The sequence below is a fragment of the Lygodium microphyllum genome, chromosome 18 (genome assembly GCF_053477565.2).
Source record: "Lygodium microphyllum isolate KBCC chromosome 18, Lygodium_microphyllum_v1.1.10, whole genome shotgun sequence".
Taxonomy (NCBI): domain Eukaryota; kingdom Viridiplantae; phylum Streptophyta; class Polypodiopsida; order Schizaeales; family Lygodiaceae; genus Lygodium; species Lygodium microphyllum.
This window is the reverse complement of record NC_141152.1, coordinates 18,100,738-18,172,826: the sequence shown is the minus strand read 5'-3', so window position 1 is coordinate 18,172,826 and position 72,089 is coordinate 18,100,738. Positions and strand designations below refer to the sequence as shown.

The window sequence follows — 72,089 nt, the reverse complement described above, 5'->3', positions numbered from 1 at the left end:
GTGTGTCCTACCCTTGATGTGCCCTAAGTGTGCAATGGGGGAAAAGGGCTAGGGTACACCCTAGGTGCAATGATGCTGACTCTCAATGGAGAAAGATGGCCCTTTTTTTTTAAGCTCTTTCTTTTCTTCTTCTTGATTATAACCTTTGAGGGGCAATACAAAATTGAGGATCTATTCCTTGGGCTCTTAAGAGTGAGATGGGGAGGTAGGGGGCTTCAATGATTTACTAAGGAATTTTCTACTTAGCATATACCCTTTTTGGCCTATCTTAACATGGAGAGGAGTGGTGGACAAAAAAGGATGGCTACAGCTAGCAAAACGGCTGTCATTCATGTCCTCAAGGAGGGCCATGCAAAATGACGAGAGTAGAGCAGCATGCAGCATCAGCCGAGTCATGGCATAGCTATCTATTCTCGCATTAATATCAAAAAGAAAATAAAGGCAGAAGGTGGTATTCTGTAGGTGTGGGGTGTTGCTTGAGGAGTGTCTTAAGTAATCTAATATAGTTACATGTTGTTACAAAGGTAGGGTCTAGCCAAGAAAAGAATTTACCTAAGAATTGGGCCATGGAGTCCCCTAAATATTTTTCTAAGAAAGTGAGTGCTTCCTCAAGCTTTGTGACATTGACGTTGTAGATCTTACAAAAGTCGTATCGGCCATGGATGTCAGGATCAAAATCTACTCCTACCCTCCTAGGATATGGTGGGTAAGGTCGAATCATTTCGCTCGAAGGGCCGCAAAACGACATCCAAATATCTACATTACCATTCCAAACTCTTCTCCTCCATTTAGGTTGGGATATATAGCCTTTCACCGTGTGGGGTACCTCCTCAACCTTATTTTCCGAGTAGTCTGGAGATTCTGTTGCCCATGTGGTTGGATTCTTCTCTCTTTTAGTGAGCCATCGATCACCAAGCCTTCTTCCCATGGGGATCACTTTCTTTACCACTTTGGTTGATAGCACTGTACTCAGGGTTGCTAGGTATGGGAAACTGAAATCAAGGGGCTGGTAGTGGTTTTCCCACTACTCCCACATTGATAGCTTCATGTTCCAGTTCATAGGGGTAAGCAGCCTTTCTTCAATGGGATAGAAGCCTATGGGACTATAGGTGATAGATCTTTTGCTCTTTTGCATGCATGTTCAAGCATTCTAGCTCTTTTCTTTTTAGCCTCAGGTTTCCTTTCTGTTGTTGTATCTTATTCTTGAGGGGGTTCTGGTTGTGGTGAGGGAGGTGGTGGGACCAACTCCTCATCTCATTGCTCCTATTGATCCTGCTTTTTCTTCCTGTGACTGTTCCTCTTGGAGTCCTAATGCATTCACTTCCTGCCACATCAAGCCCGCTCTCAACAAATTTTCTCATTGGTCTTTCCAAGTCAAACTAACTCTTATTTCCTAGACTTGGGAGCACAACCCTTGCCTTATCGCCTTGCAAGCTAATTTCCAACTTTCTTTTAAGCATATCAACTACCTCCTCCTCTTTAGAGAGTGTGATGTCCAAGATTGTGTTGAGGAAGACACGTTATTGGGCCTCTAGACTTGCCTGAGCGGCATCTACCCTGCTTTCTTCCAATATTTTGCTTCCTTCCACAAGGACCAAACGGCTCGCTAGGTCTTTCACTTTCTTCTCACTCTTGGTCTCCCATTCCTTTGCCTTCTTTTTCATTTCTTCCAAGCCTTCACTTTGCCTTTGTGACAAGGCCATTATCGTCAGTTCCTGCCCCTTCCATTTCTGTGCCATTTCTTCTTTCTTCTTTGTTAGGCACTCGATCTCTTTTTCCAATCTCCCTCATTCTTCTATCTCCCTTTGCACTCTATACTCCACTTCTTCTCTCTCTCTTTGATGTTCCTGTTTTTCTTGTGCTCTCTCTACATGTAGTGTGGTGAGCTCTTCCATGTCTTCCTGGAGCCTTCTCATCCGCATTTTGAGCTCCGCTTGCTCTACAGGATCAGGAGCTTGTACTCCCTTTGCATTCCTACTAGCTCCTTGTTCTCTTCTTTTAGTCTTTCTCACTAGTATTCCTCCTTATCTTCCTTGGCCTTGAGCTCTACTTTTAGCTCCTTGATTTCTTTTTGTTGTATGGCCACTTGGCGTATCTTTTCTAGTTGGAAAGCAACTGACATTTCTCTTTTAACTTCTAGCTTTGCCACCGTGACTTCCTTCTCCTCCTTTGCTTTTTCCAATTGAGCATAAAGCTCCTTGACATGCTCATCATGATCAGTGGTGGGTTTCGATCCTGTAGTGGTGGTAACCTCGACTCTTTGTTGCTTGGGCCCCTACTAGGATTCAAAATCTGCAATTGCCGATCTTTTCATTCCTGTCATTGGGGTCCCTGCACTAGAGTCGGGTGTTGAGGTATGTGCTTTGTCTACTAAGAACTGACCCATGCCATGCGGTTGATGGCATCACCTGCGGTTGGGGTGCCTTGTATTGTTGCAATGGTCGGGGTGGCTGGCAATATGGTGGGTGGGATCAGGTGGAGTGCGGCCTTGCCTTTTCCTTCTGGAACGGGCGAAGGCAAGTCTTCTGGCACTTGACCATTGGTCCCCATCCCATCTTGCCTTGGTGGGCTCATTGCTGTCAATTTCTCATGTATGCATTGCTACTCAATGGGACATGTGCACAGCATGTGCCAAGTTCTCTTCTTCCTTCCTCCTCAACTCTTCGTCTTCTTCTTCAGCCTTCTTTCTCCTTTCCTCCTCTGCCCTTTTTGATTCTTCTGCTATTATATGTAGTTTAGCCTTGTCTTTGTGTCTTCTCTCTTCTTCTACTTTCTTGGACTCTCTTTGTGCTTTTAGTAGCTCTTCCTTCTCCTTCTTTGTCATTCTTTCTTTAGTTTCCCTTTGCTACTTTTGAAGAGTCTCTTTCCTTGGTCTTTGGGGCTTCCTTTGGGTTGACCGAGTCTATTCTTCCTCACTATTAGTTTCAGTTCTTTCACTTCCTTCTCCATCCTTTCTTCTTTTAGTTCCTGTTCTCTTCTTGTCTTTGGAGACTGTGGCGGGCTTCTAAGGCTTGGTGGTACATCTTGATCTTGAGAGGGTGACCTATCTGGTGTCTCCCCTATGTGCTCAAGTCCTTCCACCTCCCCAATGGCATCTCTAATTAAAGCCGTGAGTATCCCCCTAAAGCCAATGAATGAGGCCTTCGATGTAGCGGTTTTGTGTTCCTTTTCTATGGTTGATGCCGAGGATTCTCCTCCTGCTACTTGCCTTGCTGATAGTGCCTTGGCTGAGGCCTAGATTGTCTTTCACACATACAAGTTCAAGTTCACTTCATCCAGGGCCCTAGCTACCACACTTTCCAACATGGGGATTGTGATTTTTTGCATTATCGCATTGTATCACAAGCTAGAGAAGAGGGTATGTGCTAGCTTGGCCTGCGTTTTTATCTCCCTATCCAACACATCTTCCAAGTTGATGCCACCATTGGTGTGTATCTTATCCTTATCCATCTATAGCATGGAGTAAAAATCTCTTTTAGGTCTTCTTTCGGGCTTGTGGACCAATCCTAAGGATCGTTCAATTAGATCCGGGTTGATTCTCACTTCCATCTCCTTAATCTCTCCTCCTTGTCTTATCTTCACTTTTCCAACATCCCTCCATGCATCATAAATCCTCAAGAAATCCGAACACTTTTGGTGGTCCGCTGAACTTCTCTACATATCTAGCTAGGTTGCATTGATCCACAACTTGCTTTGTTGCTGGTTCCTTGGCCACCAACTCTTCCAAGTTAGTGACACTTCTTCGAAACTTGAGTTGGTTGTAGTTGCGGGTCTCGAAGCTAATGACGTATCTATGGTTTTCATCGTCGGTGAAAGGAAAGAGGTGTCCCTTGTCCTTGTGTGATGCCATTCTCAATTCTTGCATGGCAAAAATGGCTTTTCATTAGTTCATTATTGAGGTAATTTTACATTGTGGAGTGACAAGAATGACAAGCTTCTTTAATACTGACAAAGATTTTCATTTTATGTCATTCACACATTCCAAGCAAGCATAAGTATACCATCGTTTCGCCCTTCCTTCCACTTTATGTTTTGTTATTTTCATTTTATTTTCTACACTTATTGTATTCTTTGGTTTGAGTTCAGATAATTATGTGAGTGATGTAGGTTAGGACATCCATTAGGAAGTCATCGGAGTTGATTCTACTAGCAATATGTAACTCCTCCTCGGAGAGAATGTGGCCTAAATAAGGATGGATCATGATGTGTTCCTCTAGGGGTCGATTGCCAATGATGGTCAACACACTATATGAGGTTAGAGCTACATAAGTTGGGTCATACTCCAAGGTTTTTATTGCACATCTCTGCTCAGCGTGAGTCATGGTTTGGCAGCTTCTCTATTCCCATTAAAGATCAAGAGTGTACCATTTTCTCAAGAAGGAAAAAATAGCTTTTAGTGAGATGCTGCAACTCTTCCACCTTGTGGGTTGTGGGACTGAGACTGCTTTTGTTGTATGAGGTGATAAGGCATTGTTTGTGGGCTTGTTCTATGGATATCTCTGTGGCAATTAACTCCTTAGCTGCTTGTGGGGCCTTAACGAATATGAATCATGTTTCTTCCCAAGAGCAAGGGAATGTATGCATTTCCGTGGTCATAGATTCATCTAAGAGACCTAAGTCTAGCTGGTCATAGCTTTTAGAAAGTGTCATGAAGGTGGCATCTAAGCGGTGAATGCAAGTGACTAAGTCATCCCTCGTATTCTCAACCAAATCTGAGGCCAAAGTAAGGATTGATTGGTACTCATAAGAGGGGATTAAGCCTAGTAGTGGTTGGGGTTTGACTAGGCTAGACAGGTCTACAACCGGTGTCTGTGATGTTGAGGTTGCGGATGCAGCTTTGCCTCTTGGATGTTAAAGGTAGTCTGTGATGTTGAGTCTCTATTGTAAGGCATTTGAGAGGGCTTGGGGACATTAACAATGCTAGGTTGAGGTGGGTTAGGAACAACATGTTGCGGTTTTGGCCAATAGATTAGTTGAGGCTCTACAGACTTAGTGGTCTTGTGTTGGATGGGCTTAGTAGCTTGAGTTGTTGGTGGTTTCAATTCTAGATTTATCGTTTGATCTTGCATGGTCAAGCTTGAGGGTTGCAGTTGGTGATAGCAGTCTTGGCTTTAGGTACCCATATCCAAGTATTGCCCTAATAATAACCTTGTGCCTACAATAGGAGCTTAGGGATCTATCTTGATTTTATCGTTCTTTTACGCCCATAATGTCTTCTCTGCCTCCTAGGTATTGAGTATGGGTTCCTACCATTGGGATTTCATATTTGAGTACTTCGAGGTGGTGGTCTTTGATGTTTAGGGATCCATTTGAATTTGGGTTTGTGGGTCTTGGTTCCACTCAGATGTGTGTTGGCGTTGAGACTCGGCAAGTTGTGACAAGTCACTACCCCCCTTTTCTGAAATAGTTCTGGGTGTCTCTATCGGTGACTTTGCGGTCTTTGATAGAGCCGCACTACCTTGCTGAAAGTCATCACTATGCATACATTGCCAATGGCAAGGTGGATGCGCTATGACTCGTAATCAACATGACAGTGTGTCTATTTTTTAAACGTGCATCCTAGCAGTGATTCATTACCCACATCTTTTGCATTTGGCAACACATAAAAGATTATGGGTATGCTCTCAAACCCGATAGAGACTACGACGTTGCACTTTCCCAAAAGTGCATGTGATTGACTTCCAAAAGGACTGAGTTTTGCATTTGTGGGTTGTAGTTGCTACGTCAGCCAATTTTGGGTCCAATGATCGTGGGTTAGAATGTTACAGTCGGCTCCTTCATCTTTCAATGCGTCAAACGAGGTCATGTTCTGAGCAGTGAACGTTATATGCAAGTAGGTGAGTACTACAGCTTATTCATCCTGATCTTCTATCTCTGTGAGGGCAGCAACTCTGCCATTGACAGGGGGTTCCAGCATCGAGGGTTCGTGGAGTGGATGAGTTGGAGCATGGTACCTCTTGATGCAACTACCATTGAAAAAACCTATGCCCTTTCCATCTAGGGTTTCCAGTTCCACATTACCTGTTTGGCTGATTGCATGGACTCTAAAAAGTCCTAAGCCTCTGAACTTCATCTTTTTATTATGCTCCTTTACCAAATACAGCAGTACAAGGTCACCCTGGTCAAAGTCCCACTATTTAGCATGCTTGTCAAACTAGCTTTTCCTTCTTGTCTTCTCGCAAATCAATGCATGTGTTGTGAGAAGTGACGATCCATCCATGGTTCCCTTCCTTCCCAACTCTCCTAGGGATGGCTACCCTTAGACTAGGAACAAAAAATTCTCTTGGTGGAATAGCTTTTGTACCGTAGGTTAGTCGAAAAGGAGTCTGCCCCACAACCATTTTATAGGCTATACAATAGGTCCATAGTGTCACCATCAACCTCATTGCGTGAGGCAGCAAAGACAACCTTGGTCACCATGTTCACTAGAATTTTATTCTTGGATTCTCCTTGACTGTTTTCCTGAGGATAGTAGGGTGAGGACTTTTGATGTATGATCACGAAGTTGGACAATCACTTCATTGATGAAGTGTGTGCCTTGGTCACTAACCAACTCGATGGGACTATCGAATCATGAGATCACGTGTTCCCAAAGAATCTTGGCCATGGTTCTAGCATCATTCTTTCTAGTAGCTCGAGCTTCAGCCAACTTTGTAAGGTAATCCATGCAACTATGATATATCTGGCTTGTGAGTATTATACTACTGGATTAATGGGCCCAATGAAGTCTATTCCCCATTTTTTGAATGGTTGTCTTGCAACAATAATAGGGGTTACTTCCATTTTGTCCTTCCGAGCATGTATCTTGGTCCATTGGCACTCATCCACAATGCTTCACAAATCTTGTTGCATCATGAAAAAGGGTGGGCCACCACAGTTGAGTCTACAACACCTTGCAAGCTGTTGTGTCTTTGCTGAAATGTCCTCCCACAATTCTGTTGAGGTCTCACATAGTCCGTGCTCCAGTACTTGGACTGTGTTGTCTTCCTAGTATAGTGTTAAATCGGCTCTAAATAAATCTCTCTCACTAGACAAGTTAAAGAGGTATGCATCCCGCAAGTTGTCCATTATACCTTGTCCGTGGTTTCTCCAGTGGGTATGCGAGACATGTGATCAGCCATGCAGTGTTGTTTCCCTTTGCGTACCACCACTAAGAAGTGAAATTCAAGAAGCAGAAGCAACCATCAAGCAATGCCTCCTATGCCGCATGGTTTATTCACTAGATAGAGCAATGCTTGATGATCAACAAAGAAAGTGAAGGGCATGGCCAAGAGATAATGCTAGAATTTCTTCACACAAATGCCATGGCTAGTCCTTCCCTTTCCGTGTGGAGTAGTTCATCTCTATATCCATGAGTTATCTGCTAGAAAAGCTCATAAGATAATCTAAGTTGTGTTCACCATGGGATGGCATAAGACCACCCACACAGCAAACTTTGAAGCATCAATATGCACATGGAAGGCTATGGTCTAATCTGGGGCTCTTAAGATAGGTGTTGTTGTTAGAGCCTTTTTCAACTCCTCATATGTACGTTGTCATTCTTTGGGTCCACTCAAATATTGTGAGTAGTTTGTAAAGAGGTCTAGCAAATCGATACATAGTTTAGCACAAACAGCTGGTAGTATTATGTATGGCCTAAAAAGCATTGAACTCCCCTATAATCAATTGAGGGTGGAAGGTCAACAATTACCCTGACTTCCAAGAAGTCCGTGGAAATGCTATTCTTCGACACCACATGCCCTAGAATATAGCCGTGTTTTATCCAAAATTGGCAGTTAAGGGGGTTCAATGAGAGATAATATAATCGGCATCATTCAAAGACATCGTGGAGCTGATCTAGGTGTTCTTGCCATACGGAATGACACAGAGATCATCTATGAATACTTCTAGCTCACGCCTAAGCATGTCCTTGAAAATGGAACACATGAGCCGTTGAAATGTGGATGGTGCATTACTTAGCCCGAAGGGCATGACTACATAGGCAAAGACACCCCACTCAGTAGCGAATGCAGTCTTATGCCTATCATCAATATGCACTTGCACCTGGTTGTATCCTGAGAAGCCATCCAGAAAACTGTAGGCTTCTTTACTCGCCACTCCTTCTAGCATGTGCTCTATGTACGATAGTGGGTAATTGTCTCTCTTCATGGTAGCATTAACCTTCTTATAATTGACACACACTTTGATCTTTCCATTCTTTTTTTGAATGATGACAATGGATGAACATCAAATCCTCATAACTCATACTAAATCCATTCTTTTTCTGAATGATGATTGATGATTGATGAAGGTTGAAATATTGAATAGTTTTTGATAGTTTGGAATGGATTTAGTATGAGTTATGAGGATTTGATGTTCTCTGATGACCTTCTGTAACCCTCTGTAAACCTTTTGTAGAGCCTCTGTATCTATTCTGTATCTGCTTTGTTCCTATTCTATTCTGTTCTGTAGATCTTCTGTAAGTCATCTGTAGAATGTATGTGTGACTTTGGGAAAGTTTTCTAACTTTTGGAAAGGATGAATCTAAGTTCAAAAGAGCTAAAACAAATGGAAGAAGCAGCTGCTGAAGACTGAAGAGAAGACTAGAGTGACAGTGACAATAGTGAACTATGAAGAGACATTGTAGTAGCTCTGGTGCCTCTTCACATCAGACATACCTCTTGGGAGGTGTATCCAAGACCTAAGAAGGATTATTGAGAGTCATTATTAGAGTATTGTAGTGAGGAGATGATGTACTATTGAGAGAGACAGAGAGAGAGCCAAAGATAGCCAATTCTATCAAAACAATGTATCTTTCTATGAGAGATTGAGAGAGAAAACTATGAAGACATTGAAGATGAATACTATGTGATTAATTTCCATTCAAAAATGGTGTATTCTTTTATGTTATTTTTTCTACTGATGGATTCTATGAAGATGTTGAAGATTATGATTGATTCTATCAAATCCGTAGGAGATGTCCACTATGATGCTGCATGAAGATTTGTTGTTTTCTTTGTTTTGGTCATAAAAAGAATGAAATAAAAGCTTTTTGATGTTACAAGATATATTTTCTTACAGTAGAATCCCTTTTCCTTGGTGTTCCTCTTGGGGCTCCATGTTTTTGGTGTGCAGCCGGGGAAACTTGCCATCAACAAGCATCAGAAGAGGTTGAAAATGAAGGAAATGGCATTGCCAAGAAGAGGAGAATTCAATGGATGTTTGCAAAGTTCCTTCTTCCATTGAAGAGTTGGAGATTCTCATTATCAAAGCCACTTTCCACAAGAAGCTCATCCCACAATGCGGAAACATATTACCATCATGATTCAAGCTCTATGCGATAGACTATTTTCTCTTCCCGTTGAGGCAATAGAAACTTGCATCCTAGTGGAAAATCATTTGGAAACAAACTGAAGAGCAGAAGCATAGAGAATGACTATCCATGGAAGATTTAGCATTCATTGAGAAATTTTCAGACATCATCAAAGTGGGAGATCGTGAAGAAGCTTCAAGAGTCGTGGTCTATGGAGGTTCGTGAAAACAAGAAGGAAAAGAGTTGGAATTTGTTCGTGGATGCTCAACAACAAGATACGTGGGATGCTTGGTGCACTGACAATCTTTTGTTTGTCTGATTAGCAACCCAGAAGAAGTTGGTAGACAGAGTGTTTTTCACAACATGCACTGTTGAAACCCTTAGAAGCTGGCATTATTATAATGGCATAACAACGATCTTAAGAAGAATGAGTTTTGATACTTTCAAAACAGCATATCTCCCCCTCTATAATTGTTTGAAAGCTGAATTCAGAGATGTTGAAAAGAAGGAAGTAGAAGAGATGTTGGCCAGAGAATCCCCCAGAGATTGAAGTCCCTCTCTAATTCTATTCTGTTGAGTACAGACCAACTGGTTGGAGGCAACCCCCTGATGAATGATGCAATCAAGAGGCAAGCGTTAGAACGAGTCCAGAGGTACGTGAGAAGAGAGAAGGCAAAAATCAAAGATGAGAACGAGCTCGCAGTAGAAGCCTCCTTTGATGCCCTAAAAGCACTCTTTACAGAAGTCCCCATGGCAACTCAAGGTCCCCTTCCTAGTCAAATTCATCCTGGAAATATTGATGATAAGCCAACAAATGTAGTCCCATTGCCAGTATTTAAGGGAGAGTATAATGAAGACCCTAATCTTCATGTAGTAGAATTCATGGTAGCATGTGTGGCTAACAATGCCAGAACCCCTGAGTATTGGTTAACGATATTCCCCGCCACTTTCAAGGGTGCGGTGTCTCAGTGGTATAAGAGACAAGCAACAAGAACTTTTGGCACATGGGACAACCTAAAGTTGGCCTTCCTCACTAAATTCAGGCATGAAGGTTTTGAAGAGTGGATGCGAGAGGAGTTCATGAACCTAAGTCAGTCCTCTGGAGAAAGAGTAGAAGCTTATGTCTCGCGAATGGAATCCATCTTGAAGAGATGGACTAACCATCATTTGGACGAAGGCATTCAGAAAAGGAGTGTTTCTCAAAGGCCTACAACCAGAAGTTCGCAAGTTCATGGAATTGAGAAGACCAGTCAATTTGCAACCTGCAGTGGAAGGTGCAAGATTGTATGACGAAGTTGAAGCAAGGTTCTCAATGACTCCAGAAAGAGGAGTCTTACCTTCTCCAATGCTAGGAATGGTATACCCACCAAATGCAATCCCAGGGACAGTTCCCTACCCCTATCTCCAGATGCAAACAGTGCCACAGTATAGTGCACCTAATCCACTGTGATCGCCACAGACGACAATGCCTCAAATGATGGTTCAACCACAACAACTGTGGCCTCAAACAGTTCCTCCAATGGCAACTCAACAACAGTGGAACCCTACCAACTGGAATCAACAACCCCAAGTCTCAACAGAAGCTCTGAATCAGAACCAGAATAGAGGACCTTCTGGATCAACCCAACCAGTGTATGCAGTAATTACAAAAGCTTCCCAAAATCCTACTACAAGCACTTCAAGAGGTGAAAATCTGAAGGACTACTGATCCAACTCAGTTGCAAGTATCAAGAAAGGGCCCACGCCTCCCTCTCCCTCAACGGCCCTTCTCCTCGTCTTCGCATGCAGCGCCCTGCCGCCTACCCCCCCTCCTCCTCTCCTCCTCGCCACTCCTGCCACCCTCCTCGCCCTCCTCCTGTGGCCCACCTCGTCAACCCCCCCCCCCCCCCCATCCTTCCTTGGCCCACCCGTCCCCTTCTTTGGCCCCCTCCCACCCTTCTTGCCCCTTCTTTGGTCCCCCCGCACCCTTCTTGCATGCCCGTCTTTTTATCCCCCCCCCCCAGATTTACTCCCCGCCCCACCAGATTTAACCCCACTCCCATTTTTACTCTAACCATATTTACCCCACACCCCCACCCCAATCTAACCACAGTTACCTCCGTAACCCCAACCCCACTAACCACACTTACCCCTCCCCTATAGCCCCCCTTCCCACCCACACCCCTCTCCCCCGTCCAATCACCCCCCTCTCGCATAGTCCATGTTCCCACCACACCTCCCCGCAGACCCGTGTTTCTTTTCGTACACGTCTCCGCATGTGCTTGTGACGTGTTCGTGAGCTGCTAGCGGGCGTTCACGCACGAGGACACGCCTCTGACTTGTTCGTGCGGTGGTGTGTTGCAATCCGCTGCTCACATGCAGTCATCCTCAGCTATTCACACGCAGCTCGGGTACTGACTTTAAATTTCAAAACCAGAAAGACACGTAAAAACACATAAAATACCAAAAAATTCACAAATTCATTAAAATTCATTTAAACTCCAAATAAATTGTAAAAGAATTTCTTAAACTTTTTTAAAATTTCTAAAATCCTTTTCACTATTTTCTAAAGTGGGAATTCAAGAAAATAAATCGCAAAAAATTCAAAAACTTCCAAATTCTTTCAAAAATGCATGTAAAATGAGCAAAATTTATTAAAAATTCCAAAAAAAAAAATCACAAACCCCGTTGCCCTTTTTTCAATAATTTCTCAATTGAAAATTCTTCCATAAATGGCTAAGGTATTATTTGAAGCCAAAACCCTACTTTTAATGCCTCACCTCATGAAAATTCATTTTAAATTCTAAAAATCAGCTGAAAAATAATGGATAAATTCAAACACATTGTTGACATTTGTTAGATTGCTGCAATTCCATCATTACACTTAACAACATATTCATGTGTCCTATATCCTGTTTTAATCATTTAAAAAACAAGGTTACAATTTTTTTTAAAACAAAACAAAATAAAAATAAAATAAAATAACAATTTTACCCAAACACTAATCAATAGTAATTGTACCACATGTGATCCCCCTAATATTACTTTGATATTTATTTATTTTTAAAAAACACTAAGGTGTTTTATTTTTTTTCCAGTCAATGCTTTTTGCTTTTTTTGACTGGATTCCTTGCATTTGGGACTACTCAGTGTGCCTTTAGTCTCTTTCATATACACCCCAACCAGGTATCTATTTTTTGTGCTTTATTTATTTTGGTCATCCCTTAACCACAGTTAATTGTTAAAATGAACTATATTCATCCACTTTTTCACGCGCGCTAGCGCTAAACACACATTTTTCTAATAACTTAAAATCAACCCATCGTTCACTTTACACGCGCTATGTGTGCTTGTGAGGCACCTTAATTTTAATAAAAATAAACCAGCCGTCACAAAAAAGCACGCGCTGGCAAAAAAGTGCTCCACATCACTATTAATTTTTAATTAATGAGTTTGCATTTAGAGACCTAGTTTGGGTATTGCAGTCCGGGTTTCGTTTAAGCACCGTTTCACCTTAATAATTTCTAATTAAAATTTTAGGAAGGAACCGCCGTTTTCTTATTAAGGTTTATAACCTAATAAAATTTCACCCATTGTTAATAATTTCTTAAAATGAACCCTTCATTAAAACCATTTTCCCTCACTACACTTTTTTCCCCTCTTTAATAAACACACTTCGTGGGATGGGCACATATAGTCCTTTAAGCTGAAATTGTTAGTCAAAGTTATGGTTAGGTCTTGATTAGGTTTTTGAAGAATAATGTTTTGCTTGTGTGATACAATTACGGGTGCGGTTTGTAGTTTTTTTTTTTTGCCTGATACGGGATCTTGGGTGCTTGTTTGTTACATCGCATGAAGCTTTCGGTCGCATATGTGTAGGGGTCATGCCAAATTTTTTCTAGGATGTGGGTTGTTTGGGATGGTCAATTGGTTAGTTACGTACGTGTGTGTGTGTGTTTTTTTTTTTTAATCGATTTCTTTTTTATCGCTATTTTGTTGTTTTGCAGGCATTCTTTGTGATTGTCTATGTTTGTGGTGTGTGTGTATTCCATCTAAATGGCGCATCACACTCCTCCTCCTATCCAATATGTTCCGTTGATCAGTTAGGGATTATTCTTCCCTACTGGCTTTTGAGCCTATAGCGAAAGCAGGCCTTACAACTTTCGTAGCTGCTTCACTCCCTTTGATTCCAAATGATCCATCTCTATGTGATGAGTTCCTTGCTAACTGAATCTTCAAAGAATACACTTTTGGATTGCTTTGTGTGACCTCTGACTAAGCTTCTGCTAACTGAATCTTCAAAGAAGGATTATTGAGAGTCATTATTAGAGTATTATAGTGAGGAGATGATGTACTATTGAGAGAGAGAGAGAGAGCCAGAGATAGCCAATTCTATCAAAACAATGTATCTTTCTATGAGAGATTGAGAGAGAAAACTATGAAGACATTGAAAATGAATACTATGTGATTGATTTCCATTCAAAAATTGTGTATTCTTTTATGTTCTTTTTTCTATTGATAGATTCTATGAAGATCTTGAAGATTATGATTGATTCTATCAAATCCGTGGGAGATGTCTACTATGATGCTACATGAAGATTTGTTGTTTTCTTTGTTTTTGGCCATCAAAAGAATGAAATAAAAGCTTGATGATGTTACAAGATAGATTTTCTTATAGTAGAATCCCTTTTCCTTGGTGTTTCTCTTGGGGCTCTAGTTTAGATCATTCACTTTGGTCCACTTCCACTCTGGTTGTCCAAGATATCCCTAAGAGGTTTCAAATTAGCGACTAGATTGTCGTGTAGCTTGCATGTGAAATATTCAACGAGCTCATGGAGTTCTCGTTTGTTGTTTGGGATGTGGAACAAGACAGGGGTTGGTCGTCCATTAGGATCTCTAGCCATCGTGCATAAGGGTACTAACGACTTCTTCCTGGGCTCACTTCTTATCTTGGCAACATGCTTATATTCCTCATCGTCTAAGAATGGAAGATTGATAGTGGCAAGCACGTGCATCCAATCTTGCACATCCTCCAAACATGGGATGTACTTTGTCAGTGGCATGTATGGTTCCCTAGCTACAGTATCACCTTTCAATAGAGTAGAGATGGCATGTAAGTCAACTGGTGTAGTCTTCCAAGTGTCCATCTCCACCCTGATGGCTTCCATTTGAATGAATAAGAAGATTAGACTGTTATCCCAGTCTTCTATGACTCGTGCATTCCTCATCCAGGGTCAGCACCTTAGTAGGATATCATAGTCCACACCTTTCATGACAATGAAGTCTACTTGGAATTGCACTCCTGCAATCTTCAATGGCCAATTCTTCAACACTTCAAATGGTTTCGCTCTCATTCCGTTGGCCAGTGTGACATTGAACCTAGCATTCTCGACAGGTGGGTTACCCCAAGCCTAAAGCACGGCATGGCTAAGCACACTTACGCCTTCCCCGTGTCTACAATCCCCTTTTCTGTGGCATCTCCCAGTGCCAAGACTGGTAACACAGCAAGCATCTCTGTGCCTTCCCAAAAAAAGTTAACATGTAAGGATTTGGGCACCAAGTACAGCATTAGACTAGGTATATGTGCGACTACATCATTGTCATGCAAGTCGATTGCTCTTGATTCTATAGGTCCTTCTACCCACTGCTCTAGCTCTTGCCATAGTGTCAGATTTTGAGAAGCAAGCTTCCTAAGCTCGGAATTACAGGGGCATTGACTAGTATCGTAAAAAGGTTGCCATCCGCTTGCCTCTCTCCTACCTCTGTGTTCCCTAGCCAATGGCCTTAACCAGTTTGATGCCTTGTTGTTCTCGTGCTTTGCCTAAGAGGAGCTACTTGTGGTGTAGTATCGTCTTTTTCCTCGGGTGCATTGGTGAAACTAGTGTGCTTGCACTAGAGAGGTCATCCAGATCGTCCTCCAAGATAGGCTCATAGCATCTTTTAGGGATTGTTGTGCTTCTCTTACCCAGTCCTTGACCTTGTCTATTACCTTGAGTTGGCGCCTTGGGTTAGGATATTCGCCGACTCCCCTTCTATGCTGTCTTTGGAGCAGATGTCTCTACTTCTACATCCGTAACTTTCTTACCCTTGGGCAACGTTGTAGCGTTCTTAGTCTTGAGTGTGACTTTTGCTTCAGTTTTCTTCCTTCTTCACCTATGGCTCTTTTTCCCCATTGAGACAGTGTCTAAGTTACTGGGTCCTAGCAATGATATGCCTGCCTATTTTGTTTGTGCTCAGGTCATCACATGCAATGGGATGGGCATAGCCTCCCGATCCAGAGTTTCGACTCCAAATAGCCCCAATGGTATCGATGGTATGATTGTTGCTGAGCTAGTGGTTGGTTTCTGCTTAGGGAAATCTACAAACAAGTGAGTGATTTCACACTCCGTGCACCTAAGGTCTACCTTCTCTCGGTTAGTTGGCTCCCTCTTGGAGCATTGCAAAGAGATGTGGCCTAGGTGTCTGCATGTCCAACAGGTAATTGGGTCTTGGGATTGTTGACCCAAGCCTCTATCCCTACCTCTTCCTAATGCCATCACTCGCACCACTCTACAATCCATAAGGATTGGGTTGATGTCTTCGTCATACGAGACATAAGGGTTCACGTAGTAGGATTTCTCTTCACTTGGTTCCTCCACGTAGTGGACTGGAATGTCACTCGATGGATGGATTACAAAGGATCCTGGTGGCCTAGGTATATCTGTGCGATTGATCTCCATACTAGGAATGGCTAGTTTAACGTCATTAGGTGCCAAAAGAGCCAATGGAGCTCCCCTCCTAAAGAAGTTTGGCGGCCGGTTCCCTAGGTATGGTTGGTTGTAGGCTTGTGGGTATGGGATTCTCCTTGGTAGCCTGCAACGCATGGCATCATGTTCCAAACCTACTGCAAATAGCACAAGGTTGAGAACTAGGGTCCTAGCACTTGGCTCCAAAAGGTGGTTTTCACCACAATACACACACTGGACATGAGGCCATGTAGGTCTCCTCACTATTCCTACAATCTAGCTAGCTCCATTTTCGTCTCGACCAACTCTTGACTCTGGTTAATGGCCTTTCCCTTGTCTTGTGTGGTCTGGCCTGATCATTCACTAGACATAGTGTCTCTCTTTGAAGTTTTAGACCTATCCTCATCTCGATCCATACTCTTGGAGCTTCTCTCCTTTACCTAATCATCTAGCCGTATAGCTTCTTCAAACTTGAGTTGCCTACTAAGGCCGTATAGAGCTCTTCACGGTGGATTCCATTGATAAACACCGTGGATAAAGCTCTCTCTATTGGTCCCTAATGTCCTCCTTGTCCATCTACCTGATGTTCATCAATCTAACTATGTGGTTGTCGGAATATCCCACCTCAAAGAATCTCTTAATGAAGAGACTCTCGAGGTCATTGAAGTTGGTCCCATATGTCGCGTCTAAGCTAGTATACCATGTTCTACCCTTATTGCCTAGGCATAAGCCAAAACCTTGTGCGTACTGAGTGAAGTTAGTGAGGCCATTTGCCTCTTGCAGACTTTCTCAAACTTCTCTACAAAGCTATACGGGTCGTTTAGGCTAATACTTATCTAACTGCTTTGCAACTACAAGGATTTTCGATTGGCTCCTCGAACCTTGGTTGATTCCTAATTCTGCTAGCAATGAGGTTGCCAAAGCTGCTCCACTCTGCTCTACAACAATGTTGTCTAGGGTTCACTTCGTGAGAAGCTCGCTCAATGTAAGATCTGCTTCTAACACTCTCTCCCTCTCTACGTTTGGTCCTATTTGGTTCCTATTGGCTAGAGCTAGTATTTGATGGGCCTACAACGAGCACCAGTTCAAGAATGAACCCTACTTCGATGCGCTTAATTTGAAGCGCGAGGTGCTCAAGCTTAAATCTATTTGTCTCGGCAACGGAATCAAAATGTAGAGGGAGCTCATATTCAACCGCCAAGACCCACGCACCACTTATTGCTTCAAGTGTTTTAAGCGAGCACAAATGGCTCTCTCTCACCTAGCCGATGCGCCTTTGATCCTACAAGTGTAGTGAACTTACCTTGACGCTCGATGGAGTATCCTCCTCCCTCCAGCTATATCCAATAGCTCCATGATTCAAGATGCAAGCTCAAGCATCCTCAATCCTCCACCTTGCTCCATCCTCCCTAGCTACGCGTGCGAGAATAGAAGAAGAAAGGAAAAGATGGAGAGCTTCTCCACCATGGTCCCTCACCCTCACTCACTCACTCCTTCACCCTCTCACACTCCCTCTCTCAAGCACAAGCAATCAAGAAGAAGAGAATACAAGAGGAGAAGAAGAGACCACTTTAGCCACACACCAAAGAATGAGCTTCTCCTTCACGTTTTGGGTTTATATATAAGCCCTAAAACTTTTGGGCACCCATCCCCTTTTTAATGACCGGGTATATTGCTAAGGTCCTCTTTTCCTATTCCCTTCAATTCCACCCTATCCCTTAATCTACGCCCATCTAGATTTTAAAATTTGCACATGATGGAACCTAGCACTCTTTTACAAAAATTTCAAGGGCACCTTGCATTTAAACATGCATCTTTCACCTTTTGCACTTGCCTTGGATTTTCGAGGGCTATCCTTACACTTCTTCACCATTTCTTCTATTGTGTCCGCATTTTTAGTTTTTTCTTGTATTTTATCGTCCCTTCTTTTTATTTCCCTTGCACTAGGGTTAACAATATAATTTTTGAGATATTTATGTATATAAACAACCAAAATAATTATGTAAGAAGTGATTGTATATATGTGTCACTAAATTATTAATGAGATAAAAAAGAAGTAACTAAGTTTTGTATAGTTACATGTTAAAATTTATTAATAGAAATAATAAAAGATCTAATTATTTGAACAAGCTTTCTAATCAAGTAGACAAGATATACATTATACAAATCGATGAGAATGTAAAAATAAAGTGCATACATGTGCATGTGTGTGTGTGTGTGCACGCACACGCACGCACGCATGCGCGCACACACACACACACACGCGCGCGCACACGCACACACATAGAGGTACATTTAATAAAAATTCATAAAGATGACAAGTGGAAAAGGCCACTGTTATTATATAATTAATCCAAAAGATGTTTGAAACTATCTTGATTTGAAAATTTTACACTTAATGGAAAATGGGAGAGCCTAGAAATAAACAAGAAGGCCTAGCCTTTGGCACAGCTAAAACACAACGAGAGTGATCAAACTAAGAGCAATGCCAACACTTATGAGAGTTGAAGATGGTAAAGAGCTGCTCCATTGCTAATGAGGACTACCAAACTAGTTGGGAGGGCATGTGAGTTGTAGGAGGTCTCTTCGCAATGAAGCGCCATTGGGATGCTCTACCAATTGACTAAATAATGTTGGATTTCTAACCAATAATCTCAAATCTACCACATTTTGTGAATAAGGTTTGGCTTTCAACCAATGATCCCGAATCTACCACATTGAAAAGAAAAGAAGGGGGTTCTGTGGGGTTTGGGGTGTAATCTCTAAAAGATACCACATGGTCTCTTGCAAGCATAATGTTGTAGTGTACCAACAAGTTGTGCAACGTCAAGGAAGGTCATTTTGTTAAGCAAAGAATCACAATAGTGCTCATGTTATTTTTCATGTTTTTAGCAATTCATTCTAGAAGGGTATAGTAACAAAGCCTGCTAAGCAATTCCTTGAGCTGCCTTAAGGATTTAATTAACAATGGACCTTAGTTTATACTCAGCATCTTCATTATGCGTTATAGCAAAGTTCTTTGCACCTACTTCATGTGTTGGAAGCAAAAACAAAAAATCTTCAAGTGTGAGCCAATGAATTTGAAGCATCACATGTGGAGATACAACTCCTAATTCACATAATTATGTATTAATGGAAGGGTTATGGCTTTTCATATCCTTCTTATTAGAATTAATGTTTAATGTAGGACAATCTTGCAAGTCACTATTAAGTGTGGCTTGGCTAATTGAATATGAAACATAATTATTCTAATGAGTTGGGAGCCTTTTTTCTAATTGAGACTATTTTGATTTCGCAAATCAGTGTCTCTATCTAAGGTAGGTTATGGTGATAAATCTTTTTCTTTGCTTTGCAACACTTTGCATTGATATCTATGCTTGCAAATCACCCATACAATTTTAGTGGAGAAATTCTTTAGAGAAAGGTTTGAAAATGCCATTTGCACCATTCATGAATGTCGTCTAGGATGTCAATGTTCCCACAATGAATTTTCATAATCGTTTTTTTCTAATCCAAGTCTTCAATTTAGGCTAGATATTTCATATTGGACATTGCAAAGTTTTGGTTGTATTATTAAATGTTGTGTTTGTGATCTTCAAAAATGAATTTCTAAGAATACCATGCTATGCTTCTTAGCGTAAGGTTGTTGTGCTCATATTTTTGTTTGTTCTAAACAAAAACCATCTTTGTGGCTAGAAACTAATAATTAAGAAAAGGTGTTGCGGGTGCCATGTGGCAAGTGCAACACCTTCTCTCTCTCTCTCTCTCTCTCTCTCTCTCTCTCTCTCTCTCTCTCTCTCTCTCTCTCTCTCTCTCTCTCTCTCTCTCTCTCTCTCTCTCTCTCTCTCTCTCTCTCTCTCTCTCTCTCTCTCTCTCTCTCTCTCTCTCTCTCTCTCTCTCTCTCTCTCTCTCTCTCTCTCTCTCTCTCTCTCTCTCTCTCTCTCTCTCTCATATACTAAAAATGAGCCTTCCTTCCCCCTTCCTTGGGTCGTATAACCCTAGACCAACACCCAAGGGTTACCTCGTGCTTGCTCTTGCTTTTTCGACATATTTTTGCACCTATTTTGGGCCTGTTTACAGCAACAACCCTACAATGGTATGCTTTGATTTCCAAATCCTAGGCTACTCTAAATGCAACAAAAATAACAACCAAAGTATTGAAATGATTTCTCCTAGTTCCCAAATCATTTAAAACACAAAATACTTACTTGCTTCAAAGATTAAACTCCCAAATCTCCTACCTACGAGGAGCACCAGTTCAGGAATGAACCCTACTTCGACACACTCAATTTGAAGTGCGCAGGTGCTCAAGCTTAAATCTGTTTGTCTCGGCAATGGAACCAAAATGTAGAGGGAGCTCACGCTCAGCCGCCAAGACCCACGAACCACTTATTGTTTCAAGTGTTTTAAGCGAGCACAAATGGCTCTCTCTTACCTAGCCGATGCGCCTTTGATCTTACAAGTGTAATGAGCTTACCTTGATGCTCGATGGAGTATCATCCTTCCTCGAGCTATATCCAATAGCTCCATGATTCAAGATGCAAGCTCAAGCATTCTCAATCCTCCACCTTGCTCCATCCTCCCTAGCTAGGCGCACGAGAAGAGAAGAAGAAAGGAGAAGATGGAGAGCTTCTTCGCCATGGTCCCTCACCCTCACTCACTCACTCCTTCACCCTCTCACACTCCCTCTCTCAAGCACAACCACAAGCAATCAAGAAGAAGAGAATACAAGAGGAGAAGAAGAGACCACTTTAGCCACACACCAAAAGAATGAGCTTCTCCTCCTTCACGTTTTGGGTTTATATACAAGCCCTAAAACTTTCGGGCACCCATCCCCTTTTTAATGACCGGGTATCTTGCTAAGGTCCTCTTTTCCTATTCCCTTCTATTCCACCATATCCATTCACCTACACCCGTCTAGATTTTAAAATTTGCACATTAGGGAACCTAGCGCTCTTTTACAAAAATTTCAAGGGTGCCTTGCATTTAAGCATGCACCTTTCACCTTTTGCACTTGCCTTGGATTTTCGAGGGCTATCCTTCCACTTCACCATTTCTTCCGTTGTGTTCGCATTTTTAGTTTTTTCTTGTATTTTATCGTCCCTTCTTTTTATTTGCCTTGCACTAGGGTTAACACTATAATTTTTGAGATATTTATGTATATAAACAACCAAAATAATTATGTCAGAAGTGATTGTATATGTGTGTCACTAAATTATTAATGAGATATAAAAGAAGTTACTAAGTTATGTATAGTTACATGTTAAAAATTATCAATAGAAATAATCAAAGAGCTAATTATTTGAATAAACTTTCTAATCGAGTAGACAAGATATACATTATACAAATCGATGAGAATGTAAAAATAAAGAGCATGCACGTGCATGTGTGTGTGCGCACGCACACACACACACACACATAGAGGTACATTTAACAAAAATTCATAAAGATGACAAGTGGAAAAGGCCACTGTTATTATATAATTAATCCAAAAGATGTTTGAAACCATCTTAATTTGAAAATTTTACACTTAATGGAAAATGGGAGAGCCTAGAAATAAACACGAAGGCCTAGCCTTTGGCACAGCTAAAACACAATGAGAGTGATCAAACTAAGAGCAATGCCAACACTTATGAGAATTGAAGATGGTCAAGAGTTGCTCCATTGCTAATGAGGACTCCCAAACTAGTTGGAAGGGCATGTGAGTTGTAGGAGGTCTCTTCACAATGAAGCGCCATTGGGATGCTCTACCAATTGACTAAATAATGTTGGATTTCTAATCAATAATCTCAAATCTGCAACATTTTGTGAATAAGGTTTGGCTTTCAACCAATGATCCCGAATCTACCACATTGAAAAGAAAAGAAGGGGGTTCTGTGGGGTTTGGGGTGTAATCTCTAGAAGATACGACATGGTCGCTTGCAAGCATAATGTTGTAGTGTACCAACAAGTTGTGCAACGTCAAGGAATGTCATTTTGTTAAGCAAAGAATCACAATAGTGCTCATGTTATTTTTCATGTTTTTAGCAATGCATTCTAGAAGGGTAGAGTAACAAAGCCTGCCAAGCAATCCCTTGAGCTGCCTTAAGGATTTAATTAACAATGGACCTTAGTTTATACTCAGCATCTTCATTATGCGTTATAGCAAAGTTCTTTGCACCTACTTCATGTGTTGGAAGCAAAAACAAATAGCCTTCAAGTGTGAGCCAATGAATTTGAAGCATTGCATGTGGAGATGCAACTCCTAATTCACATAATTATGTATTAATGAAAGGGTTATGGCTTTTCATATCCTTCTTATTAGAATTAATGCTTAATGTAGGACAATCTTGCGAGTCACTATTAAGTGTGGCTTGGCTAATTGAATATGAAACATAATTATTCTAATGAGTTGGGAGCCTTTTTTCTAATTGAGACTATTTTGATTTTGCGAATCAGTGTCTCTATCTAAGGTAGGTTATGGTGATAAATCTTTTTCTTTGCTTTGCAACACTTTGCATTGATGTTTATGCTTGCAAATCACCCATACAATTTTAGTGGAGAATTTCTTTAGAGAAAGGTTTGAAAATGCCATTTGCACCATTCATGAATGTAGTCTAGGATATCAATGTTCCCACAATGAATTTTCATAATCTTTTTTTTCTAATCCAAGTCTTCAATTTAGGCTAGATATTTCATATTGGACATTGCAAAGTTTTGGTTGTATTATTAAATGTTGTGTTTGTGATCTTCAAAAATGAATTTCTAAGAATACCATGCTACGCTTCTTAGCGTAAGGTTGTTGTGCTCATATTTTTGTTTGTTCTAAACAAAAACCATCTTTGTGGCTAGAAACTAATAATTGCTACATTACTTGAACATCCTTTATCTCTGTAAAGAAAAGGTGTTGGGGGTGCCATGTGGCAAGTGCAACACCTTCTCTCTCTCTCTCTCTCTCTCTCTCTCTCTCTCTCTCTCTCTCTCTCTCTCTCTCTCTCTCTCTCTCTCTCTCTCTCTCTCTCTCTCTCTCTCTCTCTCTCTCTCTCTCTCTCTCTCTCTCTCTCTCTCTCTCTCTCTCTCTCTCTCCCTCATGAAGCGCTAGTGGTACTACTATCCAAGAGGCTCAAAGCTTGGAGATTGAAGGCTCTCAAGAGTATCAAGCACATTGAAGTGTGAAAGAGGTTCTACTCAAGAAAGGTATGTGGAAATATCAGCCTACTTATGTGTCTATGAGACAGAGGAGTGAAGAGAAAGAAGAGTTGACTATTGAGAGTGATAGAGCTCAGTGCTCGAAAGCTTAGTGCTTTTTGTGCTGACATGCACTCATTAGAATGAGTTGCACTGATGACATCTTGAAGGGCCTAGCACAATCAATATCATTTAAAAACGGCCGCAAGCTAAGTTAAAGGATAAGGTTCTTTCTTTCCTTCTTTAGACGTTTAAAATAAGGTTTTAAAAGCTACCCATCTTTTGGGATGTTCTCATTGAACTCACTTGTCCTCACCAAACTAGTTTGACATAAAGCCTCAAATCTCTTATTACGCTATCTCTGCTCACAACCTAGTTTAAAATAGAGTTGTATTCACACATGAGCCTCACTAAAACCGGTTTGTGCAATTATCAAGGCCAATATTCTACCTTCAATTATTGGACATATGCATTGGAAACACTCGAAAGTGTTGCTTCCAAATACATGCTCTATTAGTCAATGTTCATCATAAAGTCATTTAAATTGCATAGTGAAAATGTCGAGTCATATGATGTTCATGTATCCTACCAAAACAATGTTCTATGTAACGTCTCATCAAACCATGTATGCCATGAAGCTATCAAACCAAAGCAATGCATCTTTGTGTATCCATGAAAAATAGATCATCGTAAGACTTAAAATCAACAAAGCAGTTGATCAAAGGAAAGACCAAGATGAAAATCATGAAGCAAAAGAAGTCCAAAAAGACAAAGGAGACTAAGAAGAGAAGAGAAAGGACACCAAAAGGCTATCAAATCATATCAAAATCCAAGAAAGAAGGCCAAAGAGCAAGAGTAAAGCAAAAGGAAGACAAAAAAAGGAGCCAAAGTCTTACGTGCAAAGCCAAGGAGAAAATAGGAGACAACCAAGACCAAGGAGTCAAAAGCCACAAAAAGCACCAATCATAAAAAATAACTTGTAATGTCCACCATTTGCACCAATGATGTAACCACATAAGAAAAGAAAAACCAAATATTTGAGTGGTATTGCCTACACTTTGTTTGACACTGCATAAGCTAGAGGCGTTGGAGGCATTCGTGGAGGAACCCATATCCTTGGATTGCAGTTATGGAAAGAGAGGGGGGTGATTGTATCCCATAAGCAAGAGAGCGAATGAGTGGCATAGCTAAAAGGCTATAAAATAATATACTTGCTTCACTATCGATCAATCAAGACTCTTATGTCATCATGATTCACTACTTGTTCTTCTTCGTTCCCCCATAGCTCATTTTATCTTCTTGCTCATCCATGTTTTGCAACACAAAGGAGGGCACAATTCCAAAACAATGAACAATATGTAACTTAAGGAAACAACATAGGTAACATACATAAATTATTGAGAAACACCATACTAATGCTATTAAGACAAGCTACATTAGAAAAAGCTAAAAAACCTAAAAACATCTTAGAGAGATGTGGTGATAATCATCAACAAATATGGAACTAGGGCCAAGTCTAAGAGCTGTAACTCATTCTAAAACACCTATCACAAAGATAGGTGACATTGTAAGTACATTAGTAGATATGCATAAAAGTATGTATAATTTGTCTGATCTAAGAAAATGCATAGTTACCAAATTTTTTCAACACAAGTTATTCTACGTTATTAAAATTCTACAATTCATGGTTTAACAAGAACCTACAACCAACTAAATCTCAATCAACTAGAACTTCTAAAAAAAACAAGAACGCTAGTTTTGCTTTGTGAAATACACATAAATTTCTCTTAAAGTAAACGAGAAGTTCCAAATCCAATCATTTATGATGTATAAAGGAAATAATTTCTTTAGGTACACAATAAAAAAGTAATCAAGTTAAGAGATATTGATCTACTTTTTTTTTTATTAGAATGATGGAAATGATTCTTTTTGTCCTTTCTCATTATCGCAACTACTCCTTCAACAAGGATTTAGCTTGTTCTAGCTAGCATTTAGATTTGTAATATATGTTATATGTTAACTCAAACAATTATCATCTAAGCAAGTATTTAAATAATATACTTCTAATATGAATGAGCTATGTTATGTTCAATATCAATGTACAAAGACAAAATATGGAGTGATTCTTTTTAAAGCTCACTTAAGATGCTGTTTTCAAGAACTTCACATAGGTCATAGGCTTAGAGTTTGAAGTTGAGTTTGATTGTAAAAGAAGTAAGTTGTCAAGCTATTGAGGATTAGCTAATTCAAGGCTCTACTAACTAGCAAAGAGTAATGTTTATATGAGAAAGCAAGTAATTGAATTGTAAAGTCATGAGTTGGGGATTGGAGTTATGCTAGCTAGGCCCAAATACTTGAGAGAGATCCTCCATGGAATGTATATAAGGTTTATTCATGACAAAAAGTTCAGTGTTAACTAAATCAATTAACAAGTTCTATGATAGGTCAAGCAAAGGCTTGAAAGAGCTTCAAAGTAGTAAATCTCCACCATTTCAAAAGTGTTAATGAATAAGCTTAATGAAGGCAAAAGAAATGAGATGTTAGAATCGTTGGTTGTAAATGCATATTAATTACATAAATGTTACATCATAAAAGACCACACACACAACACAAATGTAGGAGTGCACAAAATGGAAGCTTACAAGCAATTACCACAAAATATGCATAGGCCACTTGAAACAACCATAGAATCACAATAAGAACATCCATAAATTGAGATGAAACATTAAAATGGGCGTCAAGAATAGCTATGAGTCGTCCACTATGGGTGCTTGTTACAACTATGCATGCTTTTGTTGCTTTTGTATGCATATGCAACTATATCCCTCAAAAGGAGAGCATTCAAATAAGAGAAAAAGGATTCCATAAAAAGCATCGATACAATAGCATGTGTTTATATAGATCTAGGATTAGGGTTTCTAGAAATAGCTAGGCTTTCATTTGACCCATAAGAGGTGGTTGACATTGAAAAATGTAAAAAGAATGTTATAAGATTGAATTGCCTAGTATTGAAATTAGATCTCATTCAATGGCAATCATATGCACTCAGCAACAAAAATATTTTGGTTATAAATATAACCATGTAAACATGAATTAATGTAATGAGCAAAAGGGGAGATAATTATAACAACTCTTTTACTCCTACAATAGTAACAACCATTATTACTTAGGATAAAACTATCCACAATTATCCCTAGCCACAATTGAGTAATACTAATTGCAATTGCTTTAGGGAACCAGTAAAGTAGTTAGGTTTTAAGAAAAGCCCAACTTATTTCCTCCTTTAATATAATGTAATAAAATAATCACCTAATTTTTATTTATATTACCTAGTTATATTTCCTATGGTACCGTAGAAAGAGCACCAATAGAATATGAAGTCTATGCCATTGAAATATAACTATCCACAAGCCAATGCATGTACACGAGGTACCCCAATTATTTGCCTAGATGACAAAGAATTAGAATCAGTGTGACTAGCATCTTGGAGGAATTATTAGAAGTCCTACTTGGAACTAGACTAGCATCCACGACCTAAGCTTCCAATATACTTGAGCATTAAAGATTCCACACTATGAATGACTCAATGGAGTCCCATTGGTTGCAACATTGTAGAAAGTATGTTATGCCAAAGAGCTATGGTGAGGTTGTACCCCCAATCACTTCAACTTGCTTCCACTATCTTTGTTAGATTTGCAAACAAGTCCTTGTGTGCTCTTTTCTTAGGCCTTTCCTTCAATAGTAGAATATTAAGTTCCAATGAATATGAGTAAAACCCCTAACCAACATGATCTCCATGATACAATGGCATCATTTGTCATTTACAAGTTCTAATGGAGGCCAAAGCTTGATATTATATTTCCATGCACAAACATAATCGTGATCTTCACATTGGCCTTCTTGACTTCTTTTACTCATGCCCATTTTTTGAAATAGTCAATGGCCATGATGATGTAGAAAACTTGAGCATGCCTAATGCTAAAGCTATTAAGTCTCCCAAAGTCTTAAGCCCCATTTTTCAAACGGTTACCTCCCCTCCCCCAAAAATAGGCAAGAAAGTAATATTTTGAGTGTGATGTAAAAAGCATAATAGACATCACATCTTTTTGCATTTATAGTTATGTTTAACACTATGATTGCCAACCGCAATGAATAATGGATATGTGCGACACTAAGTACTACAAATTGTCTTCTCACAACTCCAATGTAACTATGTTCTAGCACATTGACATTGGCACATTCCTTGAGCTCTAGCACACCATTTCAAGATATTGGCCTCATCCGAACTACAAAAATGGCATATAATCAAATTTTATGATGTTGTGAGCTTAAATAGCTCTTTGAGATTTCATCTTACTCATTTCTTCAATGACACCATTGTGTAGAAACTATACTACAATAAAAAGTAAATTTCAAATGATCCAGAGCATTTTCCCTGGTTTTCAACATGATGAAAATAATGATGCAAATTTCAACGAACATTCCAATGCACTTACCATAAGAAAACCTACAATCTAGACATACCATTTCTCTACTCTTTAATGCAGTTACTATTGCAAAGTCTAAGTGCATGAAACCTTGAGGTAAGTGCTCTTCCTTCATTGTCATGCTTTATTTGTTGCTCTTGTTAGTTGTACGAAATACCAGTTTCAGATGTATTTTTGCCTCTATTTTCTTTTTTCTTGTCATGAAGTTTGTGAAAGAGAGTGGCAAAGGTAACAAAAAGAGCCAAATTCATTCTGAACAAAAGGTAGACGATCATTTGGCAAGAGAACTGTATGTACTAAGATATTGAAGACTCTGAATAGGCACACATCTGAATGCTAGAGAACTTTCAAGCCATTGGGACGATGATCTCAAACTCACACAAAAGAAATGTATCCACATTACACACAATGCCATGCAGAATAAATTGTGGAAGAGACAAACAAGAGCAAACAATGTGCAAAAAAGGATTGAATTGAACCATGTACACTCCTAAAAGACCAAGCATCTATCATACAAAGTGATACTGCTTCCTGAAAGACATCTTTGGGCATGTTTAAGAATCTGTTGGGCAAATGAGATACAAAAGGCAGGTCAAATACACATTCATAAAGTTGCAACAAGAAAATTCCTGTTTTTAAAATCAAGATACACATTTCATTGCATTGTTATTTATAATTGTATGTTTCACATGATTCGTGTGGACTTTTTAACAAATGAGCTATCAATTTTTACTGGCGGTGTAAAATCTATATTTATGAACTTGCCATAAACTTGTTTAATGTACAAACATGCATGTTCACTTGGGAGTTGCTGGACTAGAGAGAACATTGCACGATAAGAGTGCGGACAGTAATCTCATTTCACATTGGCTTGCCATAAACTTGTTTAAAAGTACAGACACGCATGTTCTCTTAGTTGCTGCTGCACTAGAGAGATTATTGCACGATAAGAGTATGGACAGCAATCTCCTTTGTGAACAAAGCCACCTGATTTCTAGATTCCTCTGAACAATTGCTTACAAAGGCAAGGTGCACAACGCTTTCTCTTTTTAACCCAATTTCAGTGTCATTGCCAAATTAACTACTCCCCTTACACTATTTGTATTTGTGTGAGACCAAATGTATGGGGTGAACTGCTGCCTTATCAATATGCATGCAATTAAAGAGCATGAACATGCTCGCCCTTGTAAAGCAATCAGTGTGTTTCTCCAACAAGAGTAACCGGCTGTCATGGAAGCAATCAACCAATATGCATGCAAGTTGCATACTCATCATTGTAAAGCTAGATTTGTATGCTTATACGTTAACAGTGTTGATCCATTATACCCGTGCCATATCCTACATCTATGGCCTGGACCCAGTGACAAACCAGAACATATTTGGCCACAACTAGATCAAAATTTGAGGTTAATACCCACTGTAAAAGCATTTGAGTTTTCTGAAGTGATGCAGGCATAAACCATTCCAGGGTATAAAAAGATTACATAGATTTACCACTGAGACTGAACATTATCCAACTTGCTTTAATAAGAGCATATCTTTACATGGAAGAGAGAGGTTTCACATACTTCCTCAGCTCAAGGTGGTTTTCTATATTGCCGCCAATGAATACTTCCAGGAACACATCATATATGCAAGGTAGCAACAGGATTGAGCGCACGGCAGTTAACATGGGTACAGCAGGGCACCACACGACTGAGGAATACTTGAAGATCTTGAAGCAAGGACAGCCCATGCTCTCCGCTTTCTAATGCAAGCAGGAGACTGGCCACAACCTGGTGTTCTCCAGTGCCATAGCAAGGACAGCTCATGCCCTGTTAATGTATTCTTCAATTCTCCAATGAGACTATCCCATATAGCATGTTTTTAGGCAGATCATCAGCTCCACAATAAAACCAGCACCTTGATTGATAAAAGTTTCAGCTGTGCCGCCTTCTGTGTATTGGTGAATGGGATGGAGACCTCCTGAACCAACAAAGGAAACTTGTTTGGCATTCACACTACGCTTGACACAACAAATGAGTATGTGTGACCACTGGTAAACCTCCCACTCATTTACAAGATCAATTGGCAACCATACCTGGACTTCTCATGAAAAGGAGAAGGGGCATTCCTGCGATGAGAATGCCTGGCATGCGGTGAACGAGAAGGAGAACGAGAACGAGAACGCGATACTCGTCTAGTGGTACACATCATACTCAGTATGTAAGTAGAGAAAAAACGCCTAGGACTAAGTTCAAACGAATTGCTTTTGACTTTTAGATGTGGATCTGACACTGTGCACCACAACTCCAGACTTAGGACTTCAAGAGGAGAAAAAACTTGATTTTTTTTTAACTTGAGGATGTGTCCAACACTACACCAGAACTCCAGACTTCGGACTCTTAAAGGAGAAAAAAACTCTCAGGGCTAAGTTCAAACATTGCTTTTAATTTTAGGATGTGGATCTGACACATTACACCATAATTCCAGACATAAAAACTTTTTAAGAACTCTTACGGCAGTACATCTAGGTCACAAGACATCACTACCACACCAGAGCTAATACCACTATGCCCTTGAACAATTTCCTACAGATAAAAATTTATGGAGGTGTATCCTCTAATGTTTAACGATCAAAACTAGTAATACCCTTATTTTCTAAAGTAGGACAGCCAGGAAAGTCATGACATAACTTGAGAAGTTGCGCACCTCTTTCTAGACTTTCCAGGTGAGGTCAATGAGCTGCGATGCCTTCCAGCTCGCAAAGCATGTGATCTCCTGTTCAAACAAGGTTCAGTTTGTTCCCCAAAGAGCATCAACATGGTTCAAGAATAAACCAAACTTACCCTCTGCTATTATCACTGCTATATGGTGAGCTGCTCCTTGAAGGCCCACTGCTTGATGATGATGAACGGCGGCGTGCCCTCTTCTCTTGTGAGTCTATTCGTTTGGATCCTTTCTTGTCATTCCTTCTACTATCTTGATGATAATCTTTATCCCTAGACTTGGCCCTATCTCTTACTTTTTCTTTCCTTCTTCCTCTACTAGAATCTCTTTCCCCTGCATGTGAACCTCGCTCACTTCTCTGGACATCATTTCCCTTTCTCCTAGCACTATCCCTGTTCTTCTCCTCAACTTTTTTCTCCTTACGAGATGTATCAAGAAGATTCTTGGTTCGATCATCCCTTTTCTTTTCTTTAGGATGTATATTTGGCAATTTCTGGTCTTTTATCTCTCTGTCCCTCAGCTCGTCATCAAGGGTTCTTTCCTCTTTTTTCTTATCCTCGGGGGGTAAGTCAGACAACTTACGGTCATTCAAAGCTTCATTGGTGATCTCTTTGACTCTAGTTTTATCCCATCCAGACTTACTTGAACCACCATGTGAATCCTTGCCCAAGGGGGGTTTATCCTTGTCATCACGTTTAGTACTGTGCGCTTCTCGGGAGGCCTGGTTATCTTTTGAACTAGCTGCAGAATATCTATATGGTTCTCCCTTGGGTAAATCCACTTCACCCTCCAATGTTGCTCCTTCAGTATGTCCTGATGAATTTGTTTTCCCATTTGAAGTATCAACAGGGTAACCTTTGACTGAAGTAGAAGTCTGCAAAGATTCATCTTCACGCATCCGTTTCTTCCCACCCTCTTGCTCATGTCTTCTCACATGGTAATCCTCCATATCGTTCTCTCGTCTTTTGGCAGAACTCCTTCTCTGATAAGTATCATCGTTATCAAAATCCACATGTTTCTCTGTACTTCCATTATATTTCTCAATCACTTCATGAGGGCTGGCATCTTTGGTTAGCTGTGCCTGGTTTGTTTTGTCCAGATCTTCCCAGTCACCTTCTTCTGTTCCCCTGGTATTATCATCATCAGAACCATAATCTCCAAGCCCCAGAACATTGCCTGCACCACTACCAGAATCTTCACTATCTTTAACATCCTCGGTTGCTGCAGGAACCTTTTGTGATGAAACAAGCACTCTCCCAGATGCCGGAGCAGGAACTGGAGAAGTGGTGACCCGATGTGTTCTTTCTTGGCCATTCATAGATAATTTTTCTGACCCCAAAAAGAAAGAAACAAATGGTCAAATGTCAGCATGGACTACCAGAAATTTCGGTAATAACCACTGATAAATGAGGACACGTCATTACATTGGAAGAACAAGAACATGTAACACAATTCTAAAGAAAGTGCAGATAGGCCTACTTCTTACCATGGTAATCAATGTAAAAGAACTGTATGTTGCAACAACCTTATGTAACGAATTTTACAAAAGCCATGAAAGTAGTAACAGTTCTATTTTAGTCCATTACAGTAAAATATTCTCAAAAGAAAACAAATTGCAACCCTTGGTTAAGACACCCAGACAAAACCTTCAGAACCTAAACAATTTCAGCTCTACAAAAGGAAAACTCTTGATCCCAAAAAGAAACCCCCCTGATAACAAAACCACTTCAAACAAGATTAACTCTATTTCACATACATTTCATAAATGTTGCTTTAATCATCCTAATTAAGAGTTGTTATTTCCCTTACAATATCCTACATCAACAATACAACCAGAGCTTGATATCATCCCAACAATAGAAATGCTTTGTTTGCACTGCCAATGTAATTCTGAAAACTAAACCTGATAGAGAATCAAACTGGAAAAGAAAGGAAGTTAAAGAGCATCAATTAAGCTTGCAATCATAATGTAAAAGTAAGACCGTTGCAATCCTGTTGAAAAGTGTTGATACAGAAAAGTGCGACTAGTCACCTTGGAGCATATGTGTAACTGCAAAATCCAAGATGTAAAAGTTGTGCAATGGATTGAGAATGTACAAGTTGTGCAATGTGATTGAGAATTGAAGTTGGAAGAGAAAAAACGAAGATTCCACCAACCAAGACCTCTTCTTCACCAGAAGGACTTAACAAGGGGAGGAGGCAAGAGCACCACCACCACCAAAAATCAAGCAATATTATCTATCACTAAAAAAGAAACATCAACTATACTGCAAAGGATTGACCCTTTAAACAGAGAACCATAACCAACTCATACTGCAAACCAAAATGGCCAAAATGAAGAGTCGCCAATTGATGGAGCCTCATATCCTACCTTTGACCAGTATTTCTCTTCTTTAAAATGATAAACATAAACAACACATGAATATTGGCTACCTATGAACTTTTGCAATTGTGTATAGAGGCTGCTAGAAAATAGGGCCATGGAGCAAATCTAGCTTTATCTCAAACTTGCCAAGAATGCTAGAACAATCTACCATAAATTGTTTTTCAACCTAAACGCCAACCACCACCTTGAATCCAAAAGGTCCCCCACTCTACGGAAACAGGTGGTAATTTCAATTATCAATGTGACCTGCCAAAAATTTGTGGAGGGTGAAAAACTCATAGACTGCATGCTTAAATGTGATTTTCACACAGGGTTAGAGAGAGAGGGGGGCAAGAGGGGGGGAGACCGGCAAAGAGCAACAACTGATATTGTCGAGCATACTTTTCCATTATGGTGTGATCATGCCCCCGCAAATCTTCTGTGCCAGACCCAAATACACGAACTCATCACCAGGATGAGGAAGTCAAAGCAGACTAAAGTCAGCCATCATGAAAGTCAAAGCGGTTGACAGTGTGCAGGTTGCTGGAGCTGGTGATGTAGCAGTTCAAAATGTCAAGGTTTCTATAGCCGTCCCCAGCCAACACAGCCAACTTCAACTGGAAAGGACACTCGCGACAGTTGAGGAGGAAAGGACAAACTCTCTTCTCATCTAGTGTTATACCTTCATTCTATCCAGTGACTATACACTAAGAAAATGGATTAGCAGAAAGTAGCCAGCACATTTGAGAAGGCCAAGCATAAGATATGAGCTCCAGTATCCTGGATCCCTACAGAATCCAAGCAGAACAACAACAAGCAGGACACCATAATCATAGCTAGCCTAACATGAAGGATCAAAAAGCGGAATTGATCAAGGTGGGAGATTAGGGTTCCAGGCCATTTGTATACGCGTGCACGCATGTGTGTGTGTGAGGGCATTCAAGGCCATTCACCACTTCTTGCAGCCTAAAAGACACATATGACCACTATTGAAACAGCAATACTCACAGAGCACCTTTAAGGCCACCCAAAATGGTGCACATTGAAAAGAAGGTGGCTTATCAAAAAATGACGAAAAAATGTGATTTTAGGTGAAGATAGAAATCATTGGAAGTTTCCTAAAACAAAATCAGGGTAAACACTAAGTAAGGCCTTGCCAAGGCAGACCCACAAAGGAGAAGTTCACAAACTAGATGCCTGAAACTTGATTTTTTACAGTGAGTGACCTCTACCTTGTAAAATTTCATCATCATCCTCATCTAAGACTTCCTGAGCAATCTCTTCAAAAAGGTCTCCAGTAACCTGCATCATATTATCAGACGATTGAGAAACTGGCACTTTGCATTTAAACCTCCAGTAGTAAAAGGAACAACTGTAGGAGAACCTTCAAAAGCACATCTGTTAACAAACGCTTGATTTCCTGGTTAATAGCAGCATTTCTGGCAGCTTCAAGTTCTTCCTGTGAAAAAAAAGGAATAGAATTTAGTTAGTGAGGGACTGACAGCTCTGTTTGACCCATGATTTCTTGTTACTCTCCTCAAGAGTTCGTCCACTAGCATCTTCACCTGCTTCATTAAAGATTCAATGTAAGGGAAAAGAAGACGATGGTAATGGAAGGGAGAATTTATAGGGCTGTTGCCACAGCTTTTATCAAAAGATGGTCATAACAGCAAGTAGCCTTCAGCGGTTTTCAAAAGGCATATCTAAATCCGGTGTTCAACAGGGTGAAAAGCTACAAAGACCATTTTTCCCCTCAAAGAACTATACTGCATTAGTTCAGTTCCAAGCTGCATTCCTGAAGCCACTTCGAGGGGTGGTGAATCTTCACTCTCCAAATAAACAGCTTTAATTTGACTCATAACTATGAATAAGAAAACTAAATAGCTTTGCATCAAATTACAAAAAGACCACCCATACTTCAAAGCATCAAGACCTCACTTTGATGCACGGTCTCAATTGATGTGGTATATAGACATCATGCAGATATGACAGACATATTTGTCTCACAGAATTACACACACTGCTTTTGGTAGTGCTTATATTTCTCTGTAACACAACACTTACTCAAGAAGAAACCAGCGAGTCTTTGCACACATGCGCACACTCACTGACTGGATCTCACGTCCAGTGAAACCAGTTGATTCTAAGTTAACACACGTGAACACACAATGCCGCACAAATGTACACATGCACATATTCACTGCTTTGCCTATAACATTATTCTACTAGAATTCAGTGTTCACTTATTGCACTTTTTTGCGACACCAGTTGTATCTTGGTTAATGTAGCGTACAAGGTGCCTCTGTCCATCTACACATGTCCAAATGCGTGCACACATGCACTCATAGTACAATCACTTTCTGTGAAACCCTTTAACGTGTCTGCACACAATGCAAACACAACTGCACATATATACAAAGAAACGCACCAACCTGAAAGATGTAAAATTACTCAGACAGACAACCAAAATATTCTCTTGAGCAGTCAACCAAAATTCAAGTGCTTCAAGTGTTGCACCAACCAGGATGCAACCAAGTGAACAGCAGAACAAATTTATCAACCACCCTAGGAACTCCATGGCCTCCATAGCCTCAACAATGTTATATGGTCTACAAGTGTGTCACGGCCAATTAAGAAAGAACCATATCACCAAATCAGACAAACCAAAAATATGGAAATGGTATATAATTGGAGAAGCACCCTGCAGCTACATGTCTACAACAGTCACAGTAAGGCCTGACTAGGGTTTGCTTTCAAAGCAAAAGAATATACCGACCTAGCAAATGACCATCATTGAAGTGGTACTATCAGAATCTCATCAAGCAAATAAGAAACCAACATGCTGGACAGTATGCTTTACACTAGCATCTGTCATCTTAGACTTGAATCATAATAAGCTAGGACTTTGAAAAGGATCGAAAACAAACCTCATGGTTATCCTCTTCATCATCACTCAAGCCAGGGGTCTTGCTTCTCACTCTATCAGAAATGCCAAGCCTTTGATTTAAAGGAGTGGCTGGTTCTCCACCATTAACCCGATTGGATTCATCTGACAATAGCATACCTGAAGATTTTCCTGCTAACCCAGCTGCTTTTTTCTTCATTAATTCCTCCCTTAGCCATGATGGTACAGCTGCCTGGAATTAACAAAGTGAGTGAACTGTAAGCCTGGGTAAAATCAAATTAAGTGACAATATACATACATCGGGTAGCCAACATATCACCTTTTTAGGGCGCTCCACAAAGCCATCAGGAAGAAATGGAGGCCGCACTGGGGCCCCTGGACCTGGACCTAATCCTGGGTTGGCAATGTAAGGACTGCCACTTGGAAAAGCCAACCCTTGTGACATCCCAAAAACTGGTACAGGTATCTGATGAGGAGATTGAAGAGAATCAAATTGTTCAAATACACCAATGGGTAACAAAAAAATGCCCAGGCTATACCATCAATTTTTTATCATAGATTTCTAGAAAGGAGCAAAGGAAGGCACTGTATAGGCAATACTTGCAACTAAACCAATTATGCATGGGTTCACACTTCAAAGCTTACGGATAACTGTTACAGGAGTCCAGACATATGTACCTGGGAGGTGCCAGCACCAATAGCAGGAGGAAAGGGCATACCAGGACCTCCAATAGGAGCCCAGCTCTGTAAAGAAGCTGGTGATAACCCGAACTCTGCCTCGACATTTTCCATCATAGTTGTTGACTGAAATTGCGGTGGTTGGGGCTGTTGTAGCTGTGGTTGAGGCTGCACTTGTGGATGTTGCTGCTGCACTGGTTGTGCCTGTAGCAATGGCGACTGTATCTGTGGTAATGACTGGGAATGTGGTGTAAGCTGCTGTTGGGGGGGCTGCGAGTAGCTTGGAGGAACTTGATGTTGTTGATGAAGCTCATAGCCCAGTGTACTTGGCTGCTCAGGGTACGTGAAGCGTGGTAAAGAAACATGTGGGGATGCCTGACTTTGTGTGATTAAACTGGTCGGCTGTTGATTGAAAGGGGGGCTGACAGATGGTGGCAAAGTGCCTTGGGATGTAAAATCAAGTCTGTCAGTACCTGGGGGACCTGCACAATAGACCATATCTCTAGTGAAAAATCCAACCATGATAGAGACATGTTCCAAGATAACAGCTAGTGCACTGCTTAGACTTCTCCAGGATTGACATGCATTGAATTCTGTATAGAACACATGATGCCATCGATATGGCATGCTTTTTTTAAAAAGGTGGGAAGTCAACTTTTAAATCACATTTCTAATGAAAGGTATGCTTTCATGCTATATAAATAGCAAGATTTTAACAATAATAACACCTTCGTGTACATGATGCCATCTATACAGCATGCTTTTTTAAAAAGGTGAAGGTCAACTTTTCAATCACATTTCTAATGAAATTTATGCTTGCACACTATATAAATAGCAAGATTTTGACAATGATAACACCTTTGCAACCTTCAATTCACTTAGCCACTGTGGCTACTAGGCACAACTGGATCAGATCTATAGCATAAATGGAGACTCTTGGTTGAAGGTGGAAATCAACTCTTCAATCACTTTACTCAGTTAAATGTAGACCTTATATGGATAGTGAGCATTGGTAATTTACAAGTTATATTAACAACTTCACATGTATTGAAAATTTCCAATTGAAAACCTGAGTCCACACCAAATAGAAATTCAAAGATCTGTATTTTTAAAAAACAGGGCTCGGCATGCATACTGACTTCCACTAAATGTTTTCACTCTTGATGACACTCCTCAGTGCACACGGCGAGAATGCCACGAGAGAATTGCCCCAAGCAAATAAATAGCATGCCAGAAGTGGGAAAGCACCAAAGATGAAGCCCAGGCATTTGTTCACATGCATAACTGATGCACAACTTAAAAGATGTGTCTGACATTGCATAATCTTACGCTCTTGCTGGTTATGGAACCCTGTTTCTCAATTGGCATTCAGGTTTGCATCCAGCCAGCATATTGCCACTTTAAATGTTAATCAATGTTGCCTGAATTCCAAACTACTGCATGTTGTTTCATTGCCCGAGAACATCAAGCATGTGACTGCGCCTCTCACTGTGCTTGCATCCCATTCCTTCATACAATTCAGATTGCCTTCACAGCATCAGACTCTGTTTTGAGCTTTCCCTTTCCCCTTTGTCACAAAGAATAGAAAAGCCCTACATAGCCTAGAACACCTCTGCTGCAAGGCAATTCCTCATTTTGGCACTGCTGTCCTCTCCCCGGAGGTCCCTTCTGTGCTGCAATTTTGCTGCAGGAACTGGTGCTGCTGTTGGCATCTGCATTTTGCTGCCTACTGCTGCTGCCTTCTAATACTACGATAGACCTAACATAAGCTAGGCCTGGGCCTGACTTAAACATGTTCCTGGAAAGTCCTTTCTTGCTGCCCTTTTGCTGCAGGAGGCTGCTGCTTTTTGGTACAATGGCCAAATTATGATAGATCTGAAGGAGGCTCAACCCAACCTTCTTCACAATCATGAGGAATCCATTGGGCAACACCAAGTCTCCATTTACAGCAGGTAATGCTGCAGATTTTGAGCTAAACCTTGCTGGAACAAGTTCATACAGTACCTAGGGCTGGGAATCTCCAAATCTCCCCCTTCCTCTAAGATCTCAAGCGACATTCTCTTTCTACACAGTTTTATAGCAAAGAAAGTGTATTTTTCACATTGTTGCAAGAGAACTCACCATTTGTAAAAGGAACAGTGTGGATAATTGTGTAGGGAAGGTTTAATCAAAGATTGCTCCATAAATTTAAGCCAAATTGCTGGTTTTGTTTTTGAACATTTAGCAAGCTGAAGTTTACATGTGGACTTTGGGATAGTCCAAAGTTGGTAGGACTCTACAAATGAAAGTGACAATCTTGTGATCAATTGTGCTGGAGAAGTATTAGCAGTCATGTGTCTCGCACAATCATCTTCTATGTATGAGCCTCAACCTAGGTTAGATAGGAACATTAGAAGCTTTGACATTCTATTTGTATTTCATGTCGTGTGTTTTGACGGAGGAGGCAGCTCTGTTTAGAGTATGCATTTCTTTTTCAAAACAGTTTTGTGTGCGCTCACACTGGCTAATGGTCTTTTCTAGCCTTTGCATTTCTTTTTTTAGTGGTGAGAGGGACTATTCACACCTAAAATGTAGTAATTGGATTTTTTTGGAGGCAGCTACATTATTTTATTCATTTTTATGCAGGTTGGCTAGTTGTTTTGACATGCTTAGGTGTGTTCACCCAATTGTGGCATTTTATGGCTATGTATACTCATCGTCCACTTGGCTAATCATTCATCTTCTGTGGGCTTTTGGCACACTCCAACATTCAAGACTCTCCCCTATCTCCCATGCTGCCATTTGTCATTAGCCTGATCCAGTGCCCTCATTGACACCTTGGGCTGCATGTAGGGACTAACAGTCTATATTGTGTTCAGCATTCATTCAAAGTTCAATGCAGATTTATCACTTCCATTCTCTTCTTTCATTACAATCCTTCTCTTCCCCTCTCTCTGTGTTCATGTGTTTCAGTTGCACACTCGCACATGGTATCATTGCCAAAAGTGAGAACTCGGAGGTTCTAAGAAGTGAAGGCCACGCTTAGCTTGTTGTTTGGAGCAAATTTGTTGTAAAGAACACAGATTTTCTGCATTGATAGGGTCTTCTAAAAAGTGTGCGAGGCGACTACAACTTTCTTTTGCAAGGTGTAGATGATTTCTCCTCCATTCAAACAGCCCAACACCAAAACGCAGCACATTTTTGTGTGTTTGCAGGTCTATTTGAAAGAAGTTATGGATTATCAAATCAACACTTTTGATGACACCGAGGAGAAGTCTATCCATTCTTTTGAAGACAAGAATATCCACCAATTAGATCATCACAAAGAGCGACAAGAAGATTGAATAACGGAGCCACAATCCTCAAGAGATCAACACTCTCATAGATCTAGAAGATCAAAGCATCCTCATTCTCAAGGAAGGCTGAAATCTGCCAAGCCACAGCAAAAGGAGAGTGTCCAATGCAGGGCAGCCTGCACAGCTGTAAAATGGAGGCCAAAAACAGCCAGCAGCAATGAAATGGGCCTACACTGTCAGAGTTGTAGGAATGCTCAATAGTGAATGGCAGCAGACCAGAACACAGCAGTCTGGCAGTTGCAAACTGGTACACGCAGCAGTGTACCATCAAGGAAGGGTTGGAAACTGATCATCCAAGGCTGAAATCAGTTGAGCAACAACAGAAAGAGAGTGGTGATACAAGGTAGCCAGCAAATCTATAAAATGCAAGCCGAAAACGAGTAATAGCAATGAAACAAGCCTGCACTAGCAAACCACAAGCTGGATGATGTTATACAATGTGTTGATCAACAGGGCGGCAACTCGAAACTGTTAACGCAAGTTGTTTGAGATAGGAGGAGGTGTCACCAACAAATGGGTGAAATCATTAGGCAACAATGGACGAGCTGATGACGACACAACAGCAATCACGTGGGCTGGACAACCACTAATGAAGGCTGATGGAAGGATCCTCCCAAACTAGGGTTTTGCATGTGGGACACAAAAACTCTAGAACCACTCCCCATTTAACAAAACTTCTAGTAATTTACTGTTCTGGGGCTATTTAAAGAGCTAATCAGTGGGAAATATAATTTTAGCTCAACACCCCCTCTCAGGCCTAAAACTAAAGCAAAAAGGGACTATAAGAAAAGCTCAAGCTTATTTTTTACCCCAAGGCATCCCACCCCAAAGCAACCAAGGCATCGAACAAAGGGCCCATGGAGGGGAGAGAGAGAGAGAGAGGGACACGTGTAGAGAATGGAAATCCCTATGTAGGAGTGACCCATGGAGTGTGTGATAATGCACCATAAGAAAAGGATGGAAATCCTTGCATTTAGAAGGTCGACAAGTACAGAGGTGATTGACTAGAGGTAGTACATGGGATGCCCATCACAGCTATTCTAGGGTTAAAAGAAGTGCCCACTTGTGGATATGTGAAAGGCATGGTGTCAAAGGGTGGCATTCCCCCTAGCGATATACCATTGTGCAAAGAGGTAGTAAAGTGCAAGAAGGTAGAATATGTAGAGAAAGAGAGAGTGCTAGGAGCGAAGATGGAGGATCCAGCTCCGAGGGTGCTAGATGTGAAATGGTTTTGGAATGAGAAAAGAGAGGAAATCGAGGCGTGGATCAAAAGTGGGTGGGATGGGAGGGATTTGAGAAGAGTGGTTTACATACTCAAATCAAAAAGAAAATGTAGATATACTTGATGAAGCATGTATGCTTCGAGAGCCCTCTCTATTGAAGTTTACAGATTGAAAATCATTCAGATCCTGCACACCAAAAGGAGAAACAAGAGAGGGTTTTGATTCACACGACTCAAAGGGGTTATGCAAACTTGACACTAGACCTAGTTGAGATGAAAAAAGATGGATCGCCAGATGTTCCAAATGTTGTATGTCCTTCATGATCGAAGAGGTGATTAGTCTCACCAACCGGTCCCAATGGAGTAGCAAAGCTATTAGGAGAGATGTAAGCTCGACAAATGTGATGCAGAAGTACTCTTCAAACTCTTCCTCTATCAAACAACTAAAATCTGAAATAGGAGGAAAAAAAGAAGGTGAGGTAAAGGTGGGATGTCTTCTTCCTCATCGAGTCCATAATATCTCCTCAAGGCCTCCAATGATGGAAAAGCCTAATAAGACATTGTGGGATCCCTTAACGTTTGAGACATTACAAATCAAGTGCATATCATTCGCGTACCTCAAACAAAACCAAGGGTCCGCAGTATCAGGCAAAATACTCTTTACAAGAACATCAGCTCTGATACCATGTGACGATAAGCTAGGGTTTACATTGAGGAAACATAGAAAGTACAACAATGACCGAAACACAACAGACTCAAACAATGACATGCAAAGCTCAAACCCTAACCATAAAATACAAAAATACAAACACAGCTAGAGAAAGACTCTAAAGTGAATGAATCAATGCAACAAATGAATGTAAGAGTGTACAAAATGATCAGGGGCAAAGCAATGAGTGTCAAAGTGTGATGTCCACCAGAGACAAATATCGAGTGTTGTAACCAGTAGTTAGAGCTATAGGAGTACTAAATAGTGAATAGCAACAAGCTGGTCACCAAAATGCAGCAATCTAAACTCTAGAGGCTGTAGACCGGTAAACACAGCACTGAACCGCCAAGGAAGGGATGCAAACTGATCACCCAAGGCTAGAATTAGTCACCCAACAGCTAGAGAAAAGTGTGCCAATGCATAGCAGCCTGCACCGCTGCAAAATGCAGGCTGAAAACAGGCAGGAACGGTGAAACGGCCCTGCACTGTCAAACCACCAGCTGGCTGATGTCATACAGTGTGCTGAGGGGAACTGTCAAACCAAGTTGTCTAGGGCAAGAGAAGGTGTCGCTATCAGATGGGTGCAATTGCCAGGCAGTGATGGATAGGCTGATGATGCCGTGGCAGCAATTTGATGACTGAAAATCTGCAAAACAAGAGGGCTGAATGGTGGGTAGCCTATCTATTTATAGACGTGGAAGGATACTCCCAAATTAGGGTTTTGTATGTGGGAAACAAAAACTCTCTAGAACTGCTCCCCATTTAATGAAACTTTTAGTAATTTACTGTTTTGGAGCTGTTAAGGATCCTCCCAAATTACGGTTTTGTATGTGGGACACAGAAACTCTCTAGAACTGCTCAATATTTAATGGAACTTTTGGTAATTTACTGTTTTCGAGCTGTTTTAAAGAGCTAATCAATGGACAATGAACTTTTAGCTCAACAACCAAACACTCGATTGGCCCTAAAAAACTGGCACCCCATGTGGTATTTCTTTAACTTGTATTGCAATTGGATGAAGTACATTGAGATTGGTCCAATCTCCCTTTCCTTTCCAATGCCCCTTGCTATCATAAATGACAAGCAAGCCTCTTTTCATCTAACAAGGGATTGGCCTCTAATTGACCCTTGGCTAGTCAAAATGAATCCCAAACCTAATTGGGATTGCTGGCTTCTTGAAATCTCTAGCAATTCCTCATTCTAGCTATTCGCTTCAAGTACTATGCCTTCAATTTTATGGCACAAGATTGGAGGTGGCTGGTAAACCCTAATTTTGGCTATGCATTAGGGTTCACAACAGCAAAAACACAGCAGCTCTTCACTAGGGCCAAAAAATGGCTGAGACCTACTAAGGGATCTCTTGTACAAGAGAAAGGTAAGAGAGAATGCCTATTTCTATCATCAAAAAGTGCTCAAATTTATCGTTGCCCTACACTAAATGGTCAAATGACATTGGCCCACCATCAACAAGAATCCCACATGCAATTGCCTAACTTTGTGGGCCCCAAATTTGTTGTCGCTTGCCTATAGAGAGGCTACAAAGGTTGTCACCTATCTCCAGTGGCCTCATGATCAATTGGGGGTAGATCTTTGACAATCTCTAATGGTTGGGCTAATCACCAATGGCTGGAAAATTGTAGCAACAACTCTCTCTCTCTCTCTCTCTCTCTCTCTCTCTCTCTCCATGATGCTAGAGTGCAATGTTAGGCAAAACAGCCAGCAACGGCTCCAAAACAGGTCAAAAACGTGGAAATGGGAGACGGGCTGGGAGAAATGTGTTTCAGCAAGCGAAACATTGTGGGCGTTTCAGTCAAGTGCCACATGGCATTTCAAGCCCCAGGCAAAACCTTTCGAACTGGCGTTTTAAAGTAGAATTCCGTTGTGAAACATCGCATGGTTTAGAACGTGTGAGGTATTACATGTAAAACATTTATATATGTTTTATGCTAAGGAACGTTTTGTTAGCATAAAACATTAAAACATCCAGCTTCATTTTGTGTTAAACGTTTCTTTTCAAAATGAAAATAAAGCGTGGCTATTAAAACAAGCATTTCCATAAAGACAAACAAATCTCGATTCTGGACCAAGCGAGCACGTTCCAATAGAATTCAGATCCATGATCACTACCATGACGTCATGATTTGCACCACTAATACCTCTCTTCCATTTTGTCTTATCCTTCAGCAGACTATTCAGAGATTCGAATCAAATCTCTCTCTCTCTCTCTCTCTCTCTCTCTCTCTCTCTCTCTCTCTCTCTCTCAAGTGGTACCTATCACAATTGAGCAAAATATCATTTCTATACAATTTGAACAAACCATTACAGTGACCACACATGCTGCAACAAATCTCTCTCTCTCTCTCTCTCTCTCTCTCTCTCTCTCTCTCAAGTTGAATACGTGACTCATTCCATCGTGTTTCACGAATAATGCCAAACTTAGTCACAGTAAAACATAGCTCCTCTCCCTCCCTATCTCTCTCTCTTTTTTTTTCGTAAAACCCTACCTCTCTCTCTCTCTCTCTCTCTCTCTCTCTCTCTCTCTCTCAAGTGGTACCTATCACAATTGAGCAAAATATCATTTCTATACAGTTTGAACAAACCATTATAGTGACCACACATGCTGCAACAAATCTCTCTCTCTCTCTCTCTCAAGTTGAATACGTGACTCGTTCCGTCGTGTTTCACAAATAATGCCAAACTTACTCACAGCAGAACATAGCTCCTCTCTTCTCTCTCTCTCTCTCTCTCTCTCTCTCTCTCTCTCTCTCTCTCTGTGCAATACAGATCAAATTAGTTATGAGACTAATGAGTCATTATGTACAAGGCAACTCTCTCTCTCTCTCTCTCTCTCTCTCTCTCTCTCTCTCTCTCTCTCTCTCTCTCTCTCTCCCTCCACACACAATTTCTCACTCTTCTTACCTCATAATGATGCCTCAAACCATGGAAGCCCAACTTAATGAAACTCCCAGAGAGAGAAATGACCCAAGCCGACTATTGGTGGTAGCAAGTTACTATGATGGAATCATACAATAGCAAGGCAAGTGGAGCAAGGTGTTTTGAGTGTTGCTTTTGTGGCATCAAACGAGGTGGAGGTGCTAATCAAGTGATGGCGCATCTCCTTAACATTCCCAACCATGGTATCAAAGGTTGTGACAAGGTACGCATGGCAAGGAATATGAAGATGTATCAAGGAACTAGCCATCCAAAGGACACGCATGTCATCCGAGTATCAATGCCTTCAACTACAACTACTACTAGTGGAAGTCAAGCTCGTGAGAGTGAAGCCAATCAAATTGCCACTTTTCCTACAACTAGCACAAGCAGTGGCACACAAGGCACATCATCCGACTCTCAAGCAAAACAAAGTAATTTGTTCACTCCATGGCACCCCCAAAGGAAAGCTCAAGTAGATACGGCTATAGCATGCTTTTTTTACTCATGTGGAATTCCCTTCAATGTGGCACGATCTCCTTTCTTCAAGGAGATGGTTTTCTAAAATTACGCAATTTGGCCCATCTTATCAACCTCCTACCTATAATGCTTTACATGAGAAACTTCTGCTTTTGCGAGAGGAAGTGACCAGCATAAAGGCCGCCATTGCACCAATTAAACAACAAAGGAATAACTATAGGGTAAGTCTCATTGGTGATGGTTGCTCTAACATGCGTAGACACGCCTTGGAAGGTGTCTTTACTGCATGTTGTGGCGAGCCTCTACATAAAATCCACAAAGTGCGGTGCTTGGCAAAAGACAACTCTTGTCTTATGCGAGATGTGGGCCAAGGCAACTAAATATGCGGGGCCCAAAAATGTAATTCAGATTGTCTCACATGGGGAGGCAACAAATAGGGCTACATGTGCCCTATTGGAGCGACAATATCCCCACATTACATGGAGTCCATGTAAGGCCCATTGTCTTAATAATTTATTGAAAGACATTGGAGCACTAGCATGGATCAAGAGCATTGTTGTTACAGTCAAGGAAATTATCTCTTTTGTCACCCATCATTTCTCTCTAGCCTTATATAGACAATATGCTAAAAAGGAGCAGCTAAAGTATTCTAAGACTAGGTTTGCTTACAATTTTCTCATGCTTCTTAGCCTTACAATATGAGGCCAGCTCTGAAGCAAAAGTTTGTTGCTCCATCTTGGGCAACTTGGCCTGCTTCAAGAACAGCATTGGGTAAGTTGTGTTACACAACTGTGACCCAAGATGCACATTGGGAAGAAGCAAAGCAGCAACTTCTTCTATGCTTGCCCATAGTTAATCTCTTGCGGAAAGTGAATAGTGATGTGCCATACATTGGTAAGGTGTATGAAGCAATGGATTGTCACATTGAGAACATCCATGCTCTTGACCTTGCTCCATCCAAGAAACAAGAAATTGGCAAATGAAACCAGTTCTACTTAGCACTTCATTGTGCTGCTTATATTCTTGATCTAGAGTTTCAGAATAAAGAAAGGCAACTCCAACCTAATGCTCAGATTATGTGCGGTTGGAACTCCACACATCAAAAGTTGGTGGAAAGTCCAGAGAAAGACGGCGAATCAAAGACCAACTCATTAGCCACCGCAAGAAAGACATGTTTGGCTGGCCCAATGCCCAACATAATAGGTGCTTTATAAATTGTGTTAGTTTTTAAACTTATATAAGATATTGATTTTAATACAACTTTTCTCATTATCATTTTTTACTGGAATGTTGTAGATTCCATATAGGTGGAGTTACATGGTGGGAGGACTATGGGGCCAATTCTTCGGAGCTACAAAACTTGGCCATGAGAATCCTAAGCCAAGTTTGTGCATCTTCTGCACTAGAAAGACTTTAGAGCACATTCAGACATATCCACACAAAGAAGAGAAACAGGTTGTTACATTAATGAATGTAACTTATGGGGAAACAGCACGAGAGATGACCGTCCGAGAGCCATGGGCGCCCGTACAGGGTTCGGGGGCTTAGGAATGAAAGTGGAAACAAGGCAATTTAAAAGAGAGTTATTAATTAGTATAACTCCTAAGAAATCGACAACTAGTAACATGCTAGACACGCACCGTTCCTGAATCCACCTAAGCGTGGCTAGGTGGTGAACAAAGGGATATCTCTCATATCCTGTGCTTCCTCAAAGGATCGACAGAGCACAGAGGGGCGTCTGCAGAAGACAGACCCATATTACTATCAAACTCGTTATACTGGTATCAGAGCAGAGAACTTGGAAACGGGTGATTTAATCGCAACTGGAAACTGGTATCGTTGCTATGGGCCGCTCAGACTCTAGTCGGGTCACGCAATTGCCACTCCAATCACGTCCCGCGCTGGCAACTGTAGTCGGGCCACGCCAATCGCCACTCCGATCACTTTCTACTTCAAGTCGGGCCACGCCCGCCTCTAGCCGTTTCGGCCACATCCTGCTTCAACACGGGCCACACCAATCATTACTCCGGCCACGGCATGCCAGATTTTTCATAATTTTCAGGGCCGCGTCCAGGTGATACGCTAATCCAGCGTTCCTACCGACAAACCTTGTTTCTTGTCCAGTGACACACTAATCCAGTGTTTCTGCCAACAGGCCTTGTTTCTCGTGCCACGCAACCTGCACACAACTAGTGCAGATCTGAGGAAAGCCGCACCGCTCCTCACATCGTCTCTACCACTAACCTATAGAGGCCGTCAACATCTGTCCTACCTTTGTAATCAGGGAAGTACCCCACCTTTGCAAATTTCTTACATTTTCTTTCCAATTCTAGTGTATAGATGGAGGGGAAACAGAGAGGGAGAGCAACGGAAGGCTCTAGTTTGGAGGACCACCCTATGGTGAATCCCCATGAAACTGAAATGCAAGAAGAACACTGGGAAGAATTTTTTGCTACACGAGAACAATTTGATGATTTAACTACTCGTGTGCAAGCACAGGGGGTTCAAATGGAGTTGCTAACTCAAACTCTCACCGAAATAAAATCCCAACTAGCTTTATTACTAGAAAGGGATAAAGGTAAGATAGAGACCTTAGATATTCCATCTTCATCAAAAGATATAGATGTGACTATGTAAGACTCAAGGGACCCCACCAAAAGCTAAGGGATAACCCAGTGTTAAAAGATATGCAACCCCCTCAGTTTCATGGGGAGGAAAAAGATAGAAATAAAGATACTATCTTTAACTTCCTCCAAAAATGGGAGAATTTGCACAAATTAAAGAATACTCCACCGCATCTCCAAGCGCTGGAGGCCAATTTAACCTTGGGGCCAAAAGCATATAAATGGTGGAGAACTTTAAAGGAGGCAAATAAAATATCTGAAACTTGGGCTCAATTTGAATCAGTCTGTTTGAAAGAATTCCTTCCTGAAAATAAAGAAAGAAATTGGAAAGATTGGGATTTTGTCAGACAAAAAGGAAGACCTTTGCTGACATATCTCGAAGTATCATGAGATAATCCTCAAATTGGAAGGAATAGATGAATTTTAAAAGACGAGGATTCATAAGGGGACTAGATAAGGCCTGTAAAAAGGAAGTGAAAATGAGTTCACCCAAGACACTTGAAGAGAGAATTAAATTTGCATTAATCAATGAAGATAATATACGTCCAAGTGCACTCACTAATCTCACTGATACGGAGCCCAAGACCAAGGAATTTGAAGCCTCAAAATTTGTAGGCAAACCCAAAAGGAAAATGCCATTCCTTAAGGGTAAGAAACAACCCTTTGAAAAGAAACAATATGTACGGCCGAAGCTAAGTCAAGATGACTTTGATAAGGCCAAAAAAAAAAGACTGTGTTTCAATTGCCTATCCCCAAATCATGCTGCTTGGAATTGCCCTCAAAGAAAGAAGAGGGAAAATAAAGGAAATGATAAGAACAAGGGCAAGGGAAAAGAGAAACAAATCCATGTAGCGTAGACCCTGGAATTAAAGGGGCATGAAAAGTATAAATCTTTAGATGTCTCGCACAAGGATGTACAACACAGGTGTTGTATGTCAACTTCTATGTGGCAACCTACCTTCGGGCCACATGATTTAGTTAGAGTGCATGGATTGATAGCTGGAAAGAGGGTTAGAGTCATGATTGATGACTCTGCCACCCACAACTTCATAAATTATGCACTTGTCAAAAAGTTGAAACTTCCCCAACAAAAGAGTGAGCATCAATACATTATTCGCATGATGCAAGGCCAAGATAACAAAATATGGGATACAATGGTATCCAATTTGGAAATCGAGATCCAAGGGTATAAAGATAACCTCGATTTCCAGATTATGAATATGGAAAGGGCCGATATCGCTTTAGGGAGGGAGTGGCTATGGGTACTGTAACTGTCCCTAAAGCGTAGTTATCATCATAATACACTGGAATTTGAAAGGAATGGTAAGACTTTTGTGATTCAAGGTGAACATGAAGTATCTGATAACCCTTTGATGTGTTCCTTTGAAGTTCGAAAGCTGACAAAGAAGGATGCTTGTGAGGTATATATGTTATGGTCCCTTCCTGTACAGGACATTTTTACTTCTTGTAATATAAAGCAACAATTTTCTTATGTTTGTGAGTTGAATGTAAATAATAAATTAAGTGGTTTGTTAGATGAATTTAAAGATGTGTTTCCATCTAACTTACCTAGTGGCCTTCCACCAGATAGGGGTGATGTAAATCACCCAATTGATATAGATAGGGATACACACCCTATTTCTAAATCACCTTACAAGCTAAGTGAAACACAGCACCAAGAAGTCGAAAGACAAATCAAGGATTACCTTGATAAGGGGTTTATAGAACCTAGCAATTTACCTTGGGCTTCGCCAATTTTATTGGTGAAGAAAAAAGATGGTTCTATGAGACTTTTTGTTGATTATAGAGCACTTGATAAAATAACAGTGAAGGATAAATTTCCTATGCCCAGAATGGAAGATCTTTTTAATCAATTACAAGAGGCAAAATTCTTCACAAAGATTGATTTAAGATCACACTATCACCAAGTAAGAATTAAGGCCCAAGATGTTCCTAAGACGACATTTCGTACTAGATACGAGCATTATGATTTTTTGGTGATGCCTTTTGGCCTCACTAATGCACCAGCTACTTTTATGAAGATGATGAATAGCGTGCTACGGCCCTATCTAGGATGTTTTGTAGTAGTCTTCTTGGATGATATCTTAGATCTTTAGTAAATCAAGAGAAGAACATTTGGAACACTTACGGTTAGTATTCCAATTGCTAAGAACCCATTCCCTTTATGTGAAGAAAACTAAATGTGAATTCTTCACACGAGGTTAAATATTTGGGACATATTATCTTGAAAGAGGAAATCAAGATGGATCCAGAAAAAGTAAAGGCAATTATTGAATGGCCATCTCCAAGGAACCTGGAAGAGCTACAGATCTTCCTAGGTTTATCTAGATTTTATCGTAGCTTCATTCGAGATTATGCCAAGTTAGTTGTTCCAATGACGGACCAACTTAAAGGGAAAGGAAAGAGTTTTAATTGGGGAACACACCAAAATGAAAGTTTTCAAAAACTTAAGGTAGCTATTGCTACAGCTCAGTACTATTAATTGTGGATCCCAATAAACCATTCGTGGTTGAAGCTAATGCCAGTGACAGAGCAGTAGGTACGGTCTTATTACAAGAGGGTCTACCAGTCGCTTTTGAAAACAAGACATTAGACCATGCAAAACGGAATTGTTCCGTTTATGAGAGGAAGCTGTATACAATAGTACATGCAATGAAGAAATGGAGGCATTATCTGTACGGTGCCCAACTTTTGATCTTGTCGGATCATAAAAGCATTAAGTGGCTTAATGACCAACCAAATCTACAAGGGCATAAAGCCAGATGGGCCGAACTCCTCCAAGAGTTCAACTATGAGATAAGGTTAGAAAAGGAAAGTACAATATAGTGGCTGATGCACCTAGCAGAATGCCCATCATAAATGAATTGAGTTTTACTCAATTCTCTTCCGATTTGCTTGAATCCTTAAAAGGGAAATGCCAGGTTGATCCAGCATATTCCAACATATGGGAAGCAATTGAGAATGAGGATCCAAATGGAAGGGCCTCCACTGAGAAAGGAACATTTAAGAATGTTCAACAAGGAAATGGAGCATCAGGGGTTGCTCAAATGGGATTCAAGTGGATAAATTTTACCATTTATAATGGTTATTTACTCTACAAGGGTAGGGTATGTGTCCCGAAAGATGAAGAAATAAGGCCCCAGATACTCTTTAAGTGTCATGATACCCCTAGTGCGGGACATCCAAGAGTTGATAAGACTTATAGTCTTATTAAAAAACAGTTCTATTGGCCTGGAATGAATAAGGACGTCCTTGACTATGTGGTCAAGTATAATAAATGCCAGGTTAATAAAGCTGAAAGATTGAAAATGGGAGGACTTCTCCACCCATTAGAGATTCCTTCGAGAAAATGAGAGAGTATCTCCATGGACTTTATTGTCGCGTTACCTAGAACATAGAGGAGGCACAACTCTGTGTGGGTGATTGTGGATAGGTTAACCAAAATGACTAGGTTTATTCCAACTTCAACTGATGTTAAAACACCAGAATTGGCTAGATTATTCATAGAGAACATATGCCGATTGTATGGCCTTCCGACAAATATAGTTTCTGATCGGGATAGAAAATTTGATAGTCAATTTTGACGTATTGTATTTAGAAAGTTAGATACTAAACTTAGCATGAGCACAGCGGAACACCCACAAACTGAAGGGCAAACTGAAAGGGTTAACCAAATCCTTGAAGATATGTTGAGAGCATATGTAAGTAAAAGGCAAACTAATTGGGAAGAGTATTTACCAATAGCAGAGTTTGCATATAATAGTGCCAAACACTCTTCCACTGGATATAGTCCATTTATGCTCATGTATGGGTTTCAACCCAGAGCTGTAGAACTCCATAAGGAAAAGGTTCAGGCAGCCAAGGATTTTTTAGAGGATATGAATAGTATGTTAAAATTTGCTAAAGAAAATATTAAGAAAGCTCACGACCAAGCTAGAGCTTATACAGATCCTCACCGAAGAGACATCTCCTTTGAGAAAGGGGAATTGGTCTATCTTAAAGTGCCTGTACAAACTAAAACAATGAAAACAGGATGATGTCCAAAGCTTTCACCCAAGTATTGTGGTCCTTTCACAATACTTAAGAGGGTGGGAAAACGGGCTTACAAGCTCCAACTACCTGCTCGTAATAAAACACATTTAGTTTTCCATGTAAGCCTAAGAAAGAAGCTGGGTGATATGGATAATCTAATCTTAAATGATAACATTGAGGAGCTATTAGGTTACCAATCTATTCCACATGAACCAGGAAGAATTTTAAATGTTCGTAACAGACGAACAAGATATACTATTTATCAAGAATATCTGGTGAAATGGAAAGATTGTTTAGAAGAAAGCTCAACATGGGAGCGAGTAAGTACTTTAAGGAAAAGGTTTCCCAATTTACAATTAGACCTCCTAAGTATCGTTTTCGAGGACGAAACTGATTCTTAAGGGGGGAGAAAATGTTACATTAATGAATGTAACTTATGGGGAAACAGCACGAGAGATGACCATTCGGGAGCCTTGGGCGCCCGTACGGGGTTCGGGGGCTTAGGAATGAAAGTGGAAACAAGGCTATTCGAAAGAGAGTTATTAATTAGTATAACTCCTAAAAAATCAACAGCTGGCAACATGCTAGACACGCACGGTTCCTGAATCCTCCTAAGCGTGGCTGGGTGGTGAACAAAGGGATATCTCTCATATCTTGTGCTTCCTCAGAGGATCGACAAAGCACAGAGGGACATCTACAGAAGACAATCCCGTATTACTATCAGACTCGTTATACAGTTAGACACACAGAAGGCTGAGGACTTAGTCTTTGTTAATACAAACTTGCGTTTGCTAGCAAAGATGAAATCCGAGTATACTCATGACTTATACATTGGCTTCCATAAAGATGAGCAAAATCCAAATTTTGTACAAGCTGCGAATGAAGAGGAGGAGGAGGTTGACGAAGAGAATCAAGACAATGAGATCAATGAAGATGATGAAGAGGAATAAATTCTAGATGAGACACATATTTGATATTTTTATCTTCTTAGCATCTCTACTTGTTATACACTTTGTATTTTCCATTTTGTCCTTCAAAATTGAATGTAGCCTTTAGATCTTTGATCTTTTGTAAGTTCGGTCTTGTCTCCATTATTAATTCAAAATGGTTTTTTCATTCTCTATCTTCCAAAATTCAACTTGCAATATTGATAAATAAAGTTTTCTAATATATACATCTTAAAATATTCTTAAGAATGATATTACACAACATGCATCCTTGTATTGTAACGTGCCCCCCCCTTAAATTGCGGGACGCGTCTTAGCAGCCCATCGAGAGATCAATCTAGAGGACGCCGCCCGGCACTCCCAAGGAATGACACGGGGTTTGTCAACTAGGGTCTTTCGAGTCTACCTTGCAACTAAACTTATCCGGCCGTTTCCACTAGAATCGACCTGAAGTCTGAGTTCCTAGCCAACATTGTCTAAGGTCATAGACCGACTTTTTTCTCACATTTCTCGTTAACATTTCCTTTGAGAAAAGCTCTCGGCTAACCGAGACCGCCCCTCCGTAGGATAGACCCATTGGTCACATCCACCACACTTCCCTCGAGGGTTGTTTTAGTTATCTAATTATCTACCACGTTATGCTTGACACATAAAAGCAGCTTCCTTAATTAACCAGTTAGTCACAGGTTCCTTTATGTAATTTAGGTCACAGACACGAAGACAAGATAAAACAAGATCAAATACTTCCTTAACTTATCTTCGGATTGATGTGTGTCTCCTGCCCATACAGGAGAATTAAGTGCTCCTTTTTGCCTCCACAGAAAAATCCTTCCAAGATTCCACCTTGTAACTAGTATCAAGATCTCGAGATCCCATCTCGAGTCACGTAGAACACTTGTATAGAGCCCGGAGGCATTGGGATTTACGGCGAGAGCCCCCACTGGCACCCAAGCGTCCTCCTACGCCAAGTGATTTCCATGGAGAGACCTCTCGCGGCGGATTCGATCCACATTCCCGACACGAATTCATAACCCCCTTGGTTAGGGTTTGGCGGCTCACGGGGGGTAGCTAGCACCATCCTTCCTTAATTATCCCTTTAGGAAATCAACCATAGCTGAAGCAACCAGCATAGTAACAATTGCTAGGGAAAACATCCCTTCCGTTTCCATGGCAATCAGTCATCTCAGACCCGGTCATAAAATCATCAAGCACTCCCCACTTGGGTTAACATCCAAAACCACATTAACAAACAGTTGAATACACAACCTCTTGCTTCAAGGCATCGCAATCCCATTGCATGCACAATCAGAATTTTAACTGGATGTATCAAAACACTTGCTTAAGGGATTTACAACCTTTTCAAACCGCCAAGCATAACTTGGGTCAACAATCCATTTAGGGTTAGGTCACCAGGTTCAACTAAGCTAGGAGCGTATCCATTGCAATAGTCCACAACAAGATCGATAAAACAATTCGCAAGCAATTATACTTATTCCTAATGCCTCGGATCACATGTGACTTGCGTCTATGAAAGTCTAGGGTTTTATCTAACGATACAAGTGTATCTCATGAACAAAAATTAACATTTCATGTGTTTCTTTTAACCATGATTGCGAAACGTGAATTCTAATGACTATTCATGCATTGAACTAGTTAAAAAGCTATCATTTTATGTGAAGTAAGGCGATAACCTTATCATTTTATGTGAGTAAATCTTATGCGAATTCCAACCTCTACCGTTCCGCGCATGCAACTTAGTTCTTAGAGTAAACAAAACCCTATGCACGACATCAATCTTTTCATCCCTTCCACGAGAAATAATTCCTAAATTAATTTTTAACGCTTAGAACCTGGGCTTGATTCGTGTGTGATGCGTTGGTCGTTCCGCTCGGCCCTCCAGCATTACCAATGGCTTAGGCGCCTAAGCTTCCCGCGACTTTCTTCTTGGGAGCCATTCGCCTCGCAGAGATTGGGCAGTCTGGACCTTAAAGGTTTCGAGTTGACAGGTTTGGTAGAGAAAACCGCTGGATGGGGATCCTTCGCCGAGAGGGTGGTTTGGGGCGTGGCTCCTTGCAGTTACCAACTCTCACTTCTTTCTTTCTCCCTCTCTCTCTTCTTCTTCTTTTCACTTAATCTCCCTCTCTTCTTCTCCACTTATTCTCCTACTCTCTCTTTTTTTTTTCGTAACTACTCTCTCTCTCTCTCTCTCTCTTAATCTCCCTCTTCACTTATTTTCCCTCTCTCTCTCTCTCTCTCTCTCCTACTTCTTTTCCCCTTTTGTTCCTTCTCTCTCTTTCTCTTCCTCTTCTCTTCTTTTCTCCTTCTACTCTTCTTCTTCTTCCTCTACTACTTCTTTCCACTCTCTCCCTCTACCTTTTCTTCTTCTTCTACTTTTCTCCCTCTACTTCCTTTTCCTCTACCTCTCTCCTCCTCTTCTACTTTTCTCCCTCTACTTCCCTCTCCCACTCCTTTTCCTCTCTCCTCTCCCTCTTCTCTCTTCTCTCTCTCCCTCCTTTCTCTTCTCTCCTCCTTCTCCATCTCTCCCTCTTCTTTTCCCTCCTCACTCTTTCTTCTTCTATCTCCTCACTCTTTCTTCTTCTATCTCCTCACTCCTTCTCTCCCTCTTCCTTCCTTCTCTCCTTTTTTCTCTTCTCTCCTTCTTTCCCTTTCCTTCTCCTCTTCTTCCTCTTCTCTCCTTCTCCCTCTTCTTCCCTTCTCTCTCCCACTCCTTCCTCCTCTCTTCTTCTTCACTTCTTCTCTTCTCCTCCTCTTATCCCTCTTCTCCTCCTCTCTCTCCCTCTCCTCTTCCTTCTTCTCTTCTCCTTCTCTTTCTTCTCTTCTCCTCCTCTTCTCCCTCTTCTCCTCCTCTCTCTCCCTCTTCTCCTGTCTCTCCCTCCTTCCCTTCACACTGCTCACTAGGGAAAATGCTGCAGCTAACAACGAATTTGTGGAAGAGAGGGGGGCGGGGTGGGAGAGGGGGGGGGGGGGGGGGGGGGGGCGACTTCTCACGGCCAGCAGGGGGGGAGGGTTTTATAATGTGTGGGAGGGGGGAGGAAGCAGTTGTTCGCCGCCAACTGGAGGGCTGCATGCCCCCCACCTCCAGCTCACTCCCTCTCTCTCTCTCTCTCCCCGCCATGCTCACGGCAGGGGGGGGGGGAGAGGGAGGGGAAAAAAATTTTTAAAAACCAAAAAGGGGGGGTGAGTTCCTATGGGGGAGGGCACGAGGTCACGGGGGGGGAAAGAAATGTTACATGTATCCCCTTGATGATGTGGCATTCCCATTCTCGTTTTGCCCCCTTTGAAAATTGACGTTCCCATTCCCATTCTTGTTCTCATTGCAACGTTTCCCTCAACTATGTTGGAGTGAGACTCCAACAGCCTCTAATAGCCTTTCCCTTGCTTACATGAGCAAGTTTTGCCAAGTGGCAACCTTTTCAAAAAATTCAGCCATTTCATTAGTTTTCAAAATTAATAATTTTGAATATTTAATTTTAACCCTTATCCTTGCTATCATGAGGACATGTTTTTTGCAAGCCTCACTTAACACATGGATTAATTTTTAATCACATGTTTAAGTAAATATTGCACATGGATGCAACTAAGATTAGTGCAAATTAATGAGTTTAGGATCTACGAGAATCAACAAATATTAAAGGCAAAAGTTCTAGTTAGTTATGTTGCATATTTACTGGTAGCATCTTGTGCTAGTTATTGGCCATAAGTGTCAATTGATGACACTAGAGATGTAGCATTTAGTGGTACTTAACACGAATCTAATGGTCAAAAATGGCATAGGGATACTTGGAAGATAAAGTGGCCTAGCCAATTTAATTACTAGCTAGTTGTATTTTTGTTTGGACATAAAAATAATTACTGAATGGAAATTGATTTAATGGGCTAGATAATGCTCGAAATTCAAATTTGAAAGGCTTCCGCTTGGCAAAATTCGCCCATGCAAGTTTGGGAAAGCTGAATTGGGGTTGAAGAAGAAAAAAAGCTCATTTTTGCATTTTGGAGCTGTTGGGAAGAGAGGTTGAGCTGCTATTGCCTACTTTTGGGACAATTTCTCAACCATTGGAAACCATTTTGGTGAAGACAATTCCATATTCTTGAGCGAGCAAAGCTGATGATCATAGCTAATGTACTCTCTCCTAAATATTACATCCTCTGATACTTCCTTTGTTGGTGGTGAATCCATTTGGGGCTGGAAAACTAGATCGCAATTCAATTTCACTAAATTCCCCCGACAAAATCTATGAATGTTCTCTCTCGACAACATTCTCCCACTTTCTCCAGCCATTTCCCAACTTTGCTCCAAGGTTTATTGCAATCCAACCATTGGAGGTGAAGATTTTGGGTGAATCTCTGGTGTAAACTCTAATTTGAGACTAAAGGTAATTTTTAGCTGGCATCACGTGGACGACCAGCCAACCATCAAATTTGGCACATTTCCACTCTTCTCGAAGTGGGTGAAGGCCAATTGATAGCCCAAATGAAGGGGCAAATCAAATCGAAGACTAGCTAGTCACTTTGAACAAGGGGAATTTAGATTGTGAAGGGGATTAGGAGAATCCCATTGTAAATCAACTTCTATTTCAATAAAGCCACCAGTTTTAGAGCCAATCAGGTGTCCATTGTCCAAAGATTAGTAGGTGAATTTGTATTATCAGTTTTGTAATAAATGCTTGGTGTTGTAATTAAGTTGTAATCAAATAATTACCACCCATCCAAGAAGGTTGGTTTTATGGTTCAATTGTTGGGATCTTGAATCAACAAAGTTATTTAACGCTAAGCAAAGCATTGAGATTTCATGTCCCCGTGACAATGTCTCTAACAAGATCCGTACTACAACCCTCGCATGCCGTAATGGCACCATCTATACAAGTGCCCATACTTCCTTCTTTGCCTAAAAAAGATCGACTTGGTTGTTGAAATTACTCCCTTTGTCTTGCAAAGTGGAGTGTATCCTTGATACCTTCAACTTGTGGGCCTTTGTTACCACCCCAATCCACCATCCAATGAAGGGTCCCCACATCGGTTCTACAATGGACCAAGCAACGCTTTAGAATCGGCTCAACTCTAGAGACAAATCTTTTTATGAAACTCTCTTCTGTTTATCAATAAAAGACCTTTGTCCGCTGCATTACCATAGAAAGGAAACACTAGATACTTTCTAATGATGATTCTCCTTCCTTGAAGGATCACATCAACAAGATGGCAGAAATGCAAGATGAGCTTGCATCCTTTGGCAGGATGATTTCATTCAAAGACATAGCAATGGTTCTTATCACTCATCTTCCATCTCCCAAGTATGATGTCTTCACCAAGACTTGGGACATATTCTATGGGAGGAACTATCTCCACTTGTTTCAACTTTTGGAGCACAAAGAGCAACTTAACAACATTGAAGCCAATGGATCCACCTTTGCTAAAGCTTTTATTGCAAGTTGAGGAGGAAGAACAAAGAAGGACAACAAGAAGGCAAAAAACCAAGAACAAAAAGTAAGTTAAGCACTCGCAGCCTTCTTCGAGCTCTAACAAAGATTCAAAGAGAAAGCCTAAGTGTCCCCACTATGGAAAGGGCACCCATCTGCAAAAGAAGTGTTGAAAGAAATACCCCTACCTTTGTCCGAGAGTAAAAGATGAAGCTAAATCATCTGAGCCTTCCTCTACGTCTATTCTAGCTCTTACTCATGAGTCACATTCCTTCACATCTATGAGATGAAGGGGTCCTCTATAGCTAACTTACCTTCAAAGAAACCTTGGCTCATTGACAATGGTGCATTGAGACATGACTCCTATAGAGGAGATTTGTTGCAAGATCATCCAACTAGTGGGTAGCATCATTGTTAGTGACATTTGTTTCATGCCTGTTAGTGATATTGACATTTTGCCATTATTGTTTAACCAGTTTTGCATGTCCTACATGTTCAAGATTTGGATTTTCCACTTTTCTCAATTCATGGCCTTACTAGACTTGGTCCTCGGGTTGTCTTCATCAAGCAAGTCATCTTTATCAAGGATTCTTCTTCAAGTGCCATTTTAGTAAAAGATTGTTCCAAATTTGGGCTTTCCACTTCTCTCAATTCACAAATCTAGTACCATAGCTGTCATCACCAACAAGTCATCTTTATTGACCATTCTTCTTTAAGTGTCATTTTAGCAATAGGTTAGCAACAAAGGAAACTATACATGCTCCATTCTCCTTCCATTTTGTAGGGCCCTCCGAGATAGTCTTCCATTTCCCAATTGTGCACCACCTATCCGACAAGTTCATTCCCATCCTCCATTATCGCGTCTAGTGGTTTCCTCGTACCCCCCATCCCTTTTGGAGGGGGACAATATCAACGATGCAGTTGTGGATTCCGTAGTCCCTCTTGTTTCAAAGGGGAATTCCCATATTGACTATAGGACAAGACCCAAGATAAATAGGCTACTCTTAAATGAGCCACCAAATTGCCTATACAAGCGCCCCAATAACAACCTAATAAATGTATAATAAATGTGTTTGACACTCATAAAATGCACACCGCTAACATCGACATAATAAACATCTCCCGTTGGAGAAGCTTTAAGCACTTCTACTTGAGGAGGAGAGAGAAATCATGCATTTTTTACCAACAAAAGTAAGGTATGGAGGTTGTTGGAAAACACGTGTTTGCCACGTACTACTTTGGGCATCTGTGCTTACATAGCGCACATTTCTAGCACTACTAGAGTGTCCCTTCTCTATGTCATCCTGAATCATTAGGATGGTACTACACAAAAAACTCAACATAGCACTATGAAACTTTGCCATGTGCCTATGTGGATCTAGGTGTACAATGTAATTATCGATGCAAGCTCACATGAGCTTGAACATTTGTTTGTCTCACAATCAACCCCATAGTTTTGTCATACACATCCATATGGCAAGCACTAACGAGTATGGAAGTATGATTGGATATGATTCATATGTGCCCTAGTTTTACAAGGAAGAGATACTATTGAATACAAATTTAATGTTTGCTGCTGTTTAGAACAGCAGATTGCCATAAAATAAGAGTGGATGAAACAGCCTCGAATCATCATTTGAGACCCCATCTTTTAAGCCCAAAAAGGTCGAGCATGTTTCCCCTTTCCCATGAAGGTCTTCAAAGAAGCCCAAAACTACCCAAATAGTTGTGAATTTTGAGTCATTATGGATGAAACTAATGTGTATGGCGTCATTACAAATTCTAAACAGAGCTTGTATGATTGACGGTGACATAGGCTGCCTCAACGATCAGATGGTGCACACTTTTGGTCATAGATAGGATATTTTCATGACTACGAACTTGAGTAGTAATATTTGACAAATAAAAAAGGATAGCTTACCTGTGTTTGCACTATCTATTCCAAAACTTGAAGTGGAGTCCCCTGCGTAGCTGCTAGAAATAGACTGCCTATCGCTTAGTTGTGCTTGCCCAGTCTCTGACACAGTATTTTGCTCCAATGGCTCCAATGGTTGAGTTATCTCATGTGCACAGTGATCTAAACTTGTCATTCCTTGAGTAAGCTGATCTGATGGTTTCATTGGCACACTTTGACCTTGGTTTGAGACGGTCTGATTCTGAACCACTGAGCCTGCTTCTTGGGCTTCGGATTGAATCAAGTACGGCTGACCATCATCTGAATCAAGTGCCTGAGGTTCCCTCTTATGAGCATAATCTGGATAGGTTTGAGGGGTAACTGCTCCCGGCTGAGCAGGCTTTGATTCATCTTGAGCTGCCTTTGATGCAGCCCAAGCACGTGCCTTTGCGGCCCATACTTCTTCTTGACTCAAGCTAGGATTCTGGGCTGTTCTCACAGGAAATGCGAAAAGAAGAAAATAAAGAAATTTAGTTCGACCAAAGAATGGCAGGGGCATACATAAGCCGATGAGGAGAATCTACTCACCAGGATAACTCCAGGGCTGATAACCCCAATTACCATTTGCCTGCCATACCTGTAAAAGTGACCGTGAAGTGATCACGCAACGTGCTTTTGTGAAGAATAAAGCTCTAACGCATTTACCTTCATCATTTTTTTAGAAGCTGTAGTGTCAAAATCCTGGCAACCATGCGACAGGAAACCTGCGATGTGTACCTGATCTTGTTGACCGTACATGTAAGTGAACTGTGATGACGCTGGTTGAGGGGTGAGGGAGTACTGTTGAGGCTGCTGATGATGGTAGAAATCACCACCTTGCGGATGGTGATACTGCAAAGGCTGTTGCTGTTGCTGCTGCTGCATGTAGACAAAAGACTGATCGCCGGGCGGCGGCGGTGGCGGTGGTGGCCCAGACACCGGCCACTGTGGATTCGGCGGAACCTGGTAATGATGGTACGGGGCCGGCGCGGCCAGGGACGGGTACCATGATGTCATGCCCTGCTGCTGCTGCTGCTGGTATGGAGGAGGTGGAAGGTGCTGCTGGTGCTGCATATGCGTGTAGGGAGGAGGCTGGTGCGATTCCGCCATAGCCCTAACCCTAGCTTTGACAGGCGATTTCCGGGCTTTTTGCAGCGCGACAGATGCCAGTTTCCGTCTCTGCAGAAGCGCAAGACTGTGCTGACCAGCAAGAGAGAAGAAAAGCAAAGCGGTGTGGATGATGGCACCAAGATAATTGCTGTGTCATATGGAACTGGTCAGCTTTTCTATCCTGCCCTAATAACCACCACTAATCTTATTGTTCCCGATCCACTAATCAAATTCTGTTTACAATAATTAAATTATGTTTACTGTATTATTTTAAATACCACTACTTACATTTCGTTTACAATTGTTTCATATATCACTAACATTGCGTTGACAAAAATTAGAGCTTGTTTGCAATATGTTTTAAACACCACTCATCCATTTCATCACTATTTATGTTATGTTTATAAGAATGAATTTATGTTTGCAATACATTTTTAGATACCTTTAGGTAAACTAATCCGTAATTGCATTATGTCTACAATATATTTTCAAAACCATAGTCAATGATTATTATGTCCTAATCTCGGCAGCAAGGATGGGAATGTGTGGCATAGAGAGGATTATCTTAACAATTTCCTAATTGTAACAAATCACCCTATTAAATTTGGTTTACAATGTATTCTAATAACCACAATTAGTGATCATTGTGTGTCCTATGTTGAGAATCAGAGTTTGCAGCAGTAGAATGTGTGCACAAGAGGGAGAAGAGAGCTCAAAGTACAAGAATGAAATCTTGCTTGCTAAGTTGCTTAGAGTACAACTTAGGTACACTCTCTCACACTTTGATAGTGACCCATAGGTTGTTTATATAGCCCTTTGCCAGCTAGGGTTAGGGTTTCCCCTGCCCCTAGGGCTATTCACACTCATCTGCCCTTATACTCCCTTGCTTACAGTGGGTTTCTATGCCCATCTTCTAACACCCCCCCTCAATGCCAGGGTGGCATTGGATTACAAGACATGTAAGAGATTCCCCCCCCCCCCCCCCCCCCCCCCCCCCCCCCCCCCCCTTTTTGGGATGCCTTTATAAATCAGGCTTACAAGGTTATTTTAGGTAGATGATTTAAATAGTCAAAACAATCGATCTTCAGATGAATTGGAGACATAGTTGGCCACCAATTCTTTCGGTATTTCAGGAGTGTTGGGGCATTTACTAGTGATATACCCTCATCTTCTTCAAGTATTGGAGCTTGTACAGAAGCAAGCTGTGCCATAAGTCCCTTCATATGAGAAATGAATTTTCCCAAATCTTCTCCTAAACAATATTCCAAGCTAAAGAATTCAATTTTAAGGAAGATCTTAGTATTTTTGCCAGTGGCTCCATAGAGCTTTTCAAGCTCATCCCATTTTTCTTTAGCAGTGTTTAGTTGATCAACATGATGAATCAGGGATTCATCTAAGTGTAGCATTATGATTGCTTGAGCACGTTGGTCATCCTCTATATCAATCATATTTGCAGAGTTTACAGCTCTACTACCTTGAATAAGAGGCCAATACCCTCTCTCCATCATTTTGTATTTTATGAGTACCTGCCATGGATGGAAATCCTTACCATCAAACTTTCGAATTTGAGAATGGACATCAACATATGTTGTGGTCATTGGGAAGGCCTTACCACTTGTTAGGACAAGGGCAGTGTCTATTCCCTTACAAACTTTTCACTGAATGCGGAAGCAAATTAGACAAAGTGAAGTCAAAATTGCAATGAAAAGAAAGGCTGAAAATCATATAAGTGTAATATTTCAAAGTATGACTTTGGTGGCCCTTTCTTATGTGCAAGTTTCTTCCGTGGTTTAATGGTCTTTTTAGGTTTTAATGAAGTAAACCTAGACTGGACTTCAGGCTCCTCCTTGTGATATGGCTTAATGGATGAAGCTTGTGTTGGACACAATTTGTCTATGATCTCAATGCTTGTTGGCTGATGATTCCGAGGAGAGTACGATGACACTCATGCTATTGATTTCACTAACCAATGTACTTGAGACAAATTCACTCACAGTATGCAATACACTTCTTGTGCATGATGGTCTATGTGTTAATTTTACACATAACCTTACAACAATATATGAAGAGGAATAAGAAACTCACTGGGTTTTAATGAATGCCCAGCAAGCAATTAAACTGATGACTTATGATTAGTGTTAAAAGAACACTATTGTCAAGCTTAGTGAAGTGCTTGAATAGAACTCGGTTGGAAGTCGGCTTCCCGATGCTTGGGGATGTCCATTGAGCATGCCCAAGAGCTTTAGACTCTAGAATAGGGTTTAGAGACTCTGCGTTAGTGATTAGAATCACTGTTTAATGAAGCTCAGAGTGTAAAAATGACAAAATGTCAAGCTTGGAACTTGTTGGCTATGGCTGCCCAAAAAAACACAGTTAGGGTTTGGCTTGTAGCAGCCAGCAGAGGATGAATTTCTCAGAGCCCTCTTAGCTGAGGATAGCCCACTTGGGGGGCTATCAAAGGCCACTTGGGGGGCTATCAAAGCCCTCTTAGCTGAGGATAGCCCACTTGGGGGGCTATCAAAGCCCTATGGCGGTGGTTGAGATTGCGCTGCCTGCTACCCGCGTTTCAGCACGAGGTATGCGCCTGCCCAGAACTGCGCCGTTTTTGAAATCCACGCAATGATGTCCTTCTGCACGCCTTATTTCACGGTCCAGGGTAATAGGCAGCTGCGCCCTGAGATGAGGAAGAGTTCCTCAGAAGAAAGCAGAGGGAGATATGGCCTCCTTTGTCCTCCCCAAGTCCTCCAATGGAGGTAGGTTGCAGGCAGCTATGGAGGAAAGAAGGATAGGATGAAGAAAATGACAGCTCATGTGCACTTAGTGATAACTGATGCTGAGGGAAGCTGAGGAGATCAAAGATGGCTCTGATACCATGTTGAGAATCAGAGTTTGTAGCAGTAGAATGTGTGCACAAGAGGGAGAAGAGAGCTCAAAGTACAAGAATGAAATATTGCTTACTAAGTTGCTTAGAGTACACCTTGGGTACACTCTCTCACACTTTGATACTGACCCATAGGCTATTTATATAGCCCTTTGCCAGCTAGGGTTAGGGTTTCCCCTGCCCCTTGGGCTATTCACACTCATTTGCCCTTATACTCCCTTGCTTACAATGGGTTTCTATGTCCATCTTCTAACATCCTAAGCTTGATAGCAAGGGATGGGAATGTGTGGTATACAAAGGATTAGTGCAACAAATAAAAAATAAGAGACCCTCATAATTTGGGTGAGTTTTTGTCGTCTTTAGGTGAGTTATGCTTAAAACTTTGATTTTAAGTATTTTATGGTGAAATAATTGCCAAATTTTCACATATGTAGTCATTTGTTTTTTTCTAAATCCCACAACCTTAGCTTAATTGGCACAAATACCATAAACATATAGTCATTTTTATCTTAAATGAATAGTCATTTGATAAAAAGTTTGCCCCTAATCTTTTCCTTTATCCTAATGCTCATTTACAATGAGTATACTCGACTAAAACAATATGGTAAAAGCGTCGGAACTTCAACAAACGTAAGTTAGAGGTACAATTTTAATAATGCGCCCATATTTGCATTTGATTTCATTCGCAATTCATCCAATGATCAATTTTCGAGGTGGAGCTTAAGGATAGAATACCCCAGCATCCCCAACAAATATTTAAGTGCACCATGCCTTTAGACACACAAGCAACATTGATCTCGTAATTACATTGAAACAAAAAATGAACTTTTATCACATGATAAGGAGGCAAAACAAAACATTACAACTAATGACTGAATATATGGCAAGTTTTAAACACCCACCACCCAATCAGAGCTTTATTGTAGTTGAGGTCATTGCTAGCCCAAGTCAAATTTTCATGCTATTAGGTTGTGCTTGAAACAAAAGAGTGTAACCTTTCTTGTCCTCGTTTTATAATGGCTCCTCTACCCCATAATCCCTTACTTTGGACTTCAGACTTTGACACATTTAAAGGTAAATCTCTTAATTTGGACTTGGTTGGTTCATGTATAGTTGTAGTAAAGGTAGACCCATTCTACTACTAGATTACATGGTGGAACCTTCTTTTAAGATGACCTTGGGTAAAAGAGACTATGCTATTATTAACTAATAGCCTACTTGCAAAACTAATCTAGACAATCAACTACCCATTGTTGCAAGACACATGGCTCTTGCGAACTATCTTACTACTATTTTCATTGTAGGTTTGGAAAGCCTTGAACCTCCAGAGGGCTTCCCGAACCTACCCCCTTTTCCAAACCTCCCTTTTCTCCCCTCCCCTCTCTCTCAAGTGTAATCTCTCATTTTCTCTTGCCCTTTTTAATTAAAAGCCCTTCCCCCCTCATTCTCTCTCTCTCTCTCTCTCTCTCTCTCTCTCTCTCTCTCTCTCTCTCTCTCTCTCTCTCTAATTAAAACCCCCTCCCCTCTCTCTCATGTGTAGGGCATAGGCTCTCTCTCTCTCTCTCTCTCTCTCTCTCACACACACACACACACACACACATTAAACTTCTTGTCTCCCCCCTCTCTCATGTATTTTGAAAGAGAGAAAATAGGGGGAGAGAAAGGAAAAGAGAGAAAATAGAAAAATAGAGAGAAAAGAGAGCAAGAGAAAAAAACTTGAAAGAGAAAGAGAGAGGAAAAGAAAAATAAGGAGAGAAAGAGAGAGAAACTAAGAGAAATATACAAAGAGAGCAAAAAAGAAAGAAGAGGAGAGAGAGGGGGAATAGAGAGAGGAAATATAAAATTTAAGAGAGAATGAAAAGAGAGGAAAGAGAGGGAAAAAGAAAAGGGGGGAGAGAGATAGAGAGAAGAAAAGCGGAGAGAGAGAGAGAGAGAGAGAGAGAGAGAAAATATAAAATTTAAATGAAAGATAAAATTAAAAAAATTAAAAAGAGAATAAGAAAAAAATGAAAAAAGAGGAGAGAGAAGGAAAACAGATGAGAGAGGGGGGAGAGAGAGAGAGAGAGAGAAGAGGAAGAAGAAGAAGAAAGAGGAAAAGAGAAAGAGAGCCTCAAACCTACCCCCTAACCTCCCTTTTTCAATTAAAACCCCCTCCCCTCCTCTTTCTTACATGTAATCTCTCCTTCTCTCTTCCCCCTCCCTTTCTTAATTAAAATTCCCCCCTCTCTCTCTCTCTCTCATGTGTAGGGCATGGGCTCTCATATTGAACTTCCCCCCTCTCTCTCATGCGTAGGGCCTAAGCTCTCTCTCTCTCTCTCTCTCTCTCTCTCTCTCTCTCTCTCTCTCTCTCTCAATTAAAAGTTTATCACATACACACATACACTCACTCTCTCTCTCTTAGATTAAACTTATTAATTTAAATTTCTTTTTAATTCAATAATTTAAAATATTTTTATTTTACATTTTTAAATATAGTTTTTCACACACTTTGAGAGGGAGATAGAAGAAGAAGAAGAAGGATTAAAAAAAGAAGAATAAGAAAGAGAAAGAGACAGAGAGGGGGGGAAAGAGAAAATAGAATAGTCAGTTTTAAATTAAACTTTTTTTAATATAGTTTTTAACGGAGAGAGCGAGAGAGAGAGAGAGAGAGAGGAAAAATATAATTTGAAAGAGAGAGAAAATAGGGGGAGAGAAAGGGAAAGAGAGATAATAGAAAAAGAGAGCGAGAGAGAAAAACTTGAAAGAGAAAGAGAGAGTAAGATAAAAATAAGGGGAGAGAGAGAGAGAGAGAGAGAGAGAGAGAGAGAGAGAGAGAGAGAGAGAGAGACCAATAGAAAGATATAAAGAGAGCAAAAAACAAAGAAGATGAGAGAGAGGGGGAACAGAGAGAAAGATAATTATAGAGAGAGAAAATATAAAATTTAAGAGAGAGAGAGAGCATTATAAAGAGAGGAAATTTAAAATTTTAAAGAAAAAGAAACAAATTAAAGAGAGAATAAGAAAAAAAGGAAAAAAGAGGAGAGAGGAGGGAGAGAGAAATAAAAAGAAGAAGAAAGAGGAAAAGAGCAAGAGAGATGGAAAAAAGAGGAAAGAAAAAAAGTATTTTTTAAATTTAAATATTTTTTAGAGAGGGGGAAAGAGAGAGAGAGAAAAGATAAAATTTAAAAGAGAGAGATGAAAAAAAGAAAATTAGGAGACAGGGAAGCTGAAAAAAAGGGGTGGAGAGAGAGAGAGAGAGAGAGAGAGAATTATATATAGGAAAAACATAAAATTTACATACTTTAAGAGAGACTGAGGGGGAGAGAAAGTGAAAGAAGAAGAAGAAGAAGAAGAGAGAGAGGAAACATGGAGAGAGAATTATAGAAAGAGGAAAGATAAAATTTAAAAAGAGAGAGGGAAGAAAAAATAGAGGAGAGAGAGAAAATAAAAAACAATAAAAAGAGAACGAAGAGAGAGAGAGAAGAATTAAAAAAAGGAAAAAAGAGGAGAGGGAGAGAGAAGGAAAATAGAGGAGAGGGGGGAGAGAAAGAGAGAGAGAGAGGGTAAAGAAAAAATTAGAAACAGAGAGGGAAAAGAGGAGAGAGAAGGATGATAAATGGATTGTTGAGCGAAGTTGTCGTGTGATAGCATGGTATCGCATGGCAACTTCGCTTGCTGCTTTGAGGTAGCGAAACTCCTGCAAAGCAGCCGGACAAAACGCTAGTAGTATATTACTTGAACATAGAGAGAGAGAGAAAGAGAGAGAAAGAGTGTCCTATTTTTAAGCCTTACTAATAAAGGCTAGCCATTTCTATTTGCTTTGTGTTTGCTAAGATTTTCCTTGCGGATATTGAATTCTTACATGTTCATCATTTTCATTATCAAGGATTCCCACTCATCATCAAGACCATTGGCCTTCCATTGTCTTAATCTTTGGGCTTCATTGTCTTGACCTTTCTTGTTTGACCTTTCACATTCACAACCTTTTATCACATGATACTTCACCTTCCATTGTGTGTGGTGTGAAGTAGATAAAACGTTATTTTTCTAATATTAATGTTGATTCTTAAACTTTTTTAAATCAAATAATAGTATGTTCAACTCAAGCCTCCCATGTCTAGTGAAGAGGTCTTAGCAATGTATGATTAAGGAAGACATACATGAAATACTCAAGATGAAAACATGCGAACTATATTTCTAGAAGTGTTTAGATGTCTACACTTATCCATAGAGATATTTGAATTCTATGTAGCTCCCAAGCAATGCTTTCTTCTCTTTCTTCTTCCAAATATTATTCTTTTGCACCTTCAAACGATGTTGGTGATCAATACTACACCCCACTTGTAACTACATAGGTAATTTCTAACTCTATCTTTATGAGCCTCCATACAAGGAGAAGTGATTTATAAGCAAAACTTTCATCTAGTAGATCCTACTTTCAACATTGAATGGTGGCCGAGAATGACCAAATAGTTAGAGATGAACCATTGAGGGGATTGATAGCTTGGCTACTTGCATGTGTAAAGTCATTGCTACATTAGGTCCTTATTTGGAGGGCCTATTGCAGCATGGCCATTCCCACCAAACTTTTTCGGGGGAGGTGCAAAAGGGGCCAAAGCCCCTCTTTATAAGGGTTCCCTAAGGTTGGGGGATTCCTCTTTGGCCCGAAGGGCCATCATACTAAATACCATGTGTAATTCATGGACCTATGGAGTATATATTCAGTGATCAAATTTGATCGTATGCTCAAAAAAACATGCATGCAATGCTCTATTTAGTGTATCAATTTATGGCTCATTTTAATTGCCATAACTACGATTTTATGCAAACATATTCTTTGCTCTTGTCTATTTCTTGTGCACTATCAAAGCTTCATATAGCAAAAGCACACAACTCGGAAGCATCAACTATCCATTGTACTCATCTATGATAATCAAACTTTTTAATTCTCCATATTCTCAATATGTCACTTACAAATTTTCCATACTTTATTGCATCCTATTCTCTTACATGGTATCAAAGCATAGGCTCTAAGCAATTAGTAGACACATGAGAATTTATGAGATTTGAAGAGATGGCACAATCTTAGCCTACAATGAATCTACCTTCTCATGTTGGACTTCCTGCATCAGGAGGTAAAGGAAAGCTTGGTGGTACAAACTACATGCTATGGAGATTTTAGATGAAGACCATCTTAAGTGCTTGCTTGTTGTGGGACATTGTAAAAGGTGGAGATGTGAAGTCCATCCCACAGCATGTCCCAATGATCCACTGATGACTATTCATCCCAACTTAGATGATGTGATGGCATTGTCATAGACATGCCATGATCAAGCGTATAGATTAATTATTGCTCATGCCATATGAATCCACACCCCATGCGAGCCCGCCCTTGCCACATCATCATAGAACATTCTAGAAGATATGCCATGTCATCAATTGCATCATTGATGATGCTATCATAGAACATTCTAGAAGATCTTTAGCCGCCCTCCAACACCTATAAAAGGAGGGGCTCGCCATAGAGCTCCTTAGTCTTGCCACTGCTAATCTTGGGAGCTCAAGGAATTGAGACCTCCAAGTAAGTAACTTTGAGTTCCACTTCTAGTTATTGTCTACTCATGGTATCTAATCTTATATTGTATTCCAATATACTCCTTTTGTCTTGTCGCCTTGTAATCTTGTAGTACGAGATTTTGTCTAGTAATATCTTGTATCTTGTTTATCCTTGTCAAGGGAGATTTTGTAATTCTAATATATTGTATCCATGGGATCCTTCATATCCTATCAACTCCTATTGTCTATACCTATGGTTCCGAGTTGTGGGATTTTTTGTATCTTGTTATCATTGTACCTTATGCCCCTACGTGGGATTATCTTGTAATCAAAATTATTATGATAACTTTTGCATCTAGTCTAGTCTCTTAGCACATTCTAGTGCTCCCATAACAGTTTGGCAAGACTATTTTCTAGCCCTACCGAGCACCATGGAGGCAACCCTTGAAAGAATCGTGGCCGCCCTTCAAAACATCCAACAATAAATTCAAGACTTGAATGAACAACAAGTGCAACTTCAAATAGAACACCCTATGCATCTAGGCCATGCACTTCAAGAGATGCAAGACTAGATCCGAGACTTGTAGAACAATAGAGGAAGTGATAAGATGATTTCACGTGTTTATCAACCCCCAACAAGAGAATCCAAGATTAGCATGCTACAAAAGTCCAATGGTGACCGTTTAAAGTTTAGGGGATTCTTGCTACAAGTAAGGATATATATCCGCATGCAATCGGATAGGTATCTAGATGATGCTTCCAAGGTGGGATTCATCGGGACTTTGCTTTGTTGTCAAGCTTTATCACGGTTTGCCCCAATCTTGAAAAAGAATATGCCAATACTTTATAATTGTGAGGCATATCTTTGTGAGCTCACTTCCACATTTGGAGATGTAGACACTAGTTGAGTAGCAGAAACAAAACTTCAAAAGCTATGACAAGGCAACCGCCTTGCCTCCGCTTGTGCATCTAAATTTAGGTAATTAATATGTGACCTCACTTGGCATGAGGAGCATTTTATTAGCCAATTCAGATGGAGTCTTCGAGGTGACATCAAGGACCTCATACTCACTATGCCTATGGCAAAAACACTTAACGATTATATCATGCAAGCCATCTAGTGTGATAATATATTGTTTGAGAGGAAGCAAGAAATGCGAGAAGAATTACAGCCTTGCCAATGGAACCTAGCCCCAATCAGAGAAGAAACCAAGCTCGAATTGATGCAAATAGATAATATAAAATTCCAACCCTTGACCCCACAAGAAAAGCAAAGACAAGGAGAGAATCTTCATCTATACCTGTATTGTGGAAACCCTGGACACAACACCCTAAATTGCCCAAATAAGAGGGCAAGAACCCCAAGAGTTAGTGCAACCATCCTCAAGCAACAAAACGAGGATGTCATGTAAATGAGACCGTGCAATCAGACCTTGATATAAGAAAGGGTCTCTTGATCCCAGCCACACCCATGGAAACTTTCCTTGTCACCGTCCCCCAAATGATCCTACTGAGAAATACCCTTTTCCTAAAATCCTTGGTCAACTCCAAGGCCTCCACATGTTTCATTGATGATGGCTTTGTGAATAGGTACTAGATTCCAGTACTCGAAAAGACCAATCCTGCACCAGCTGAAGTTGTGGATGGGATACCTTTAACATTTGGAGATATCACCAAGGAAACCCGACCACTCATGGTAACTCTTGGCAATCACAAATCTCGTGTATGCATTAATGTCATATCTAGTCTCACAAATCCAATCATCCTTGTGATGCCTTGGCTAAAGAAGCCAACCCAAAAAATTGATTGGGTTAAGCAATTAATTACATGTTGTGAAAATCCAAGAAAGTTGGTATATCTAGGATCCAAAGCCTTTATGCACATAGCAAGGCAAGGACTCACCTACATGATATATCATATACCAACTCAAGAATCTAGTAAGGATGAGTCACTCAAGCTACCAAGCCAATATTAAGAATTCCAAGATCTCTTTGAAAAAAAGAATTCATATATCTTGCATGAGCACAAACTATATGATTGTGCTATAAAACTCCATGAGGGGGCTCAACCACCGTTTGGACCCATCTACAGGCTATCCCTTGATGAACTAGCTAAACTATGCAAGAATATTGATAAGAAGTTAGTCAAGGGGTTCATTAGGCACTCGAAATCTCTTGCTTCTAGAGCCCTAATTTTGTTCGTGAAGAAGAAAGACAGGCCACTTCGAATGTGTGTGGATTATCAAGGATTTGAAAAGTTAACAATCAAGAATCGATACCCTTTTCCATTGATACCAGAGCTCTTGGAACACCTTGGAAAAGCCAAGATCTTGGCAAAGATTGATCTACAAGGGGCTCACAATCTTGTATGGATTAGAGAACGAGATAAATGGAAGAAAGCCTTCTACACAATGTATCGTCACTTCAAGTATGTTGTTATGCCATTCAGTCTTACCAATGCTCCTCAAGTGTTTCAACATATAATGAATGATATATTTCGAGAGCATCTAGATGATTTTGTAGTTATATACTTGGATGTTATATTGATATTCTCAAAATATCCAAAGGAGCATGAGCACAATGTAAAA

General features: G+C 40.6%; 1 protein-coding gene across 1 annotated transcript; it reads right to left on the bottom strand.

The window, feature by feature from the left end:
- Window positions 1–28,943: 28,943 nt before the first annotated feature.
- On the bottom strand, window positions 28,944–61,409 carry LOC148020641 (uncharacterized). Its single transcript, XM_087699392.1, has 13 exons — window positions 61,375–61,409; window positions 60,715–61,234; window positions 60,526–60,574; window positions 59,965–60,426; window positions 36,308–36,789; window positions 35,949–36,095; window positions 35,652–35,861; window positions 34,109–34,183; window positions 33,957–34,026; window positions 30,479–31,688; window positions 30,342–30,410; window positions 29,731–29,829; window positions 28,944–29,615 (listed from the first exon to the last, which is right to left on the bottom strand). Exons 1-13 carry the CDS (start codon window positions 61,407–61,409, stop codon window positions 29,570–29,572), a joined length of 3,474 nt encoding a protein of 1,157 aa, XP_087555518.1. The 3' UTR covers window positions 28,944–29,569.
- Between the last annotated feature and the right edge of the window lie 10,680 nt (window positions 61,410–72,089).

Excerpts from the sequence above, each read along its gene's own strand:
- LOC148020641 (XM_087699392.1), bottom strand. The coding sequence starts at position 61,409 with ATGTTAGTGATATATGAAACAATTGTAAACGAAAT. Across the intron at positions 36,096-36,307 it reads TTGGTGCTGGCACCTCCCAG|ATACCTGTACCAGTTTTTGG; the intron begins GTACATATGTCT and ends TCTCCTCATCAG. Across the intron at positions 29,830-30,341 it reads CCTGGAAAGTCTAGAAAGAG|ACGAGTATCGCGTTCTCGTT; the intron begins GTGCGCAACTTC and ends GTGTACCACTAG.